At 43.0% G+C, this 67,594-nt stretch overlaps 1 protein-coding gene across 2 annotated transcripts; it reads right to left on the minus strand.

Annotated features, from left to right (window-relative positions):
- Window positions 1-1,760: 1,760 nt before the first annotated feature.
- On the minus strand, window positions 1,761-57,470 carry FN1 (fibronectin 1; the record flags this gene model as incomplete). Of its 2 annotated transcripts, XM_082483673.1 has the most annotated exons (46): window positions 1,761-2,607; window positions 3,063-3,173; window positions 3,493-3,599; window positions 4,189-4,314; window positions 5,570-5,734; window positions 7,152-7,290; window positions 7,895-8,361; window positions 9,204-9,293; window positions 9,828-10,007; window positions 10,223-10,312; window positions 10,525-10,701; window positions 10,882-10,969; window positions 12,069-12,256; window positions 14,152-14,421; window positions 16,134-16,247; window positions 17,026-17,181; window positions 17,881-18,045; window positions 18,961-19,077; window positions 19,477-19,746; window positions 20,302-20,391; window positions 21,380-21,562; window positions 22,607-22,879; window positions 25,244-25,435; window positions 26,209-26,295; window positions 26,602-26,770; window positions 27,125-27,219; window positions 28,788-29,054; window positions 32,280-32,552; window positions 33,943-34,137; window positions 34,672-34,761; window positions 34,879-35,007; window positions 36,616-36,792; window positions 36,907-37,084; window positions 38,302-38,423; window positions 40,858-41,001; window positions 42,588-42,716; window positions 44,598-44,750; window positions 45,684-45,860; window positions 47,266-47,445; window positions 47,934-48,134; window positions 49,531-49,689; window positions 52,997-53,134; window positions 53,262-53,393; window positions 55,184-55,321; window positions 56,791-56,919; window positions 57,308-57,470. In XM_082483673.1, the coding sequence occupies 46 exons, from the start codon at window positions 57,465-57,467 to the stop codon at window positions 2,533-2,535; spliced, it is 7,455 nt and encodes a 2,484-aa protein (XP_082339799.1). In that variant the 3' UTR covers window positions 1,761-2,532. The 2 variants fall into 2 exon arrangements, with proteins under 2 accessions (XP_082339799.1, XP_082339798.1); XM_082483672.1 differs by lacking the exon at window positions 22,607-22,879 and having other exon boundaries at window positions 57,308-57,467.
- Window positions 57,471-67,594: the final 10,124 nt, after the last annotated feature.

Here is a 67,594-nt window from a genome sequence, read left to right on the forward strand (position 1 = left end):
TGATTCTTTGGATCTCACAAGTTTCTACTGTCTCTGTGCTGCGCTCTGGTACTGATTTTCAAACGTAACTGAAAATAAAAGATTGAGCTGAATGACAAAATACCCAGCATTACACTAGTAAATGTTAAACAGAAATTGTCAGCAATGTAAACCCTCATGCCTTAAGGCATGGACAAATCTCTACAGAGAGCTTAGGCAAATACATTGTTTACATCATTTTGTCCTGTAATGCTGACTCCAGGGAGGGGGAGGTGTTGCACAAGTGATGTAACATTGGAGTGAGGAGATTAGATGAACTATGACTCCTGTTTAGCTGGGCAATTCCTGTGTCTGTGAAGTGAATTACTTAGTGTCAAAGTGACCAAGCAGGGATCTTTGCAATTGGTGGAAACCAATATACAACCCTCACTTGGGAAGGACAAACAAATAGAATCTAGTTTATCAGGAAAGTGTTCTTCTGTGTCTCTGTCTATGCCATTTTTAGTTCTCATGTAATTTAGACACTCGTTTGGCTCTTGAACACTGGTGGGATAGAACTGATTTCTGCTACAATCATTTTACTATTTGCAAATGTTTTGGTTGCTCTATAGATAGCAATCTGTGAAAACAACTGCCATGTGCGTTTCTCATGTCAAGGAGCCAAATTCTATTTTCATGCTATGCTTTATTCAATCCAGAGAAATCCGTTGACTTGAGTAACACAGTGCTTTTGCAGCTAAGAGAGGAATGTGGCCTGAAAAATCACAGAACCTTTCATGTTCTGTATTTGCAAGTGCTGTACAGGTTTTTGCAGCGTTGGCAGCGCAAGCTAAAGGGACTTATTGCTAACTTTGTTCATTGCAATCAAGACTGGCTTTGTTTTAAAAAAGGTTTTGAGGAGAATTTCCTTTACCTCCCTCCCCACCCCACAAGGCAGAAGCACAGTAGACTTGAACGTGGTCTTTGCCTGTTATATGCAGGCATAGACCCAGGCACTGGCTGTCTCCCTCTTTTTTGAGGCTTTCTGCAGAGGTAATGGAAGGATTTTGATGATATTGCAGCAGTGCCTGAGGGCACACTCACTAGTACCTAAACAACCTCAGTTCTGGATTTTGTTATTTGAATTTACCATGTTGCAAATGGACATAGAATAGCTGAAAGTTGAAAGAAGGGCGTGATAGCCCCTCTATAAACCCTTGAGATGGTCACAAGTGAGTTATCCTTCATTGCAGAGAGGGGTGAACTGTAGTCTGCCCCAGGGGCAAGGCACAGAGCAGGGTCTCAAAGAGCCAGCATCCATTTGGACTTGGGGGGGAGTTGCTGGGTGCAAGTACAGTTAATCTTTGAACACATCCAACTTCAAGGGTGTGGATGGCCTCACTAATTTTGGCAACTCCAACACAGAGACCATATTTGATTCTAGGTATTTAAGTGTGTCTGGCTGGATTGAGGACCATCTCTTCACCTCAGTTTATGTCCAAAGCAGGGAATATTTTCTTTTCCCTCCCCCTTTTCTCTCCTCCACCTATTCCCACAAAGCAAGCCTCTGCCTCTTGAAGCACGGCATACATACTCAGAGTGTCTCTGCGCTCTACTGGGGCAAGGGGTGCAGCTGGAAGTCTTTAATTAACAAACTGCTCTACAAATATTCTCTTGAGGTTTACTTCACGCTTCATTGAGATGTTTGTTCCATCTTGTTTCAAGGCAATGTTACTCCAGCTCAGAATAAAAATCTTCATCCTAGATTCCATGGCAGCAAAGAGAATCACTTAAACTACATGTCTGGTTTGTAAATCTTTTTATTAAAAGAGTCGTTTTTTTTTCTTTTCCACAGTAGTAAAGCTTTGGCACTTACAGTATAAAAATAATCACTGATCATAATTACACCAAATTCCTCTTTGTCAACTGCATACTAAGTGTCTTCAATACATTTTATTCCCATATAAAAACACTTGAAGGTCAGGGGAACAAAACTGATAAATAACAGTATGAGATATAAAGATACAGCTAGAAAAATACTAGGATCATTGAGAAAGAATTAGGACTGTGCATATTTTAAATATCACAGTGACTGGATTTGCTGTTCCTATCTTATTGCTGGCTGCACGCTTATGTGAAAGCAGAAGTGTTTGGTGGACTTTCCTATTGCTAAACTTCAATAATGTTGTACTTAAATGTTCTTTGCATAGCATGGGAACCTTGAATTTCTACACCCTCCCTCACCATTAATACTTTCATCCCCCACCAATTTGTGATTTAGCATTTCCCGCCTTTTTCTTTAGATTTGAAAATACTGACTGGTATTCGACAGTTTGAGCAAAAACAAGACAATCACTATCAATCATGAGAAAAGTCTGAAACACTCCAAGAGTGGCGTTTGGAGAAGCTGTGAGTTGAGCTTAAGCTGGGAAAATGGCTCCAGAGCAGAGGGCCATTCTCAAAAGATGCAGTTTTGCTAGCATCACTCCAGTTTGGATGGTAATCGTGGCTGATAGATAGGTATTTATGCTTTGGTTTGTCTGTTGCCATGGTCGCAAGAAGTCTTGCTGGATGTTACTTTCCCCGTGGATGTTGTGTGTCTGCCTGTACATCTAGGGGCATGAAACACTCAATTGGGCAGTTGACGTTCTGTCAGGAGGGAAGGAAATCAGTTAGCGCTCTGTCCTGTAAGGACGGACACTTCTGTGGTGTGGTTTGGGCTGAGAACTGTTGCCAGTCCTTGCAGCTGTTTAGCTTGCTCAGCACAAAGCACACAGCTGGTTTACAGCAGCAAGTGAAGACTAGGAAATCACTACATGCACTACCGCCTCAGCCAGAGCATGCAGGCACATCCCAGCGCTAGTAAACGAGAAGTCCCGCTGGCGTGAGTGTGGCACTGAACACTGTGTGTGGAAGTGTGAGCTCAAGCGTACATTCTGTGCTGTGCAGAGTGATGGTTTGCTGGATCAGTGGCTATCATGCATTTCTGACCAAGCAGAAAGCTACATGCTACTCTTATACCTTGTGCCCTATACAGACCCCATGTATCTCTGCCTTAGACCAGACTCAGAGTAAAGGAGAGCAAAGAAGGAAAGTGTACTCACGGTGTTTGTGGCCTGGTGGTATCTCTGTGTATACTGTCTGTAGGTATGGCCAGCAGAGCCTTCGGGGGCCACCTCCACGCTGGGTCTGCGGCAGTTGTCACAACGCCAGCCCTAAAGAAACAGAGTGCACGTGTGCCAATCAGACCACACTGATGCAGATGGCCAAGGAGCCATCAGTATTCATACATGCAGGTACAGCTCCACCAACACCAGTGAGGTTGCTCCCATTTTATATCACCCAGGCCCTAACTCCCAAGTCCCTGCAAGTACTTAAGCTCTCCTACTAATTATTTTTCTTCTTATATGGACCTGTATTTGCTAAGCCTTAGACACCATCTCAACTGAAACCCAGCAGTCTTAGGACTGCACTCCAGCACAGCCTCCTCTCTTCATTTCCCTGTGTTCAGCATGCCAAGTCCCTCCTGCTTACCTGCTGTCCTCCATAACAAGTGCAGGAGCAAATGGCTCCGAAGTATTCCTTCTGCCACTGCTCTCCGACTTGGTACATTTTCCCATCATCGTAGCACGTGGTCTCATCTGCGGAGAGACACGCAGAGCTCAGTTGCACAGCCTGTGCTTGGATTTAAACATTCTTCTGCAGCTTAGTGATCAGAACAGGAGCCTCTGGCCAGTATGCTCTCCCTGTTTGACCAGAGGCTCACTGACTGGGAGGGGGAACATCAGTCATTTTTATAGCTCTCCAGACACTTTAAACTAGAACAGGAAGGTAGTTGCCTGACAAGAGCAATGCAGTTTAATTCATAGTGTGAAGTCTAGAGGATCTTCAGGGGACAGGCCCTGCAGAAACATCCTGTGTTACTGATTAGGGTAATCTACACCACTTAGTGCTATGACGTGTCCCTCTTGTTGTGGCTCCAGTGCCAAAGGCAGACAGATGCTGAGTGTGCTGTGACCTTAGCTCACAGAAGAGGGTCGTCTTCTTTTTAAGCTTGGGAATGCGAGTTTTATGCCTTCAGCTCTGGTGAGAACAGATTCAATCTGTCACCAAACCAGACATACTGATACTCTGCCTGCCCCAATGGCAGGACCTTAATGGGAACAGCCCTGAGATGCTGAAACTTCCTGAATGGGAGCTCAATTAAATGAACATCAGAAGGAGACTTACGAGGTTCACACTTGAATTCTCCTTTTCCATTTCCAAGGCAGGTGCAGCTCATCATCTGGCCATTCTCCCCCTGCCGGTCCCACTTCTCCCCAATCTTGTAGTTTACACCATTATCGTGGCACCACTCTGTAGAAGGCAGAGGAACAAGAGAAGCAGGAGTTACCCCCACACTGCGGTGACATAGTGGGAGAATAACAGCTTGGTGTTATCTCAGGAACAAACAGAGGGGCAGGAGAAAGAATCTTTTCGGCTCATGTAAGTCCCAAGGACAAAATGGGTTCCTGCTGGAAATAGGTTCAGCTCCTGCAGCTTTTAACTGCTGAGGACTGTTACAGCTCTAAGAAATGGCTAGAGGTTCTTAGGAAAAGAGTAAGTAGGATGTGACAAAGAGTGGGGAAGGGGAGAGGAGGGTTGGCTAATAGGGGAAGAAGAGAAATGAAAGGGAATTTAATAGACATGGGGCAAGAAGGGAAAGAAAAATATTTTAAATGCTCTTTTTGGAGGAAATACCCAGTAAAACTGTATCACGAAGACTTCAAAACACAATGGGTAAGCCATGTGTATCAAAAGATGAAATATAAATATTAATCTTGTAAAAACAACCGTCTTCCCTGCAGTCACTCCTCTGAGTCTATGCAAATCACAGAAATACTCTCTTTGCTCAGCTCACTCCACAATTTAAAAGCACAATTTAAATCAGCTGGATATGTGTTGTGTTAACCCCTCAATCACAGAATTTTGTTCCATTCCCTTACATGAAGTCTGATATTCTTCCATGTACAGTCCTGCAAAGAATTAAACTTAGTGCCCTGGCAGAGGTGTTGCCTGCTTGACAGAGCTTCAAAAAGCAGCTGACAGAATTAGAAAACTGGTTCCGCAAGATGCTTTGCAAACGTTGTCTGCAATGCAAAACAGACTCCGTGCTTGCTGTAATACCCACAGAAATCCACAAAAGTTCTGTCTGGCCCGATGCAATGATGTATATAATTAGGAGATGAAAATTCAACCATAATTTAATACTCAAAGCTGTCTTCTTAAACGGCTACTCAGATACTGTCATTTAGGCATCTTGTCTATCTCTCTTTTACACCTGGCAAGGGTAGGGAAAATAAAACAAACATAACTTTGGTGAAAAAGTCATTATGTCTCAATACAATATTGATTGCTGCTGCTGCAGGTAACAGCAATACTAGATAAGCTGCACAGCTCAGAAGTAACCAAAGTTTTCCATCACTTCTCATGATGCAAAACACTGATTTGGTTTAAAAACTTAAGAGCTTGCATTCATTTGCATCATGTTTGGACCAGGTTGGTTCTGTCAAACATGCTATTAGTGCTCAGGGAGTTTAGAGACAGTGATGGTCAAAAGCAAGCTACTCACTAGAAGAATCGCATCTGAAATGACCACTGCCAAAGCCTAAACACTGGCACCAAAGTTTAAAGCCAGTTTCAGATAACCGCTCCCATTCCTCGCCAATGGAATAGAAGGAGCCAGTGTAAGTATCAAAGCAGGTATCGTCAGTTGGCTGGTTTAGTCCTTCAGACACTGGAACGAAAAAAAAAAAGAAACAGGCATCACACACAGCAATAGGAATTACTGAAAGACAGAATGATTTTCCCTGAATACGTGTTTTTTTTTCTTCTTACAATATCCTGGCAGTAATGGAGCTACCCCATGGGTGTATACTTGATGGTTCTGTCAGCAGTCCAGACTCCCTGTGATTTATTTTCCATTTGCATGTGTCAGAGCAGTTGAATGATAAAAAAACCTGACACGAAGGCTATTTTCATTTTGACTTGCGAAGTTTCAAGCGAGTGCGAGTTTTTGCATTTGCTGCTAGAGCGCAACAACCTGACTGAGCCTGTTTTTAAGGGAAACGTGCTGTGCAGTGCTGGGGAACAGCAGGAGGTTGGTAGCTGCATGTGCACATTTTTGGGGCACTTCAGACTCCAGCTCATGGCAGTGGGCTGGAAGGAGACCAGACATTATAGCCATGCTGTTGTATATAGATTTCCACCTTAGATGTGTGCCTTGATTGAAGAGTGGATGTTTCACAGCTACCAGTTCAGTGTGTGATGATCAGGGTCAAGAGTTAATGCCCTCTGTTCAGTCTGTGACAGACATAGGGCAATTGGGGTGCTGGAAGGGGAGAAACAGCCTTATTTTCCCAGGGAGGTGGGGGCAGTAAGGGCCTGCACAGAGACCCCTACTGGATGGACAACATAAATCCTTAACTCTATTTCCTCTTCTCCCATCCTGCCCTCTTCTTCTTTTTGGCCTCAAAATACACACAGGAAGAGATGGAGGGAGAGAAAGAGAGTTGTTGACCAGGCCCCTGTACCGGTAAAAGCAAAGCCCAGGTCCCACAGGCTGTGTGTGAGCTCTGGGCTTTCCAGCTGTGGCAAGTTTTGTCTCTGACCACAACTAGTTGTGGTTAGTCACATGACTTCTAAGAGTTGCCTGTTTGTGCTTAATCAGCATCTCAGCAGGCAGCCTGCCCTGCTGCGGGACCTTCAGAATGGTGTGGTGGTGCTACTGGAAGCCAACACAGAAGCGGTGGCAAATGACTGATGGAGCAGTTAAGCTGGCCACTGGCTCCTTCCCGTAAGCATGATGCATTATTGTGGCAGCAGATCTTCACTGCTGGGCAGGAATCTGCAACACCAGCATGGCTGGTGGCTTCCTTTGGGAGCAGTAAATACCAGACCACTTGGTTTCTCTCAGGCACTGACCCTACAGGAGTCTATGGAGCCTCAAAGCACATTCTTCATGAACAGACAACAGATCAGAACAGCTCTAGTGACACCATCAGTGTGGCAGTTACCAAGATCAGTGGACTTCACACATCATTTGTCCTTTCTGAACTATTCTCAAGCCTAGGCACCAGGTAGGTTGTTTTGACTTAGGAAAACAAAGCAGGGAGAGCAAAGGTTCACCCAGACTCCTTAAAGCTTTTACTTACCAGTATTGCCAACTGTGACCACCTCCTCCAGCACCTTTTGTCTCCGGTGATCTTTCAGGGCTTCCACTATGATGTTGTAGGTGGCCCCTCTTGTAAGACCAGTGAGTGTAGCACTGGAAGAAGTGCCAGGAACCCTGAACTGCAACAAGAGGCAATGCCAAGTCACCAGAAAGGGAAGAGTGATTACTCCTTAAGTGCCACCTTACTCATAGGAAAGACAGGGTGTTTAGGTTGACTTCTATGCTCTATACCATGATAGAGCCAGCCCGTTCCCTTTAGATATTCTGAGAACTTCAAACAATACCACATTAAACTTGACTACTCTGGACTATGGTCCATGAGGGTTCATGAGGTTCAATATGTTATTACCACCATTTCAGGGAAAAAGAAACCAAGGGACACAAAGGAGAAGGGCTAAGGGAGTCTTTGGCTTGAAGAAGCAGCACCTGTTTTTCAAACTCCCAGTCATCTTCCCAACTTCTCTGGTGAAATGTTGACACTTACAGCATTTCAAGGGCTTTATGTTTTAGTAGTTTTATCCTGTAGCCTTCTCCATGAAGGAGAGGAGGGAGATATTTATCCTGCTCTACACTACATGTTAAAAAGACTCTTTAAGCTAACTCTGACTGCCCCCCTTAGCCTCCATGAGATGGGACTGGACGCGGCAAAGGTACTGGACTCCTAAGAGACATCTGCTGCCACAGATGAGGCTAACTGCTCCTGTGCTAAGACAGTTCGGTTACCTGCAGAGTATCTTCATCCTGGCTGACTGGCTGACATGAGATGATGTACTCAGAGCTTTCCAGCAATGGCCTCCAAGAGATGGTCGTCTGAGAAAGGGCTTCTTGACCTGTGGTGTCGTTGCGCCTGGGCCCACGGGAGTGAGGGTATGAAGGTTCGACTATGATAGGCACTTGGTACCCAGGGATTTCAATAGCTTCATCTACATTTGGTGGTTGCCGTCTTGACCCCGGCCTAAGGGGAGTTGCTGTAGTGGGTACAGGCCGTCTGTAGCCATGCTCCTCAAAGACAACTTGTTGCCCCTGGTGTCCTATTGTCTGCGGGTGCCCAGAGGTGCCTGGAAGTTGGATACCGTTTCCATTGTCATACCTATTGTTTGTGAGGTAAGGGGTCCCCTCGTCAATGGAAGGTACGTCGAGAATGTCAGGTTGGTTGGGGTGCGGTCTGGTAATCAACGTGGGAAGCTCATCTAGCCAAAGAAAGGTTAGAAGCCATAAAGCAAAGCGCAGCAAATTAACAACGTTAAATTAAACAGCTAGAGTGGATCTGTATACCACTCCAAGCATCAAAGGTTAGCAATCATCCTAAGATGCAACATACTTTTTATGACCTCATTGTGATTGTGAAGGTATTTTCTATCTATCTATCTATATATTTATATACAATATAAATATATGCATATATCTTTCATACAGAGGCATAAGAAGTGTGTTGGTATGAAATTTTCATACAGCTGAGCAATAGGTTTGAACTCTGCAACCCAAAGAAGCCACCACTACTCAAATTGAGAAGAAGTGATTACAAGACATATTCACAGGTTATCAGTTTAAGAAAAATCACTGGTGTGCAGTAAGAAACTAGCTCCTTGGTCACATTCGGATATACAGCTGGTATTTTGCTTGCTACAGGTATCTCAAATCTTACACTGGCGGGTGTAAATAAAGAGAAATGTAATGGGCAACAAATTAATGGATTTTGCCTTTGATGTCATCATGTGCTATACAGAAATGTGTTAACCCCAATTTAATTATCAATTAGGTACCCAGACAAGAATCAAGCACCAAGCATGTTATTCTGTTCTTAGTGTCCAAACGCAGCTAAATGTGATCCGTGTAACTTCATAATCTTACCTCCTGCATCCTAGAAAGGAAAACTTCCTTACAAAGCCTATTTGCCTCATAAAAAAGGTGTGGCTGAATGGTGTGAACAGGGTATTTTAAATAACATTATTATTTCAGTCCTGAGATTGTGTTCCCTAAGTGGAAGACATCATCTCCTGTTGGCACACAACAATCCAGAGCTTTGTTTTACCTGTCCTTTTTCTGCCAACCAGCGGTTCACTCTTTTGATTGTTCTTCACAGCAATGATGTAGATGATGTATTCAGTTCCTGGTTCCAAACCTAGGGAGGAAAGAAGAACACAAAACAATCTTAAGTTTAAGAGTTGCATTTCTTTTATGATTTTGTGTAGGATCTAAGGCAGAATGAGAGGTGGGTATGGCTATAGTAGGAGTATGTGCATTTTGGATCTGAGGTTTTCAGGACAGTACAAAGAGTCTAGCCTCCTGCTCCTCAGAGCAAGTTTGAAATCTGACCATGTAAGCTGGGCTCATGGACACTGCAGACACAAAACATAATGAGTCTTTAGAATCTGTGACTGATGGGGTGCCAGAGTCACAGGCTTTTTTCCTTAAATGAATGATAGTTGTAGTGGCAGTGGAAACAAACATCTGTGGATTGTTCAGATCTGATGGTTGATCAGAAAAGTGTATTGTGTTTGTAAGACAGGTGTGTTTATAAAAACGCTGTCTGTCATTAGAAACCAAACTTTGTCTTAGCTGACCTTCAACACACTTTATAATTAGGCCTTCCCCCTCTCTCTTCAAATTTAAGTGTTTCAGGTAAAGAGCCCCCAAACAAAACAGAGACAGGTACCAGTAATAGTAGCCTCGGTGGTGCCAGGCCGAGGGCGAGGCAGAACTTCCCTGGCTGGTGAGCCAGGTTTCTCGTATCTGATGATGTAGCCTGTGATCTTGGCTCGTGGAGGCTGCCAGGTAGCCAGGAGGGAGTTGCTTGTGGTTGTAAGGAAGCGCAGGTTAGAAGGAGCATCAATAGCTAGGTGAAAACAAAAGGAAACAAGTCAAATGCAGTAAAGGCAACCATATTCTTCACCTGAACTGCAGCTTCTGATGCCCTTCTCAAACTCAGGAGTAAAACCTGGTGCTGTAAGTCACAGTAAATATTATACGTGATCAGATAAAGACAAGATCTGCCTGACCATATGTGATTACTATGTGTTAGCATGAACAGAAAAGTCAGATGATCATTACCAGTGGAGGCATCAATCACTACTGGGGAGCTGCGTGCATTCTCATTCAGAGTGTAAAGGTAGATTTTGTAGTCGTTGCCAGGTTGCAAGCCTAAAAAGAAGTTGAAATATAAACATTAGCTAATCTGAGGAAGCCATCTAAAAAAGACATCAGAATGTATTTCAACAGCTTCTTCTTGGAGATTTGTCTTTATGATTCAGATATTATTTCTCATCAAGAAAAATCAACTACTAAACAAGAATCCAGTGTACGTTCTGATATGACCCTGGAAATTCCTGCACCTACAGAAGCCTCTCACTTACCAGTGATAGTGTAAGTCCTAACATCGGGGCTGATGGTCCTTTGAATGGGGTTCTGTCCACTTGCTGGGACAGCATCAACTTGAAAGCCAGTGATGGTCTCAGTCTTGGTTCTCCAGGTAATGGTGATGGTTGTCTCAGTAGCATCTGTCACACGAGCCCTGCGAGGGGGACTAACATCTGCACCAGAAGGAAAAGATCTCCTGTCAGTACTGTGGGAATTCTGAATCTTACCGGCTAAGTGCTTGTAAGGCCTTTGCTGGAGCTTTGTGTAGAGCCCTACTTTTGACACAGAGCAAGATCTCAGCCTCTGCACCCAGCACAGTAGTAACTGGCCATTTGTGGAGGATCACTGCTTACTTTCAAGAGTGGTGACCACCCCCTGGGCTGGTCGGCTGGTCAGAGAGTCCTTCAGGGCATACACACTCACTTCATACTTGGTTGCTACCTAGAATGGACAAAGTTAAAACATGTTATGAGAAGGACAAGGCACAGTGGGAAATACTTCTGCCCTCATTCAGTGTTTGGTGGAACCACATTTCTTGGTCACCAGTTACTGAAGCATGAAACCTCAAAATAACTCAAATCAGTGAAGTATTGACGGGATAATTTTAGTTATTTCCAGCTGCAATAAAAGAGTAGACATGGACACTGATAAACAGTCCTGTTGATAATACTAATAGTGCATATGTGCACACCCAGGAGCAGAGGAAATCCTGGAAGAAGCTTATTTGTCATCCCTCATTTTGGAATCTGTGCTTCAAAGCAGATTCTTCAGAAAAAACCTAATTTATATCCTGTTTTTCCTGGGGTTAATGGATGCCATTTGCTATGACAAGGTGCTCTTGCTGTGAAGAAAAGAGAATGGTGGAAGTTACAGCATGGTCTTTCGTCCTTGACTGCATCAGATCAGGAGTCCACTTAGATTAGAATGTTTTTTAAGGCTTATTTTTGAAAATGATTCATAAAATTCCTTAAAAACAGATAAGTAGCTTTTTAAGATAGCAGGAACCATAAAAGCCATGATTTTCAGCCTTTTCCAGTTCAGGAACTCCTGAAATGTTTCCAGTGGAGAAGATGCTATATAGCAAATTTAAGCCTGCTCACAAAAGACTTGCATTTTTTACTTTTTGCAGATGTCAAAAATAGGCAATAGACTGCCAGAGCTCCCATATCACAGCTTGAAAACCTCTGCATTAAGTCACTTTACCTGACCTCTTTTGTGAAAGATGAGTAAAAGCCTTTTACTGGGTTACTGTTGATTGCGAACCTGATAATTTGCATTTCATTAAGGCATCCAAAATCTCTGTGCTAAATGAGGAACGGGGAAGAACGCAGATTCAGCAGGCCAATTCCTTGCCTTTTGAAAACTATGGTAAATGAGTAGCTACAGCTGATGACTAGTCAGTCAAACAGAGTCAGAGGCTTAGGAGCTGTAGTGATCTACTCCAGCTGAGATTCCTGACCCAGGAATTTGAAATTGCTTCAAGTTCTCCTGACATCTCCTTCCCACAACGCAATCTGTATTACACAAAGAACAGAGTTACCATTAATCCAGAGACGACAGCAGATGTACTGTCCGGAGAAAGGTTGATTTCTTTCATAGGACCAGTCTTTTCTTTGGGGTTTACTCTGACTCTGTAGCCAGTGAGGCGAACGTTCGGTGCATTCCAGTTGACGGTAAGACTGGTGGGAGTTACCTGAGTAAACTTAAGGTTTGTTGGAGGTGGAATTGCTGCAAAAATCCAGATTGGCATATGGTTAGTTTAAAGACGACAGTCTTGGATAAAACAATATTCTCTCCTGAACATGAGACAGGCTTAGGCCTGAAATACATGGGCAGGAAAGAGGTGTGCCTTCTGCAAACACAGGCATAAAGCACTGTGGAAGGGGACAAGGTATTCACAAGAAGATTCTCAAATCTACAGTAACTCTTCTCAGCAGAAATAAGGAGATCTCGATGCTTCAGCCCTGCAGTTAGGTGAGTAATGACACTTGCTGTGATATAAGGTGGAGGTTTTGGGAAGTGTTTAAATCTGTAGTAGACCAGTCTGTTTTAATTCTTTTGCTTGTCTCTGCTTTTCATCACACAGCTAATAGTTAAGTCCTGCTTCACTTGCCTATCTCTGTTCATTTCTAAAATACGATGGATGATTTACAAAAGTAAGTAGGAAGCAGGCTCAGGAATTGCAAAGAGGATATAAAAGTACTGCAAATGCAGAGGGAAGCATTTTACAGCCACTTACACAAGTGTAAATTACTACACAGAGAGCAAGGCAATGGAAAAGCAGAGCTGTGGTGGCCATAAGGCTCATCACGCAAGAGTCTTTTCAGGAGCTAACACACCTGATACCTTTAAAAAACAAATGTTTCCATAAAGAAGGAGCATCCATTGAAACATTTTCTTGCCTTACTGTTGGTAATCCTTGGGCTGTAAACAGGGGAAAAATATACCTTACCATAGTGCCCGCTATTAGCATGTCACTGTGAAGTTTTCTAATTTTATAGAGTGGAAATACAAGATAATTCTCCCTCGTTGCTTTGCTTGGAGTTCAATCTAAAGCCCTTGAGAGCCAATGTAAAGTCTTGAATGATTTCAAATGTGTTTTTTAACAGCCAACAAAGGGTTAACCCACAGCGAGCAGGTTTAAAAAAATTACTATATTTGCATTTCTGGCAGGTAGTCAGCCAGCTATTTCAATCACTACAGCACTTTGCTTCAGTTTAGTATAGCAACCTGTACACTAGGAACCACTGTCTTCATTACACCCCTGGAATTACAGTGCCAGCTTTTCATCCACAATTGAATGGGAGGCCTTTATTACAGAGGTGCTACCTTTGTAATAAAGACATGTCTGGTAACGCTGGAAGCTTTGCAATGGATTCCATATTGCTGGAAGTAATTTTATCTCAAGCAATTTGCTTCCTTTTCCTTTTTCACAAAGGAATTTTAAATGTACTCTACATGGAGTTGGATCAGACTGGCACATAAGGGTCTCTCCTGAATGGAGCATGTCCTTTTCTTGTGGAGGTGATGTGAGCACAGGGTGTGGGCATGCACATGGGCTGTAGTCCTTAGGGCAGTGCCAGTGAAGGATCTAGAGGCTTTGTGAGACCTGAGGGTTAAGCAATCTCCTAGCCCTTCGTGCTGATCTTTTGCTCCATCTAACAGCGAAGACGCTGGGGGATGAAAGCTACCCTAGTCTCTCTGTTGTTGGTAACTGCTTTGGCTTGCAGGTGCCCCATATCCTAAAGACAAGACAGGAGCGTTGTGAGAGGATGATTCACCATGAATTAGGCTCCATGACTAAGGACCGGACATTACTAATCCACTTGAAGACTGAGAGGTGGCTAAAACGTAACATCCCTCCTTCCTCTAGAATCTGCTCCTTCCACCCTGCTGATCTTTCCTCCATTCCCTGCCTTCCCTAATGTATATGTAGGCTGACTCCACTGGCAGCCAGCTCTCCAGCACCAACTAAGCCATCTCTCAAGAGCAATCGCATCCCCTTGGCTGCCCCTGGGCCTTCCCCGGCACAAAGCACCAGTTGCGCATGGAAGCACACTTTACCCAACAGGGCAGAAGCCACTGCTGCCATGGCCTGCTGGGTGGTGTAGTTAAAGGTGTACCTGTGGACTGGGTCCCAGTGAGGGGCAGGCTCTCCATGTCATCGTATATGGCAACGATATTGATAGTGTACTCAGAACCTGGCCTGAGGCCATGCAGCTCAGCAGTGTCTTCTTCGCCACCTGGGGCCGGCAATAGCTCATGGATTCCATCCTCAGGGCTTGAGTAGGTCACCCTGTACCTGGTGACTTGCCCCTGCGGGCTTTCCCAAGCAATTTTGATGGAATCAACATCCACCTCAGTGAATGTTAGTCCTTTAGGGCGATCAATGTCTGTTAGGCAAATTAACGGTAAGAGGTTATGTGATAAAAAGCAGGTTGTGGGTGAGGAAAATAAAAAGCATTTCTATTACATGCAAAGCAGTTTTCAGTTTTGCACGGGAGAGGGGGTACTTGATTCTCCTCTGCTGCACCTTGCACACATGCTTACACACGTGCAGAGTAAGGCTGAGAGTTTGCAGGTGCCAGACAGCAGGAAGGCAATCCTGGCCTTGTTGAAACCAAAAGGACTTACAATACTACCTTCAAAGCAGCCAGGACACCAATCCTTACCTGTATTTGAGTCCCCTTGGCACTGAAACCCGTTTTACACAACTCTAGCAGCATTAAGCTACCTTAAAGTGGTCAAGAGAAAAAAAAAAATTAACGGGAATTTTAAGGCCCGTTTCTACCATCAGAGCCAGTAACTGGTTCCTAGTGCTAAAGGCAGCCAGACAACCCACCTGACTCGGTAAGTTTAGATTCATGCTGCATTTGCTTTTCTCTACTGTAAGCTGCTCTGCAAAGTTCCAGTCCAAGGAGAATCAGTCCCGTTATTTTCTTTCATAAATTAATATCCAATTAACACACACTTATCAAAAAAGCAAATTACTCAGTATATTATATTTTTAAATCAATTAGAAACAACTTTTCAGCTTTGTATTGAGTGCACAGGGAACGACCACAGGTGCAACTGGGCAACATGCACAATTCCTAATTAGACCAATTCATTGGATTTTCCTAGCAAGGAGAGAGCTCAGTGCTAGACAGCAAGGTAAGCGAGCCTTGCTGCACAGAAGTCTAGTGTGGCTACCACAGAGCTATACCCATTTGTTACACAAAATGGGAGGATCTGGCATATAATTTTTATATTGGATCCAAATTATGCTTTTCTATAAAATTTCAACTTTTTATTTGCCATGTTATATTAATCCTGAATTTTGTACGTTTTCTAGTTGGCAAAGGTGATTTTTGTCCAGGAATTTTTTGGTTTGAAATTGATGTGGACTCTTTTCCTATCTCTGCAAAGTTTCACAGAAGCTCCTGTTTTCTTTAGGACAATTCTGCAAGTATCTGGGGCTGAGCTGTGCTTTTGAATACAAGCCTGAGCAAGGGAATAATATGCATGCAAATCCCTACCCCAGACGTGTCCCTTAAAAAGTCACTTTACATCAGAGATAGCCCTCTGAGTTACATGTTACCCCTTGCCTCCTCTTTGTGTCCAGAGCAGTACTGCTGTTTTGTACAGGTAGATATCCCAATTTGAAGACTGAGCTGTCCTTTCTTTTGCAGTGGCTCATCTTAAGTTCTTGATAACTCAAGTGGTTTCCTTCACTCCCTTGCACAGGGCAAGCGCTCCCAAGCCAAATCCGATCCCTTAACAGTAATCACCTTTGCCACCTAGATCTTTGCATGTTTTTTTCCCTGATTGGCTGAAGGCAAAAAAAAAACCAAAAAGATTTTGTGGCTTTAGTGAAAGAAAATCAGAAGCACAGCATTTTGATGGGGTGGGGAATTGCATTTTGCCAGCGTTTGAGGGACAGGGATTGCATTTTTGCCAGCATCTTTATGTTAGGTGCATGGTACTTATCACAGGGTAGACCACCTTGCATTTTCCTGGAGACTAGGCACCTGCCACTTGCTTTCACTGAGGATGCGATACTGCATGGTAGATTCAGACATCAATAGAAAACATTTGTTTTGTTACTGTGAAGTGAAATACGTACTGGTGACAGCTGTCTCAACCAAGGGAAGGCTCTCTCCATTCTGATTCTGAGCGTAGACACTGACCATATACTCAACTGTGGGCTGCAGACCTTCAATAGTGACTTGCGTTTGATCTGGCAGGAAAGAACAACATTAGTCCATCTGCAGCTGCACAAAGCTGCAGAGCATTGGCCTCTAAGCAGCCATGAACGAGGGACCTGTATTAGCCATATGTCATTAAAATAAGATAGGATTGACACATCAGGTTTACCTTTTGCTTGCACTATGTGTCTCTGGTAGTGCAGCACAAGGCATCTGCTATTTATACCTGCTCAAAGGCCCCACAGCTAAAAGGGCAGGTTAGCAAGGTAGAAAAAATAAAGCAAGAGCAGACGAGCTTTCACCATTTTCTGGAATGGGATTGACCATTAACCCAACTGCATCACAAGCACCCCTGACTCCTAATCTCTGCAGATTCCACAAAACCCACTGTGTTCCCGAAAGCCGACTTGGCAGACTCTGTGGTAACAAGGTCAAGCCTGTAGCATATGTGACTGAGTGCATGCTATGACCAAGGGTCACATTATGTGACCTTCAGAAGGATTTCAGAGGAAGTTTTGCTGGATGCTAGAAAACGCAATGGCATTTCTTTGAAATTCAGGTGCCTTTCAGAGACACTGAGGTTGCCAAGAACAAACCTTTGCAGCACAGTGGTGTCAAAGAAACATGAAGCTTTCAGGGCAAAAGTTTGCCCTAGCTTCTCCTGGATGAGATGTAACTGGTCAGCAGGATGGCAAAAAAAGGTACAAGCAGGAGAAAGATCAGCTTTGAGCACATGCCTGATAGTGTTGATTCTAGTGGTCATGTCTTGCATTCTTTACAGATCTGGTGAAGGGTATCACATTCTCTTACCTGCAGGGACATTTTTAGTTTTCGTAGGCCCATGTCCTTTCTTGGGGACAGCTGTCACTCGATACCCTGTGACTGGGGACGTTGAAGGGAGCCATCTGATGCTGATACTATTGTCCTGGACATCGGTAACTTGCATCTGGGATGGTGTGTCTATTTCTGGCCAACAAGAACAGGTTTTTCTGAGTATGTTGCTACAGGAAACCCCTCCTCCACTGTTACCTCCTAGCTGAATTTTATTCTGCTCTTCCTTTTCCAGGCTGTGCTTCTTATAACCGAAAACACATGTTGCTATTTATTTGTCCCTCATGCTAACCCAGAGTAAAAAAGCCTTTACCACAATATGTGGGTGACTGACCTCATATCAACGTTAGTTGAGGATTTTTGTTGTTTCAAAGGCTAGTAAATGCCTTTATCTGCAGCTACAGTAGGATAAGTTATATCCAGATCAGCAGTGAGACAATAGTCCTGGAGTTAGAAAATCAGGTCTCATCAGGATTAGATAACATGACAGTGCACCAGAAGCGCCAGAGTTAAGCCAACAGTGACCCCATGATATGAGAGTCCAACAACATTTCCACTCTGCAATAAGCAGTCAAATATTGCTTGTGTCCCCAACTGCACTCCACAGGGTCTCCCTCCTCCAAAAGTCTGAGTCCACGATCCCCTTCTTTGTCATGTCATTATCATGCTGAGCCACCATGATATGCAGGTCCACTGAAAGTGACAGGCTTACAATATAGCCCATGACTTCTAAAAGAAACCAGGGATCAGTGATAAAAATTTATGGGGATAAGACAACACAAAGCTGTAGGGGGTTTTTGTATGTTTCTTTTTTTTTGTTCATACAAATCTCACCTGTTTTGTAGGTCACAGTGACTGGCTTGCTACTGGCAGGGCTGTCTCCACGGCCAGTTACAGCATACACAGTGATGGTATAGTCTACTCCGGGTTTGAGACCAGTGATGGTAGCAGTGGACATGGTGCCAGGCACTGTAAACTCCTGCACAGGGCTGCTTCCACCTAAGGAAGGTGGAGTGGAAAAAGAAATGTAATGGATCTCTAAATGATACATTTTAAATCATCACAAAAAACAGAACAATCCTAAATGCATCAAGAGGGGGCCTACAGGAGAGCTGGGGAAGGACTTTTTACTAGGGCATGTAGTGATGGGATGAGGGGTAATGGTTTTATACAGAAAGAGGGTAGATTTAGATCAGATATTAGGAAGAAATTTTTCACTATGAGGGTGGTGAGGCACTGGAACAGGTTTCGCAGAGAAATTGTGGATGCCCCATCCCTGGAGGTGTTTAAGGCCAGGCTGGATGGGGCTTTGAGCAATCTGGTCTAGTGGGAGGTGTCCCTGCCTATGGCAGGGGGGTTGGAACCAAATGATCTTCAAGGTTCCTTCCAACCCAAACCATTCTATGATTCTTTGAAGAAGCTCAAATGGGTGATTGGGACTTTTTACAAGGGCATGTAGTGATAGGATGAGGGGGAATGGCTTCAAACTGGAAGAAGGTAGATTTATATTAGGTATTAGGAAGAAATTTTTCACGTTGAGGCCCTTTCAACCTAAACCATTCTATGATTCCATGATTCTATAAGTTGAAGAGAGGACCCTGTTGATTTTAGTGGATCTCGGGTCAAAGTCTTTTTCAGATCAACCCAAGAAATACAATGAAAAATGTACACAGAACCACATCTAAAATGACTGGAGTGCTCCATATAAGTTCCTTTGTTTTGGCAGACAAAAAACTATTTGCTGTCCTTTTAAAAAAAAGGCACCTGTATTTGATACTCTAAATATGCTGCAAGAATCTCAGAGATACAAGAGTTTGCTGCAGTCAAACTAGCCTTTGCTATTTTCTGTGGCTTTCTAACAGCCTCAGAAATAGAGCTTCTGGTCTGTGACTAGCCATAGCAGCTTGCTCTCACCTGTTTCACCATAAGTGATCCGGTAGTATCTGACTGTCACTGCAGGAGCATCCCAGGAAATCACAAGGCTGGTTGGGCTGGTGGGGGTGACTTCCAAGTCCCTTGGAACATCAGACACTAAAAAAACAGAGAATGTAGAGGGAGTTTAAGCACAGTTAATGTACATCAGCTACATATTCCACCTCTCATATCATGCTCCTCTGCTACTTATCTGCCTTAGTTCTAGCCCAGTGCACACACCTCTACAAGTGATGTATCTGGTTAAAAACCATCAGGCATTGGACTAGATGAAATGAAAAAAATTATTCTGGCCCCAGAGACATCTGACTTGATCTGAAAGTAGCATGAGTCCTCCCACCTTTTCTAAATCAGGCCCTACCTGAGTATCACAGACCCTTTCTTCACGAGCAGTTTCACCAACTGGCAGGGGATATCTAGTTTAACAAGCACCTACTTTGCTAGAGGACACCCAAAATCATCAAGGTAACTTTTAGCCAGCCTTCTCTCAAGGCTTACCTGTTGTTTGTTGGCCAACCAAGGGCACGCTCTCCTCCCTGCCATTGATGGCGATGATGCTGACCACGTACTCAGTCCCTGGAAGCAGGTTAGTAAGGGTGATGGAGTTCCGTGAGGGGGGCACACGGTCCTCCTTGGGCCTGCCAGCACCATGCTCTGGGTGATGTCGGATTTTGTAGCCTGTAATGGTGGCACGAGGAGCAATCCAGTGGACGGTGAAAGAGTTAGCGGTTATATCCGAGAAGTCAAGGCCAGTGGGGGAATCAAGACCTGGGTATTTCAAAGAGACGAGAGACTGAGCTCAACTGAACTGCTAGTCCTATTCCATTAAGCTCAGTACCATGACACTGCCAGGTCCTAAGCCAATGCTATTCAGCCACAGAAATAAACACTTATGTGTTCCGGATAAAAGCGAGATAAACAAGCACTGGAACACAACTGCAGGAAGAGAGTGTATGGCACACACAGACAACACAGCATAAAACAACACATGTGACCAGCAAACATTACACAGTTACAAAAGAAGACAGACTCAGTGATAGATATGATAGGCTCTGCCTAGGCTAGTTCTCAGGCAGACACTGTTGGTACATTCACACCTGGGGTCTACAATGCTCTACTTAAAACCAATGGAAGTTCTGACTCTCAGACATAATGAGATGTGAGATTTCCTAGTCTCTCCCAAGACGCGCATCTGCATTACTCTTTCATACCTAGCTGTTGCCCCATCGATGAGGTGACAATACGCAAGAAAGAACAAAGTCCCATTAATGAATTCTTAATGGATGGCATTAATCACATATGTCTCAGCCTGCATCTAAGTACCTGTTTTCTGGATCCCAGACAAAGGTGCACTCTCATGTTGCTCAGAAACACTGTAGACTCTCACCAGATACTCAGTACCAGGGAGCAGATCTGTGGAGTTTAAGTACAGGAATTTAGACGTATTTCTTTACTAATACTAGAAGTCAGTCAACATACACAATTTTAACTGTGTTTACCCTCAAGGGACATAATCAGGTTTTGCTTGATGGAAGATCTGAGCCTCCAGGACATTGAAAAATTTCAATCAGTTCTTTTTGTGACATTATGGTTGCTTGCAATCTTTTAGCCTGAAGGAGCATGGCATCCTGTATCATTGATTCATTAGTTTGTGGAGATTGGCTAGAAGCAATTAGTTGTCTCCAAGGTCCCTTCTAGTTATCTAGTAGTTTAGTCATGCACCAGGCCAAAGCTTTAGCTGATATAAACTGGAATAGGGCCAAGGATTTCCAACACAGCTATTCTAACTCAGATTAGCTCCAGATCTGGTCTCTTATTCTGAAAGAGGGTATTGTCTCTCACTCAACCAACCTAATTCTAGGATGGAGAAAAAAAACTTCAAATATAACACAGCTTTTACACCAGCAAAAATTCAGGTCAGCTTTTTGAAAATGCCTATGTTTTGTTGCCGTGTCCTGTAAGAATCCAAACAGTATTTATTTTCTGGTCCCGAGCATACAAAGCCAAAGGAGCAATGACCTTTTCCACATTCTGATCCTTTGCCTGAACCTCTGCACTGCAAGTGCTTGACATTTTTGGCAAACCAGCTGAGTAATATGTATTTACTCTTAATACCTAACCAAGATGTAAATCAATGCAATTGCTCCATAGTCTGATTCATCACTGTCCTTGGACTGATGGGAAAAACTTTCCTGTGGTTTGGCTTTAACTTGGGTAAAGCAAGTAACCAAACCCCATTCAGTGTGAGTTTGTATAAGGCTACTTTGACATCAGCTTAGATCAGCTGAGAATTTGGCTGTAAGTTACACTTACACTAAGCAATTTTGCTTTTGCCTCACGTTATGTCATATATCTAAGGGGCCTCTTATATTTGTTTGACTTATGTAAGTAACCCACTTACTTGTTAAGATCACCATGTTGTCTGAGGGTGAAATTGTCAGCTCTGCAACATCTTCCTCCTTCTTCACAGGTGAGTAGCGCACCAAGAAACTGCTCAGCACAATGGAAGTTGGTGCGGTCCAAGTCACTCTCATAGTATCAGGTCCCACATTAGTGAAGCGGAGATCAGTGGGAGGGGGTACAGCTACATAGCAAAGAACAAATATATATAGTTCTCTGATTCATAAAAGCTGATCAAGAGGTATGTTCAGGGAATCATCAGAGAAAGTATCATCTCATGCATAACAGACTACTATGTCAGACCCATGCAAACAGACTTCTAAACTACATTCAGTTCTACTACAGTTAAGAGAAAAATATGCCTGTAACTACTGTCAGGCTCCTTTAACCTCTTGGCAATTCCTGATACTTTAAATATACCCTGTGGGGCTAATTTGAAAACAAGGTAGCAAGTTTCAGTAACGTGCTTCTTGCAGCTGGATTTCGTATTACAGATGCAGAGCCAAGAGAGGTTTAAAATTGCCATACAGCAGCTTACAGATGGAAGAGTAATCTCATCTATAATTCATACATGCACACACAGGAGAGGAGAGGGTATATCACTAATTTCCTATGACTCTACTTCTAATTGTTTTGAAGGATTCACAGCCTCAGGATTTTCAAACACAATAGGATTTCATGCAAGAACCAGTTTACAGCTCGCCTTCTGCTCATGCACTATAGAGACCCTTGACAGTGCGGCATGGCTGTCAGTGGCATGTACTCAGGAAGTGGTGTTTCATCCGCACCCTTTGGGGCATTGTGGAAAGAGCAGGGCCGCCAATGAAACAGACTGCTGGAAGCTCAAATAGTTATCAAGCCTGGAGGATGTCTGCTGAACTGCCCCGCCCTTTGGCATTTTGGGGAACCACAGTTTAAGTCTGGTGAATATACAGCTCATGTTTCAGGCTCTTGATTCCAGCTGGAGCCCAGAAATCTGAATAGCAGAAGGCGAATGAGCCTGGCAAGTCTGCAGCCATACACAGTATTAAAATGCCTCAAATTAGAAAACTAAGCAGCACATATCCATCCCCACTGGCCGTTTAGAAAAAGGAGCGAGTTGGGTCTGTCTGGCTTCCCCCCAGTAAGCGGCTCGATTTCTCTTTGGACAAAGCCCCATCATCCTGACAGCCAGTGACAGCATGAAACACCATCCATGTCACATAACACAGAAGTTTTCAAAATTCACCCGTTTGCTGTGTCAGAGTGGTAGGGGCGCTCTCTCCACCATTAATGAGTGTGATTACACTGATGTCGTAATCAATGCCCGGCTCCAAGCCTGTGACTGTGTAGTATCCTACTGAGGAGTCCACAAAATCTTCAAAAATAGGGACACTTTCTCCTGCCGCAACTACTGTGATGCGGTAACCAATAATGGTGGAGGCATTTAACGGGGTCCACCTCAGGCCGATGCTTGAGTCAGTTATGTCAACAAAGCTTAGGTCAGTGAGTTGGGGCACCTCTAACGAGTTAAAGAGCAAATGGGAAAGGCAAAGACATACAGAGGCAAAAGAAAGACAAGGGAGAAAAAAAGCAGTGTTCATCACTATTAACATTGACAGAACTTTAGAAGCAATTGCGGTGATATGCAGAATTTCTCTTGGGGTTTGGGAGAAAAGGAGGGGTTTTGGTGGTTTGTTTTTCGGCTTTTTTTGTTGTTTGTTTGTTTTTTTCTTTTTATATTGTACACTTCAATGCAGTCTCCAGCTGCTTTCCTGGGTAGACAGAAGCAGAAACCTCAGCCCCCTGAGAAAACACACTTCCACTTTAGACATACAATTTTCAAAAAGACCTACAAGAGGTCTTGCAACAAATTTACTTTGAGCAATGACAAGCCATAAAGACCCATCATTTTCTGATAAAAATAGAAACAAAAAAACGCATATCTGATTTTTTTTTTTTAGGTAGAAAACGCGATCGAAGTCTATTAATGTATAAATAAAACAACCCCTGAAATAATAGTTGATTGGCCCTCTAGAATTTTTGTCTTGTTCAAATGGTAAGTCTAACTTTTATCATTGAGATCACCAAACCAACTGGGATCATCATCAACTCCTTTGAAGGGGCTACATTGACCTACACCCTTCAGCTGGTGAGCACCATCACAAAGCTTCAGGGTGGATCACCAACAATCCAAACTATTTACACTGGACTTAGAAAAAAGGTCTCAAATCCCTGTAATGGCTTGAGGATCTGGCCCAGGATTCCTCAAGTTCTACTTACCACTAACTGCTGCAATATATGTGCTAAAAACAGATGATACAGAACAATAAGCAATAAAACACTTTCTTGGAAAGATGGCAACAGGTTAAAAATTACCTTTAGATGATAAGAATTCTGTAAGAGTGACAATGTCCCCATATTCAGAGGTTATGCCCAGCACATTATGTGGCTAAAAGGCTGACTTGATTTGTCGGCTAAATTGTTCAAAATCTCAGAACTGAGCAACTGAATAAGGCTCCTCTTTAATTACCTTTTACATGTTGCCTAAGTTTCTGCATGGCAAAGAAGCACAGCTGTGACTGTTCTCCCTATCAATATCATTCCTATTAGCAAAGCAGTTCTTTTCCTTTGTGTTAGGACCAACAGAATTGGGCAGGGGGTGGGGAACATTAGATGCATCTTCAATCGACAATGGCGAAACCCTCAGCTGCTCAAGTCAATAGATTGGTTTTGATTTAAGCCACAAGATTTGGCTGTGTAACTTTAGCAGGGTGATCCTGAAATCAGTGGGAGCTAATGGATGCTCTTCCTCACTCAGGATCAGACACCAGCAGGTGAGTAAAAGATGCAGGACTCTAGCCATTCTGTTGGATTACAAATTAGCTGGAAAAGGAATTACGGGACAGCAATATTGCAAAAGACTGCCTTTAGTAATCATGGTTATGTTCTACTTGAATGTCTTTCTAGGAAAAGACTTATTTTACAGAACGGATGCAAAAAATTGCCATCTTTCTGTAAAATCATTGTTTATCCACATGGACTGCATGTACCATATCACCTTTAAAGAGTGCTAAAAGCCAGAGACGTACATTCTTAGCTTTCCCCCACCAGAAGATGGTAAAGGGCTAAAGCTATTACTGCTTTAATTATGCAGTATCACGGTATTAGTTCACCCCCAGGGAGCATACAGCACTTCAGTGAAGCATGGACATTCTAAAGCAGTGTTATAAGAGCAAGCAAACACAGTAGCTGGCATCATTTCAGGGCTGAGCAGAAACAAAAACAAACAAACAAAGCCCTGACAAAGGAAAATGAAATGAAGCCATTTGTGGAGATGCATTTTAGTTTTGTTACTGTGGCTACAAAGGTAGCTTCTGCAGTCATCGCAGCATGTAATGTGCGGTGGCACACACCACTTTGTGTCGCAGAAGCGCTACAGTGATGGACCTTTCAATCTTGGCTTTCTTCTCCATTGTGCTGAAGTGATCTTCTGCCACTATTGCTGCCAAAATTTCTCCTGTGCTCGCTTCCCACTCATACCTCTCTTCACCTACTTCCTATTCCCACCAGCTGTGCTCCAGATGCTGGGGCACTGCAAGGCCAAGTTAATTCTCTGCTGCTCTCCAGCTCAGTGTACTGATAAAACAGATCCATCCCTTTACCACCACCCTGTTGACACACAATGTAGGCTGCTCGTGCAGAGAAGTACACAGGTATAAAAACTGCTCTGTCACATGCTGGCACATAGCTATTCTGCTTCTTGAGACTAAATACAAAGTCTAAGCCCTCTGCCATCAGACTAATAGGCATTTTGCAACATAGAGCTCTTGGGCTCAGCAACTTTACCCTGAGCAGCTAAAATTGCTACTCATCCTTTCATTACCTTGTGTGATGGTTTCAGAGATGGGGATACTCTCCTGGTCGTCCTTGACTGAGTAAACACTGACGTTGTACTCCACACCAGGGCTTAGGTTTTCAAAGGTGCAGGTGGTCTGATCTGCACCTACTACTTCCTCCAAGGTAGAGCCCTGCTGGCCACTGGTAGGAGCAGTGGTCACTCGGTATCCACTGATGCCTGAAATACAGATATACCACTATGCAGTAATCTCATGCTGTATATATTTACATCAGGTCTCAATATAAATAATCAAAGCAAACACATTACATTTTACATGTGATTTTGCCACCCTGACCCCAGCAGGCAAGAAGCTGCTTTGTCAAGCAACCCAAAACAAGCTTCCCAGGAGGTAACCATGCCACTTGCATGGCATAATTTCAGTTCCCTTTAAGACCTTACCAAATTGAAAAGTGTCATGACATGTTGAGAAAAGATACATCTACTGAGTGATAGTGGGGTTTTCAAAAGCTTTCAATCCTTGTTTTAAGGAAGTTAGTTGTACAGCTCCCATCAGCTATTGTGGGAGAAGAGTTCATCTTGAACACTTTCAGAAATCCCACGCTTATACTTAATAACATGAACTAATTCTTCACTGCCAGAAATCTTTTTGGTCCATTTTGCTTTCCTTCTCTTGGGCTTTTTTTAAACCACTGGGGATATTTGAAGAAATCCTTCAAATCCCCAAACCAGCCAAAATATTTAAAAACACATTCATACTCCAAAACAGCATTTTACATGGAATGTAAATCATGAAGAGTGCTATGGCTACCTATACTTAACTGCAAATTGTATCATTGAATATATCTAGAAATATGTACATTTTTCCTTAAATTACTCAACAGCAAGCTTCCCATCAAAGTCTCCTTAATCAACCACAGCGCACCACAGGACAAATGTTAACATTCTGGTACAACACGACATTCAAGCATAGTGTGAGTTCACGTAGTTACCTGGAGTTGTGCTTCTATCCCAAGAGACTATGAGGATCCCAGTATCAGGATTGGGCTCCAGGCGCAGGTTGGTTGGTGGAGACAATGCTGCAAGCATTCAGACAAATGAGTCATTTACAGCACTGAGAATCATGCTAGGTCCTTCAGCATTCCTCATCCCCAGATTATAACCTTACCCTTCAGAATTAGCTAAAAAATAGTTCTCCTGAAATTGTTGCCCTGCGTTACATGAGCTAGTGCTACTGTCGCCTATGCATCAAAAAGAAAAACACCTTCCAGACCACGACAGGAGAAAGAGACTAGAACTGACTCCCAGACGACAGCCATTCATCTGGAGAGCACAGGGAAGCAAGTGGAAGAAGGAATAATTGTGGAAAAGCAAATGTGTCATACGTGTAGTCACTCTCCTGATGATCGGAGTCTCTCTCTCCTGGCCGTCCATCAGGACTGTGAGGCTGTAGGTGTACTCCACTCCAGGGGTCAGGCCAGATATCACAATGCTGCCAGAATCAGAGATGACCTCCCGTGGAGCCTCTCCACCTTGGCTTGGGCGCACACCCAGCTGCAAAGAAGCAGCAAAGTTTGCTTTTCAGTCTCAAACACTCTTATCCCAGCTAACAGCATCCTGACTAATCATCCAACATGAGTATCACAGGCCCTTATGCTGAAATCCAACTATTAATCCTGTAACTTGTGTTTTAGATGTCTCACTGATGAACTTGACCTGAAACTTAGAGGACACGCTTGCACTGACCTCTGTAACTCAGACCTGTTCCTTTGGAAGCAGCATGTCTTTTGCACCTCTTTCCTTTATGCTACTATCTTCACTGCAGTCCACAGTAAACAGCTTTAATCTGTCCTCCCTATCACAATGAAGCAAGTGGAGAAAGAAACATGGGACTTCAGTTTCTCCTACCTTGAAACCAATCCTTGGTGCAGGTGTCCAGGTGATGACAATAGAAGTCTCAGTCACTTCTGTGTTAAAAGGAGGAACAGAGCCAACAGGCTGATCTGTGAAGTGAAGTGACAAAGTTGAAGTCTAGCTTCCATGATGGCACCATATGGTTAGAAAACCTGACCTACAGCAGTCCAAATAGCAAGAGGTATGTAAGCAGTGCTGAACTATATTACTTCTGAAAATTCAGTGATCTGGGAGGGATCTGACAGATTACTTCCATCTAGCGCTGGGCTTGATAGACACAGTATGCAAGTGGTCTAATCATAGCCAGTGTTTTTGTTGTTCCTGAGGAAAACGAAAATATTGAAGTGGGCCTTGTAAGTCCTCCATGTATCCAACCCCAAGAATTTGGGGAATATTGTTTTTGGCATGATATCTAAAGTGTTCCTCAAAAACCAGCTTTGTTTTCTTCACGCACCATATGCCATTCAATCAGCAGAACACTACACCCTTGTCTGTCATCCAGCTGTCCCAGCTATGACCATCTCATCCCCCACCAACATCTTCAACTCTTTTGAAGTCAGTAGAGTGAAAGGGAGCTCAAAGTCAATCTGAGGAATCTGTGGTCTCACTGATATCTATCAGGAGCATCACACAGAAGCCAAAGCCTTTGTGTACCCCAAAATCAGTCTAAATAACTCCACTGAGTTTAATCTGAATTGACCTTGTTATTAATGAAGAGAGTTGGTTTATTAATCTATAGTCTTAAACTGGATTGGTCTCATTCAGATAAGCCAGCATTTGAAGTCAATATTCATCTAAGATATCCAATCATATCCTAATTGAGAAATATTTAGAGATAAAGCATCTGTCAGCAAAAAGCGCCTTGCCGATGTCAACAATGTTACTCTGATTAAAAGTCTGAACCCTTATTTTAATTTCACATTGTCCTAAAAGAAACCACATACTCTTTTGAAAAGAGGATGTGGTTCTGGGCTTGGATGGCTTTGAATTTTGTTAGCTTATATGACTACTTCATCATTATTTAAACAGTGAATATATTCATTCTTTCTAGAAGTATGTGTGGGTTCTTACAGAACTCCCTTTCCTCCCCAAATTTGCTTAATATTTCTTCCAAGCCAGCAACACAAGTACTGATGACTGAAATTAAAAAAAAAAAAAAGAAGGCTAGAATGCAATGTTTGTGTCAGTTTCTGTAACTGCAGTTGAGCTGCCTTAGATGGTATGGTTGGGCTTGAGAAATGACTGCATTCAGCTTTATACAAATTACAGACTAATCATTCATTGCCAATTGTAAGAGCTGTTTGCTTTCCTTGATTTGTCATGCCAAAACCAAACAACTGGAAATATAAAGTAAAATTAAACTTACTTTTCATTCAGTTAAACAAAAAATGAAGTAACAGTAGTAAGTTTTCCCTTTTGTTTTTAATCACCAAAAAGCTGAAATACATTTTACTAAAAGCTTTTTGATGCAAATAACTCTCTTTTTCCTGCCAAACAGTTCAGAAAGAAGAAAAAGGGATATTTCCCAAGCAGTTCTCCTGGAATGCTACTTCAAAAGGCTGCTTCTGTAAACCAATTCACAATAGCCACTTTCAGCACAAGTTTTGAGGAAAGGCCAGGGCATCAGGGAAGAGGAATATGTGCCTATTGTACTTACAAGTTGTGAAGACTCCAGTCTCTCTGGCGCTTTGCAAGTCATCTTTAACTGCCACAAGGTACACAGTGTACTCAGTGCCAGACTGCAAGTTCCTGAGAAGGTACTTCGTGGCAGAAGGTCCCACATTGTAGGTCCTTGGTTGACCTCCTCTTGTGGGACCTGCAGTCAGCCGGTATCCTGTGATTACAGCACGGGGTCGTGTCCACAAGACCAAGACTGAATGCTCCGTGGTATTGAGAAATCTCAGGTTGGTGGGGGCATCGAGCTCTGGGGAAAAAAAAAATAAAAAAATTCCAGCTAAACCTCTGCTTCACCCCTACTTCCAAAGCACGCCCATTACCATTGTACACCAGTGTTTTTTGCATGATGTTGTTGAGCCTGTATTTCTCACTTAAGGCACAAGTACAACAGTAGGGAAGAGAGAAGGTGGGGACCATGCGACAGCTGGAATTAGAAATCAAATAACTATATCTGTGCCTCAGTGCCATCCAGTAATACGCTGGACCAGGCAGACCTGCACGTTCTGGGCTGCGCTATTTTGGGTTGCTGCCATACCTGACCATCCCATGGGAAGGTCAGGCTAACGGCTGAGGCAAGACAGATGAATCTGACTGCACTCAGGAATTTCAATAGTTTCTCATGAATGCTAAGCATTTTTTAAAAATCAGCTCAGTTTAGACTTGTCAGCATAAGCACGGAAACCTAACTTTAGGCCTTTTTCATTAAAAAGATTTATTCTTTTAAATCTTTGCCCAGTCCTACTCCTTGCGCTCTCAAAATCCCTTCCCAAAACAAAACACCCCCACTTTGTAATTTTCATGTAAAAATAAGTAAGAGTCTGCGACTTTCTGCAGAAAACCAGTTCCTAGATCTACTTAAAAATAATCACACCATGGAACTGACTATACAACAATTCTAAGCATGCTCATCTCTCCCATGGGACTCATGCAACAGCTCTTATAAGGCCTCCTCCCCTTTTTATCACTGCCCCTGGGAAGCTGCTAAAACTGATAACCCTAAAAACTACATAAACAAGAGGCTGAAGCAACACAGCTTCTTCAGAACTACACTGGAGCCCAGTGAATGGCGGAGACCTATGGCTGAGACAAGATGAGACTCAGAGGGGGAAAGACACTCGAGCAATTTTCCCCCACAGCAGGCAGGGCAGCACTGGCTGCAGCGAAGGCTTTATAGTGTCTATATGGTAAGTTGCATCTCCTTTTCTACATCCCAATCATATGTTGAAATGAAGAGCAGTGAGGAGAGGTTCCATCAACGGTCTTTTTTGATGGCAAATGCTTTTTTCTCCCCCTGAGTAAATAACATTTTTGTGATAAAAATTAATCACTTTCCCAATGATTCGGCAGGAAGCAGTTTTTGTCCTTTTTGTTTCCTCCCCAGTTGCTTTCTCCCTTTTTGAGGGGGGAGGGAAAAGAAAGTGAGGACTTCCTTCTTCCACCACTCACAAAGATGGGGAAGATAGTTCTAGAAGACAAAGAACGAGTGTGACCCTCCTTACGCCCATCTCCAACCCTCGGGCTTTATCTCTTCTTGGTACTTAGATCTGTGCTAAGTCTCATCTGACAAGGATAGTATCTTCCTTCAATTTGTAGCCTACAGTCAGTTCCTTTCTGCAAAATTTAATTTGCCAGCTCTATTAGGCTTTTATCACTTCCTCTCCCCATACTAAAGGAAAAAGGGGAAGATTAAAAAGCCACACACACACTCAGAGTTTATTTGTAGACTGCTTTTTAACGGAAGGCCAAAAAGAGAATCACATTTACACCGTGGGAAGAGACTTTTGCTGCAGGGTTTTCCTTGGGAACTCTGAATGATTTCTGTTTCCCAGGACTTTCGATTACAGGATGCAATTTATATGAATACTTTCTGAAATGTGGTTTAGGCAAAGCAGTTAAGCGGATGATCATAGCCTATGGAAAATTATTCCAAACATTTGTAACTAGCCCTGTGCTGTCTGAATCAAATGTCTATGCTCCGATGTACACCTTTGGTGTGGACTTCCAGAGGGCTCTACACCTAGCCAAGGCTCCTGAAAACAACCACAAAAACTTACAGATCTAAGTGGGAACTGAGCTCTTCTTGTTCTAAATGCTTCCAAAAGAGTTCAGGCTCCTAAGTCATATCCTTGCCTTTAAAAACCTCACTTGAAAGAGGAGAGAGGGTGTTCACACCATCTATGTTACACTCAAATCAGATAACTCATGTCACAGGACAAACATAAGGATCCTATTCTCCCCACATAGTCAAGGGAGATGGTAAGAGGCAGAGACGCTATTCGTGGCTGTTAACTTTATGGATGTAAGCAAATAGTATTTCTCAAACAGCATGGCTATATTTACAGATTATCCAATTTCCTTTCCTTCCCTCTCATCTTTATAGAAGTTGGGCTGGATTCTCAAAAGTTGCTCTTATTTACTGAAAAGTATCAGAACAGCAGCAGCTGCGCATAGCTGAATTTGGGTCCTTTGAATAATGTGACCCAGTCAAAGAACACAACAAACACTGAATCACCCTTCTATTGCCCAATAAGCAGGATCTGTTCAAATGAACTGCATCCCAGGTTCTGTCTGATCTGCTTCTCTCAGATCAAAAATGGAGACAAACACTCAAACTCATGTTAAACTCCTCCTCTTCCATCTGAAAGCCTACAGCTTGCCCAGCCACTGCTCCTCTCTTCTCTGCACTTCTGCAAAGTAAAAAGCAATGCCTGACAGACTGCGTACTTTGCTTGTCCTTTTGTCTCATACTGGTGGCGTGTTGCACTGCCACTAGCTCATTAGCAATCAGGCTCTGAGAGATCCTGCACAACCCTTCCTGAAAAATATATGCTCCCTGTGGCTTTTGTCAACAGTCCATTGATGTCACTGCAAACCAGTTTCCCAGGTTTCACTGAGATGACAATGAAATTTCTGTGGTGGTGAGACAGCCTTTGGAAAGCCAGGCCTGACCCGGCAAAGCTGAAATGCAGTCCTTTTAATGACAAGGCCTGTCCTTACATGTGCATGCAGAACTCCCACTGCTTACAGTGGAGCCAAGTATGTATGTAGCTGTCAGAAAGGAGATAGGGATTTTCAGAGCAATCTCAGCAAGGATCCTAAGTCATGCTGAAATCTGCCCTAAGGTATCCTCAAAGGAAAAAAAAATAAAAAAATCACAGGCTGTGATCTATGCTGTAAAAAACTGCAGGGCCCATCAATTCTCAGTCAGTAATAAAAAAGTTGAATTCCAGCCATACGAAATTGTTTTAAAGTGCCATGAGAGTTAAACTCCCATTGGAAAGCCCTGGAGGAGGATAAATCTGCTGAAGAGATCATTGTTTGAGTGAATGAATTCCCAGCCCTGTCATCCTAGTTATGGGATACCTCCTGGGCTATAACTGTTGCACTTTAAGTGCTCTGTTTATATTTCTCTAAGCGACAGAGAAATATGCACTTCAAAAGGTTGAAAAAAGCATGAAGGAAAGACACCTACTGGTGGTTTGCTCTCCAGTCAAAGGTTTGCTCTCCCTGCCGTGGCTCACGGCAAAGATCTTAAAGAGATAGGTTGTTCCTGGGAGCAGGTCAACAACTTCAGCAAAAGAGCTCCTGGTGACAGGCAGCCTCTGGCCATGTTGGCCAGGGCGATTGACAGGGATCACTTCCACTCGATAGCCAGACACTTGGCTCTGTGGTGGGGTCCACATGATGGTGATCTTGATATCAGAAACCTCCACAAACTGTAGATCTCTGGGTGAAGGTACTTCATCTGAAAGCAGAGTGACAGAACGGTGTTAGAGGGAGTCCTTAGCAATCAGGAGAAGCTACAGGTTTACATGGAAGAAAAAACTTAATTTTGATTGAACAGTGGATAGCCCAAGAATATTTACAAAATTAAAAATGTTGTGGTAACCTTACCTTGTACACACACTCCCAGACCATATTCAAGCAGACTACAATTCAAAATGTAACTACATCGTTTTAAGTATTTTATATCTACAGTCATAGAACATATCTTGCTTGCACAGAAAGAGAACTGAAAGATCAGATGTAATATGCTACAGAACTTCAAGCATATGCAGAACCAAAAGCTTGGATGGGAAAAAAAGTACTCCATGCACTGAAAACAAGAACCCCCTTTTAAAATTAAAAGAGAGGGTTTCCAAAACCCATGGCATGTTCTGAACATCTATAATTAACTGAAAATCCATCTTTTATAATTAAAAAAGTACAGGGGCTGACCTGGCCTTATTGTAGTCAAAGACAAAATTCAATTCCCTCTGTGTTGATCCACAGTACTGCACCCTTGAATTCCTACATTCAAATTAAGTTTCTTTGGATTAGGACGGACACTGCCCTAAGGTTAACCAACGCACATTTTTAGAAGACACAGATGCCAAACCATAAAATCATTGAGCTGAGTTCTTTCCTGGTAAATTCCCATTTGTAAACACATGCTTGCAACTTACAGGACCATCAAATTCCGCTCTTACCACATCAGATCCCAATTCCTTCACTATCCTTTCTTTGGGTTTGGCTATTCACCCCAATTGGATACTTAAAGAACCCTGGAACTAGCACTTTTTTAAACTGTGGGTGCATCAAGTTTAGATCACATGGCGTTATTTTGGAATATCAGTCAATGCTGAGCAATCTCCCATCCCCACCAACTGCAATGGAAAATAATGGTTAGGACTGGAAAGGAGAGGGAAAAGTCAGGTGAATGATTTGGATTTGTGTTGTGGTGTCCAAGTAAATAACCTTACACATCTGCAGGCCAAGTACTGAGACAAAATGATTTACCAGGCTGTTAAGATCTCTTAGCAGAATCCCCTTAAGACAACTTAGGAATGTTTGATCTCTCTTTCCATAAACACAATACAAGACCAACTGTTTCACCTGCCTGCAGTATGATCCATAGGAAGTACAATGCTACTAATGCAGAGTGGTGGCTTGACTGTCTCAGTTCATAAGTGAATATGACTTTACTATAGAACTTCGATACCAGTGACATTTACAATTAAAAATACAACGATGACAAAAAGCAGAATTGAATCCATTTAAGAATTCATTTAGCTAGAGCAACGTAAGCCTGTATTGTCCCTTAGCTCTATGTACTAACAGAAAACTCAGTGACTGATACCAGAACATGCCATTACCTGTGCGTGGGACACCTGTGGTTTCCTGTTGGATGAAGATAGGAGTACTCTCCTGATTTTCTTCCACTGCATAGATGCTGATGTTGTACTGAACACCTGGCATCAAGTCACTGAGTGTTACAGAGGTTGCAGTGTCAGGCAGGTTGAGCTCTGTGCTGCTGCCTTCTACAGAGGGTGTGTAGATAATTCTGTAGCCTAAAGCAAGAGAGAGAGAGAGTCATTAGCCATAATCAGTAAGCCAGCACAAGGAATGACAGAAATGAGAACTAAACTGATCTCCCCATTGAGGTTTCATAAAAATAGTCCTGAACTTCAGTGGGACCTGTGGCTTGCCTGTGTTCACATCCCATCTACAGATCGCACACTCATAATGCCTTACAAAGCATAATCTGAGCTGGATTAGAATATTTCTGAGTTTTGACACATGGATTTAGGGACTACACAGTTCTCATGTTTGTTATGGGATGATCTGGATGACAGATACAAAGAGAAGGTCACAGGTCTTGTTTTTATTTAACACAAATCCAGAAGGAATTGTTTTGCATCCAGCCTCCTGAATTGCTTGGTTCAGACAGTGAAACCAAGCAAACGCTAAACTGCCCATGTGCTTTCCAGCTGGTCTCTCAGACTGGTCAGAATTATGCACTAGCCCTCTGTCCCAGAGTTTTTTTACCTATATTTCAGATTCTACCAATAGTGCAAAAAGAGGTGCACTCCAATTAGACAAACCTGTGATTGGAGCCTGCGGTCTGCTCCAGCTAATGACAATGGATGTGTCATCTACACTTTCCACGGTGTGATCAGGTGGTGCATCAGGAGCTGTTTAAGGGAATAAACAGAGGAAGACATCAAGTGTGAGGATAAAAAGCAATAAAAATTTATGGAGAAGACAATAAAAACAGCTTTCAAAGTGCAGCAACACCCACCCACACATACCTGTGGTCTGTGAAGTAGACAGGATCAGATTCTGCTCTCCTTCCTCAGAGATCTGATAGACATTAACAATATACTTGCGACCAGGAAGCAAGTCAGGGATGTTGACAGAAGTGGCTGTGCTTGGAAGATCTAAGGGAGGCAGGAAAGAAAAAATTGCCTTAGCAATTCTACCATCTTGCTTTCTCTCCAAATGAAATAATTGAGACCTCTCTTCTAATCTGGGCTGAACCACAGTCTTCCTGCAACAAAACAGCAGTCATTCTGCGCTGTGTCTTTAGTCCATATAGAGTTGGGACAGGTCTCCACACTCAGCAAGCAAACAACAGCTAAACAGCAAGGCTTGATGCCCTTGATATGGCAGGGCAACTTGAGCAGCAGCTCCCTGCACACTGTTGCCATTTAGCCATCTCAGCTGAGTACTCGTTTTATACTCTGTTGTATTTTCAATACAGAAATATATGGAAAAATTTTCACATTAATAGGTTATGTGGAAAGACTGACTCATGAGTGGATAAGAACGACATTATGAAGGCTGATGAACGTCTCTCCCCCCTCCCTTCCCCCAGATGTCCACCTACATGCCAGATGTAGGAAATTCCCCATGAAGCAGCTCCTTACTGGCCAGACCGAAGCCAAGCATCTTAAGGGAAACTGGGAATTGCATTTCAATTTGCCTGTAAACCTCTGTCTGTAGACAAATGAGCTCAGGAGCTGCTTCACAACACAGCTCAGCTGTCTGGGCAGCCAGTGTGCAGACAAGAAAGGTGGTGATAGTGCTGGCAGTCCCAGTGTAAGCCACTTCTGCCCATGAGTCCAAGCCTGCAACTTCAGGAGAGCAACAGTCCAGGGAGAATTAATAGGACAGGGTATTACTGTTCTTTTTCTTGTGTTGTTCTTCTGTTTCACTCATGTCCTAACATTATAACCTCAAATCCTTGTGAGATATCGCTATTACCATTTTTAAAACAGAAAGTTAGGAAAAGAAGTTAAGATAAAATTATGTGTGGTGACACAGGCTCTACCGCAGATTTTGGAAAAGTGGATTCCTAGGTCTGAGTCCAGTGCCTTTGACCGGCTTCCTGGCTTAGCTAAGTTGACACATTATCAAAGATGAGTAAGATCCGATCCAAACAAAACAACTGACAGAGCAGACTAGAACAGACATCCATGAGATGACAAGTAGCCAAGAAAGGGCATTTGGGAAAGATTTCTCTCTGTCCATTCTGATGGAGGGAAAAGGCATAGCAAAGGAAATTAGCCAGGAGGCAGGTTTGAAAAATAGATTTGGGTCTCTTCTCATCTGCACTGCTGCTCACTTCAAGATACTGTAGAAGCTAGTAAATTTATATAATTTCAAAAGGAAAAAAAGAATGGACAAATTTATAGAGCTGAAAAGAATAAATAAGTCTACCTGCAGTTGTTACAAATCCACCACTCCTGGCTCTGGGTGTTTTCCTCTGCAGGATCCTGGGACAGTATTCTGAGGGGGTATTACTATATACCTGCCTTGTTCTCACACTCTTCCTTGGACATGAACTTACGGCCATTGATGGAGAAAGGACAATGAACTAAGTGATCTTTTAATCTGAGCTCATCCTGTCATTCTCATATCTTAATTGAATTATACTGAAAGACAGAGATCTCCTCACTATTTACACGAGCTATACTGATTGTCACAGAAAACAGCAATGTACTGCTAGCAATGCTGTGGTCTAGTAGACTTAAATATTGTCTCACCAAGATACTGTGGCTCATCGCCCTCCTCGCTCAGCTCATACTCAACACGGAATCCAGAAACTGTGTCAGAAGCAGAAACCCAGGAGACAACAAAGCTGTTGGCTGTGATCTCAGTGACTGACTCTGAAGTAGCAACCATGGGAGGAAGAAGAGTTGTCTCTCCTGAAACAGTGTTGCCTACATGAGAGAAGAGAGGTTTAATTACACATCGCTACTTTTGCATTAACTGGAATGCACAAGACAAAGGTGAAGGAGACTAAGTTTCTTTGGATGCCCTGCTGTTCAACTTACTTGTCACTGCTGTGGTGCTGGTTGTGGTAAAATCAAAGCGGGTGACTTCTTTGTGGCCATACCGCTGAACGCTGATGAGCTGTCCTTCATATATCACACCAGGCTTCAGGCCTGAGATGGTGTAGGAGTTCTGGTAGCCAGGGATGGTGGCTTCCTTCCACTGCCTTCCAGAGTTTTTCTACAAGAACAAGGACACTCAAACAGTGAGAGACTCCCTAGTGTGCAAAGAGAGGTATCTAGTGACCTAACCTGCTACATGGTTACCAAGCACTGTGATATTCAAACATAGGTGTGACTTGAATGACTAGTGCACAGAGTCAAGTCAAAGGAGATGAGAAAGGGATGCCAGGAAGCAGGACTAATTACATGGTGGGTGATTAAGTTTTACTGGGATTAATTGAAAAAAAATTAGCTTTGAACTTTTTGCTTGAAAAGGAGCATTATTTGTAATATATACACTAAACTCATTCCTTTATAAATAATGCATTAACACATGAAGGAATGGCTGGAAAATGCATATTTGAAGCTGTTCACAGTAACACTGTAAGCCATCATCTGAAAACAATATACAGAAAAGTGCTTCCCTTCTACCCTGCATTTGAACTCTATGGGAAGCTCTAAAATAATGCTCCATCCTCTGAGGTTTGTACTCCAGTGCTTTAAAGTCCACTTCACTCAGGCCTTGATCCAAGATACACTGAAGTTGGTAAAAAGACTTGAGTGCCTTTAATGGCTTTGGATCAGGGCCTTTATTGTTCTTTTAATAACAGGCAGCATCGAGGTAATAATGTTCTTAATCATTAAGCAGTCTTTTGTGAAGCTGTACTCAGGGGAACTGTAACACAACTCATCTACGTTGGTTAAAACGAATCATTCCTCAAATATGAAGGAGCCAACAAGAAGCAGTGGTTAACCAGCTTTGGTTTAGACTTTACAGAAGATGAGAGATGACTGTTTATTTAATCCTATGCTAGTTATTTATATCTTCACATCCTACTCATTTTCACCTCCTTATTAATAGGATACAATCTATCCCAGTTGTCTCTGGATATGCACATGGTACTAAAACAATGTTTCTTAGGATGAGGAAGCTTCCGCAAGGATTTACATTACTTAAAGTGAAGAAGGATATAAACTTGTCTGTTTGCTGTGCTAGTGCTTTGGTTAATAAGATACTTCATGAACACAGTGACCAGTAAAGTTTGGGCAGGAAAACGTCAAGTGTTTACACAGTACTGGTTGTCTTTGATCCTCAGAGTAACTGTTGACCTCAAGAGGACAAGGACACTGAATTATCAATTAAAGCTTGCTCAAATTGTGTCAGCCACTTGTTTCAGACACAGAAAAAGCCAAATAATGTATTTTTGATGAATGAATGATGAATGTGACGCTCACCGGTCTCCAGCGCAAAATATACTTGGTGATGTGAGATCGTTCAGGAGCATTCCACTGGATGGGGTGGGAATTTGGCTGATTTGTACTCTCTGTGATGATGACCTGAACAGGCCCGGTTGACCCTGAAAAAAAAAAGAATTGCCACTTTTCACATAGTGGGGATAGTTTTCTTCTGCCTTTGTTGTGGAGTCATCAAAAAGCAAGAAAGCTGTGTGGCTCAAATACTATTTCTATACATATGAAATAACTCATATCATCTTTCTATCTGTAATGCTTCATTGCTCCCTAGAAAACTGAGGAATTAGAATATATTCTTGGGGGGAGTTAATATGTGCTGTTTGGGTTAATTTCCTGTGAGTTATCAATGAAATAGAAAACCAGACCGGTCTAGTATAGAAAAAGTCTGGACAATATAACTTTGCTTTGCAAAGAGAGGGAGATTCTCAGCAACAAACTGCTTTCATCAATTAATATCTTCTGCATGGGAGCAAGGCAACAGATTAGAAATATCTGCCCAATACAGATCTGATCTTGTTGCACGGTGAGGGCAAATTCCTGATCTGACACTGAATACACCCTGCAGAGAGACACAAATGTTTTACTATTTTACTAAATTTCTTCATCAGATTATTAGAAACACTGAATTTTCATGACTGTGTGGAGCACCTCACAGGCAGTCAAGCATGTCTTCCTCACACAAACCACACCAGATGGGCTGGTGAAACTCTTGAGACAAATCAGGCCCATAAACTCATGAAAATACAACTTCAGCAGTGCTCTAATACTTAAGACTACCAATCGCATTTAGCTAGACCAGGCTTAGGCATATTTTCTCCACAAAGCCCTCTAATAGAGAAGGGAAGGTTTTATGATCCCATGGTTCTCCTTTCAGTCCCTCCCAGCCCTGCTGGGGAGGTTTCACTGAACACCCAGCAGCACTGTACTCATGTTAGTTCTCATAAAATCCCAGCAAAGAGCAGCCTGGAATCTGCAGGAAAGTGTCTTGGTTTAGCCACTAAATACCTTCACCCTCCCTCCATTCCCAACATTTCTAATTATAATTTATTTGGACAACTGCGCAATATATATACCTGCTCCATATTTAATGGGACTTCCAGGCAAACAAACCTGTGCCCACAGGCAGAAAATTTCAAAGCTCACCGAAGCCCAAACCTACATTCAGAAACATCAGATTTGGTTTATTTACACATTTTCAGTCACTCTTGTGTCTAAAGAAGCCCAAAGCCCTGGTCTCCAGTCTGGAGGCACACATATTTCGCATAGCTCAGGGAGATGTTTGTTTAAGCAGTCTGACAGGAGTCAATGAAGCTCAGCAAGCCTCAGTAAAAAACTCAGGAGGAAAAAAAGTCCAGAGGCGGCCTGCTTCCTATTCTTGCCCTCCTTAGTTCGCTGCCCCAAAGAAAGGTAGTCCCTAGTTCTGTCTGCCAAGTGTCTCTGGCTTCTGTCTTCCCTTATCTCTGGCTCAGTAGCTGTATGGCCATGGATAAAAATGCATTCAGATCATTGACAACACTGCTGGGTACAGATCAGGTTTAACAGGGTGCTGTCACAGAAACCTTCTATACCATGTGCATGAAGCAAGTCACAGAGAAGAGGTACTTGCTTTATTTATGTGAAGCATTTAGTTGCGTTGGACTTCAAAGGGGCTAGTCCCCTTCTACAGCAGGGTCACCTATTTTAAAACCCTCTTTCTGAATGAGCCTCACATTCCCTTTCTTACCTTACAGGGCACTTAGGGGAAAAATATATTGCAGCTACTAAGCATACAGATGCTTCTTAACCTATCTTAAAATAAAAACAGAGAATCAACTCAACATCGAAGCTGCTACGTCCAATCTTTACACAGTTCCTCCACATTTATGCACAGAGATGGGTTGGGGAACCAATGACTTGAGCATAGTCTTCTCCTCCCAACAGGGAAGCTACAATACAGCCTTAATATTTCATCTTATTCAGATTAAGACAGTAGTAGTTGCAACTTTACACAGCAAAGTAGAGTTGTTCCCCTTATCACGTTCTGTTCAGGGAACTGAAGTAGAATGAGCCAACAAACAGGCATTGCCTGTCACTATAAAGATTTCCTGGAACTGACTGAGCAAAGCGAAGTTCAAATATTTAATTTCTTCAGGGCAGTGATCAGGAAAAATGCTTCATTCTGCTGTGGATTTTACTTCTGTAGTGAATAGAAAAGGAAAGACTACACATATAAGAGTTTTAAGCAATAGAAACTGAAGGTTGCAGGTGTGATATAACTAAATACCAAGAGGCAATGTAAACCCAAGTTGTATGAACTGAGAGTAATTCCCTAAACTAACCCTGGCCTCAGGAACAGCTGTTAACAGCCTGGCCCCCTCTTTATAATCACGGCACCTGTTTGCATCTGCCAAGAGTAGGAGAGGAGGGTGAGAAATGGGTCTGTTTAAAAAGGAAACCAAAAGGAATAACGTACAGAAATCTGAACAGGTGAGGGGTGGAAAGATTGCTTTCCTCATGTGTCACTCAGCAGAACAGTTAGTTATCTGTTGTGCTTCTTACCAGGATAGGTCTGCAGAGGCTGGCAATGCCATTCTCCAATACCACGACCATAGCAATAGCACTGGTATCTGACACCATGGACATACTTCTCCCATGAATCTCCAATTTGGTAAAAGGTACGGGTTTCTGAATCCTGGCACTGATCTAAAGGCAAAAAGAGACAGTTAACCACTGCACGTTACTGAAACCATAGTGAAAAATCTATGCCGAACACAGAAGAATAAGTCACAAGATACTTTTACATAAAGAAACGTAACACCAATGTTTATTTGTAAATATAGTTTCATAAAGAGAAAGTGGCAACAGAAATTGAATCTCAAATCACAATTCTTGATATATCCCTGCATGTGTTAAGTTAGATACTAGGGAGCTAATTCAGCTGTGATGTATTTTTTAAGATACTGTTCAGTATAGGCTATCCACCTGGCAAGCTTCCCACTGAAGTTAACGGGGTGTTCCTTCAAGAAAGGATTTATTTTGAACTATCTATTGTGGAGCCTAATTCTGCTCCAGTCCACTAAGTTCATCTCTCATCCAAAGTTAAACCATGCTGCTCTCAAGGAAATCAATGGCAAAATTCCTACTGGCTTCAGCAGAATTCAGTTATACTTTATAAGTCCAAAGTGACCCATTAATTTTCAGCAGAGTCTTTCCAGATTTATCTTTGGTATAAACCAAAGGAGGACAGACCAAATCCTGAAATCAGCTTAGCTAGTGTAAATACAACACAGTACCTATGCCTGTGTTTTTGTCTCAATGGAAATTTTCAGTGAGAACTAGCATTACACTTGCTTGGATAAACAGGAGCCTTCTTTAGAGAGAGCCAAAATTAAACCGATTGCACTTTTACAGATAGCTGAAATCATTCCCCCTCCCCTTCTTTCATAGTAGTAATTTTCAGGAGCTTTACAATCCAAGTTCCTCCAGTAAACCTGTACAGATATTACTGTAAATAAGGCAGAACTTAACCACGAGTACTTTCTAATAGATTTTCTTGGCGATAGTTCGAAGTTCTCTTGGATTTAGTAATTGCAAGCCAAACAGCCAGGTCTTATCTTCCAGTCAAGGTTCACTAGGGAAGCAGGGGGAGGCAGAAGAGATGAAAACTCATTCCTGCAGAGAACCATGATGGTTTTAGCTAACCTCTGGAGTGCTATTAACACACGTTCTCATCCTGAGCTTTCTCTCTTTGCCAGAGCAAAGGGCAGCCAAAAAAATCTACTTAGTGTGAGGCAAGTTAATATACCCTGGTGCTCCTTTCTCAGTTCAATAGGAGACCTAAAGATTTTAGGATAGAGAAAGGAAAGCAAACTGATCCTACCATCAGTACCTACGTGCATATTATCAGTATTCAGTTTAATAGCCCTGCCTGCTAGGCTGGCATCTAGGTACCAGAATTCAGCCAAATCACCCCAGCCTAGGGGTAATATGCCCTGTTACCACAACCTGTTACATTTTAAGAGGTATGTTGCCACAATCTATTATTACTGAATCATTATGAACTTCTGTGGCATGTCTGATAACTGAAGCTTATCTCCTTAAAACTAGGAATCCCCTTTCACTTACCCTCCAGCAAACCCAGTGTTACTTCTACTTTTGCAGTTGTGCAATTCCAGTGACAAAGCGGGCACAGACTGGGTCCAAATTCACACACCAGTTTCACCATACCATAACCAGTTCCTACACAGCCACAGTCTGTGTTTAGCAAGCAAGAACAGCTGGTGACTTACCAACAGGATCACATTTCCATCTCCCCCGGCCCTGGCCAAAGCATGTGCAGTTCAGCATGTGCCCCTCATCGTGACGCTTGTGGAAGGTCTGGTTCACATCATAGGTGATACCGTCCACAATGCACTGGTCTGTGTGAGAAAGAGCAGAGACACTTTTGTCAGCAATAGCTCTAAGTGTTAGGACAAAATCCTTCTGCCTGGCACATTGCTCCCTCCTCTTGATCAGCTTATAGAGGCTGACCATGACAAGCTCCATTCATACAAAAGGGAGCCCTCTTGATATCTGTGATCATCACAGCTTAGTGCGGCATGCATACCACTGCCCCCATTTATCAGCAGTGTGTAAATAAGCACGTTTGCAGAAAAAAGGTCTGTAGAATGCAGTCTGAATTACTGTGCATTACTCAAACTACAGAACTGCCTGGCTCTTCCTTGTGAAGTATTCCACATGTGAAAGAAAATCTAAAATAGCACGCTAACTCTCTCACTACCTCCTCTTAGGAAAATCTAGACTAGAATACCGCAGTGAGTACTGTCCAAAATCATTAGAACTACAGAAGGAGAAAAGGGCTAATCCAAATTCATAAAGATATCATGAAGTGGTACAAACATCCTCATGATGTTATTCCACTGCGTCTCTCTGCTACACTTTGTAGTAATCTGAAGACAGGATTATTACACACCTATTACACATCTGAGATGCTACTGGTACCTACTAATCTACTATTCCCTCAAAACACAGTAACCAGATCCCATGCGTAAGTACAATGATATCAGTCTATTAGGTTCAATGGCAATGTGTCAATCTGTGATCTACCCCAGAATTCCTAATGCCAGTCTAATCACAGCAAGGAGCAGAAACACAAAACAAACAAGAAAGCCACCCCAGAAGCATGTTGTTTTGTTCACTGGGACCCAAGAGACCCAAGTTCAGTTCCGGAGTCAATCACAGACCATCTGTCCTTGGGGAAGTGACTCAATCCCAGGCCTTCATTTCCCATCATACTTTCCCACACCACAGGCATGGCGTCAGGCAGTGCTCAGACCCTCCTATAGGCACTAAGGACCTTCCTCTGGCTGCTATGTTTAAACAGCTCTACTTGGATAACCTTTGCCTTCTGAAAAACCAAAGTATCTCTAACCCCCCATCAAGAAAGACCACTTTAGCTCCAGAATAAAACTGCAGAGAACTAGCTGTGTACATGGAAAAAGGAGTTTCACAGACCAGAACTTTTAGCAGTGCACTTCTCACTGTTCTGAAGTAAATGCATTAAAAAAAAAACCCTCCCAAAGCCCTTGAGTGAGCCTTTCCCTATAAATTATGTCCCATTTCACCACTGGTGTTAAGAGTCCTTTCTTGGCTGCTTGACAGCAACCCCCCTGCCTTTTCCAGACATGAAGCCAATGCTGTGAGCTAGCTGTAGAATGATCAAATGTCTGTGCTTTAAAGTCGTCTTTTTTTGGTATTGCTTAAGCACTTCCCCACTTGGACCACTCACATAAATAAGTAAATAAATAAGAGTAATCTCAGTGCTGTCCTGCCAACTTTTCATATAGATTAGCCAGCAAAGGGCAAATCCAGCACAGAGGAATTGAAAGTTTCACTGCAGGACAATAAAACAAGGCTGCTCTGCATTAAAACTTCAGACCAGTCTGGAGTTTTGTCTGTTGTTGAGCGGGGAAGGTGCTTCTGCTGAGCTCACTGTAGAGTCACAGTGGACTAATCCTAAACATAGACAAAAGGAGGTAGGGATACCTCCTGATTAAGCTCATCAAATTTTGCCCCTGCTTGCTAGCCTGCAAAGGCTGAAATAGTACTTTTCCAGCATGTAAACAACACAGGAACTTCACATAGTCCCTCTGATTCCCTTTCTACTCCAAAGTAAAGGTTGATAATACACAGTTCTTGAGCCTGGGCTCAAACTCACAATGATGGAAAAGAAAACCAATTTCTTCCACCCCCCCCAAACAATTAGACTAAAGTGGTAACATCAACATGAAAATCAGTACCTCTGAGCTGGGAATATGCAATGCAAGTCCATTCTCCACGGCCATTTCCTACACAAGTACATCTCATCATGTGGCCCATGTCATGTTGTTTATCCCACTGGTCCCCAACACGATACATGACACCATCGTTGGTTGTGCAGATTTCTTCATGGGCTGGTTGAAAAGAAAGCAAGAAGATATTTTATGTGGCTAGAATTAACAAGATCTTAAGGGCTTAGAGCATTTGCAATGCCCCTTCATACTGTGTAGTGCCTTCTGAATCTGCAGCTTTAGGCACCCACTCAATTTCGAAAAGCATTTTTGCTGGGTGATGACATTCTCTAAGCGTAGATCCCTTGTAGGAGTTCATTCATTTTCATTTTCATTTGAAAGCTACTAGAAATAGCTTCTGTACAACATCCAATGGGTGCTGCGTGAAAGAGTCAGTTCTGGTTACATACATGCCTTTATATGAACAAAGCCATTTGAAGATCTGCATGTTGCACAAGCTGTTTAAGGACTCAAGATGCTGCATTGCCATTAGTTACAAAAGGCCTTTCATTTAAGAATTGGTAGTCACATTCCTTCCCACATGTCCCATCCTGACATCATGGAGATGCCCATGGGTTGTAGGAATGGATTACAATATTGATTTTGACATTACTACCATTTCCAGGGTAACACACTGATATTCTATATACAGACTTATTCCTAACCACAGATCGGGCAAGGGGAAGTGGTGACCCACGAGGGAGAAACTTTGGCAGATGCAAGATAAAAACCTCACTTGCTATAAAGCGCTACAGTCCAATCCTCTCTAATGGATCTACACAGTTTGCACCAGGTGAGAAGCGTGCCTACCATTAGTTTGTCACAAAGGAGTAATGAAAATTGCCTTCTCCTGGCAATGCTCAAGTCTCTGCTAGAGGAGATCAGTGAGGAAAAAAGGACAAAACAAAACTTCAGAAATGCCTTAAAGGGTTTTGGGCTGGGATGCAGCTCACTGGAAGTCATCAATAACTGACTAATGGCAGACAGCTCTTTACTTTCCAGGTCAAAGAACTACTTATAGGTATTCCGTAACCCCTTTATGGTTCTCAGCCTTACCAGCCATAGGACAGAAACCAAATTTCTGGTCAGCGTCATAGTTCTCAGTGGTTCCACACCACTTCATGTTGTCTCTCCGTCCCTCAGAAGTACAGTCAGTGTAGTTGCGGTTGTTATACAGGAAGGGGAAATGGCACAGAGCACCATTGGAATTGCCACCACGTGTCTGGACCAAAACTGTACAAAAATGAAAAAACAGATGCAAATGAAGCCTGCACTCTCCCTCAGCATGCATGGAAGAGCTTGAAAAACAAACCACTAGGACTATTTTTTCCCACGTGTATCCCTTATATTATCCACAGGCCCCTTTTCTTGGCTTTAATTAATTCAGATCTGGAAACATAAGCCTTGCACAAGGTCAATTCAGTTCAAACACTGCTTTGGAAGGAGTTCCAGAGCCAGCCATGGGAATTCCTGGGTAATAGGGAAAACCAAAGCTTACTGTGTTTGGGAAGTGCCTTTGCAGACCCTTTGTGCCAAATCAAATAAACCCACACTTCTCAGCACACCTGTATTATCTCACTGAGGCTATTACCCAATTGTGCCCTTCGGCTTAAAGTAAAACTTTAGTCCACAGGAAAGGGTTATGATTCAGTTATGTACGAAAGAACAAGTCAAAACCTCCCTGCAGGTTGGAAGCTTCATGTTTTGCAAGCAGCAGTGGAAAGAGGGCTGTAATCTACTTGAACTACTCACCTCTTGAACAACTCTGCTTTACAAATAACAGAGAACACAGAGGGATTTGTTGAGGTTTTATATCACAAGAAGCCTCACTAAAACAAGAATGTGTGTGGACAGGGACAGTGGGTTTTTTTGGTTTTGGTTGTTTGGATTTTTTGCCAAAAAAAGAATGAATACTGTATGCACTGCAGAGAAAATCAGAAAAAAAAAACTGAAGTAGAACAGAGTGAAAAAAAAAAATTTAGTAAGAAGTATTTTCACGTAGGAATGTGAAAAACTCTCTCCAAGTTCAGACCCCAGAGAAGCTTCCTGGATGCTGTTCCATGGACGTCTGATGAGCTTTCCAGGAAATGCAACCACACAGGTAGATTTGTGCTGTGAAGAGAATGCTGACCATCCACAGACAAGATGGAATGCTGCCACATTAGTCATGCACCAGCTCTTGATCAGTGATCACAAACCACATTAAGATTACTGCTATATATGGCCACATGGCTACATAGTCAGGACGGAGGACTGCACAAACTGTACTCCACGGATATCCTCCTCTTTGCAGCCTAATATGGGCATTGCTCTAGCAATTCAGCCATGCAAAGGCAAAATCTAAGCACCCTTTGGGCCAAAGCTCTACCCTGCCGTGGTACTCCTGTTCAAAGGTCAGCTCACAGGAGAGAGAACGGGACTCAAAGGCAACACCTGTATCACCCTCCAAAGATGCCAAGATCACAGCCGTTCCCTGAGTCCAGGCAGCCCTCCACTCACAGGACTGTCTTGGTGGTGAGGCATGCCTAGAGTTCCAGACTACCGGAGTTGTTCAGGCAGCCTGTCCCTATGTTCTCTGCTCCTTCCTCCACCTGTGCATGAGCGTCGTGTGCATGTGAAGATCCTGAGAAGAACTTACCGTTCTGCTCAGTACAGAAGGAGTATCTCCTGTCCTGCTCAAAGTTGGAAGTGGTGCTGCACCAGAGGTGCCCATCTGTGCGGCCTTCAGTGGTGCAGGAATAGAAAGTCCTCCCATCATAGGTGAAAGGCAGAACACAAGCTTCTCCATCAGAATTGCCACCATATGTTTGGGTCACAGCTTTAAAACAAACAAATCACAGCATTAAACTCTGGCTTAAAGCAATCCCCAAATCTTAGGGCTCTAAAACAGCAATAGAGCCTCTGGGCCAAGTCACTGGCTAATGTGAACCCACACTGACTGCCATGGACTTGGGCCAATACACACCAACAGACAACTTAGCCCCACAGCTGTGTCATTCTTTTACATTCTTTTCCAAACATATATTATTGCAGCTTGGTTTGAATAAAGTTATTAATGCTGCTCCCCAAGGGCTCTGTTTTCCCTCAGCAGGTTATATATAACTCACTGGGAAACGTTCCTGCCCTACAGAACCAGGCTTCAAATAACCAAAACAACTATTTCTTCACCCCTTGCACCTTTCTCCAATACGTTGTCTTCAGAAGACATTTCTGATACACACACAAAGGATTCTACTTTGAAATTAAACCACAAGGCAGTCCCAAAGATCTCACTGGACTGAACAGGCACCGAACACAAACTCATACCTATTTCCTGGCAGCTGACTCCATTGCCCAGGCAGGTACAAAGCATTTGCTGGCTGCCCTGTGTCTTGAGCCACTGCATACCCACAGAGTACACCACTCCGTTATCAGTAATGCACTGGCCATACGGCTGAGGCTGAGGCTGTTGAGGCTGGGGCTGGTACAATGCAGTCTGCACATTTGTGAAGCTAGGAGAGCCAGATCCTGCAGCAGAACATGGGAGAGAAGTGAGATGTTACATGCAAAGCTAAAGAAGAGAATGCTTCAATTAAATGCTGAGATAATAAAACCTTAGGCACCCCATCAGATCGAAGGCACAAATCTTCCCTAGGCATATTTTAATTATTCCACTTAGCAAACTTTAAAATTAAAAGAACAACTCCCAGTTCAGCTAACGATAGCCTCTGGTTTCTACCACTGTAGAGTGGCTTCAGAAAAGATTAAGAGCATCAACTGCTTTTCACAGGAATTGTTTAAAAAATTTTTCTTTTTGAAAAATTTTTTTTTGTTGAAGAAAATCTAGAATAGAAAACATCAGTGACAACAATAAAAAACTACTGAGGAATTAGGGAGATAAGGCAAAAAGGATTCATTTTGAATTTTTCATTGAAAAGGAAAAGTAAAACACAAATGAATTCATTTACCCTAGAATTTTTAAACTTTGAATCAAAGGGTTTGGTTCATTATCATTTGGAATGATACTGAAAGACAAAGAGGCTCATTGTGTACATTGTGGAAATTTTTGCTAATAATTCCCACAAGAATCTCCACAAATTCAGTTCTGCTGAAATAGTGGAAATATTAATGGAGAAAAAAAAAAAGTAACCCTTGAAGCTTTGTGCATTTTGAAGTTTAGACCTTCTGAGAGTTTGAAGTTAACTTGGTGGTTAAAAGTCATTCACCAAGAAAAATTTAGCATAGATACTGCAGGAAAACAGAGGAGTTTTACATCGCATTTACCAGAAGGAAACCTAGATCCTTGAAATGGCAAAAAAAAATTTAGAAGCTGAAGACTTTAACAAACCTTGGGCAAAAAAAATGTATGCTACCTATAAACTAGGTAATGTTTCATACCAAAATTACTATCTGATGTGCATGTATTAAATTGCATTGTATACCCTCCTTGAAATTTCTGGTTTTTGAAGCTCAACCATTAGTAGGTGTATTTATCTTGTCAAAGAAACCAGATGGTCTCAGTGGAGTTTAAATTAAGGACATTTCAACAAAGTTACCCTGAGGCAAATACATAAAGTTCAAACACTAACTTGAAGTGCCATGCTTCCAAGACAAAGCTAGTAGATAGTTCCTGTGGATACACAGCTCTAGATGTGATTTACTGCACTGTAATTGTGCAGGCAATCACGTCTGTATGTGCAAGCCTCATTTCTGCACCGAAACAAGTTATAAATTAATCTTATCTTGAAATGCACAAACAAGGAGCATCTCCTGGACTCTGAGCCTCTTTGTTGACAATCCTTCCCTGCCAAGACTCCTAGATGCTTAAATCAGGATGGCATAATTCAGCACTAAGTCCTAACGACTCAGAATGTGCCATTGCTTGTCCCTTCCCCTACCTGACACGCTATGATGGCCCACTTACCTGTGCTAGTCGTATGCAGGGATGTGTGTCTTTCACATTTCCATTCACCTCTGCCGTTACCGGTACAGATGCACTGAAGCAAGTTTCCACGGTTATCCTTCTTGCTCCACGTGTCTCCAATTCTGTAGGAAGTCTTGGTGTCATGGTCATTGCACCTATCTGTGTAAGGAACAAGACTGTTAGCTATTTCTGCATTGGATGGCTTCACCATGCAATTTATAGTATTGAACCACCAACCCTATCAAACAAACTGATAGCTTAAAGCCTTTATTGAGAGCCCACCTAATTTTTATGCAGCCCACTATTACAAGTCCTATATGCACTAAAGCCTGTGTTAAACTGCATAGGCTAAGAGCATCTGAAAATCCTGATGCTTTATTCTAAGGGAAAATTCCCATTTCTTTCCAGAACTGTGATTTCCCTTTGTAGCCTTTGTCAAAACTAGCATCATAACATTCCCACTGTGAACATGGTAAGCTATATTCAAAATCAATGTGAAAAAACACATTCTGGATTGAAAACATTCCTGCTAGTTATTTTTAAAGCTGTTTTAAGACCATTCTGTCTAGCATACACCTTTAACGCTTAAACTTGTTTTAATGTTTTTTTTTGGTTTTTTTTTTTTTGTTTTTTTAAAGCAGAAGTCTTTGTAGCTGGGTCATTTCATACTATAAATAGGGCACAGTTCAAGTTTGAGGCTCTACTTCAGCTGGGAGAAACTGAAACCTGTTTGAGGGTAATACGTTAAATTCTATTTCTTCCAAGAGAAGTGTGCACGAAGATACAGTGAAATTAATATAAGCTGCTCATGTCATACCAGGAATATTAGACTTTCTAAATCTCCCTGTTGTCTTTAATAACCCACAGCCCCTGATGAACTGAGTAAATGGGTTCAAAGGACAGCATAACAAACTACTTTTGTCTGGATGCCAGATCCACATGGATTAACTAGTTTTTCTTCCATTACAACATTTTACCTTCTCATTGAAGGGCAACTTTAGGGCTCAAATATAATCATGGATCAGTGAACATGGATTTATGAAGAACTGTGCAAGGACATATGCATCATGCCACTGAAAGAGCACATGGGATAGAATATGAATGTGGAAACCACATTACTAATTCACAGTAGTTAAAGTGACCAAAAACTGAGTATTTGCCAGAAAAGTGGTAAATTGGTGAAGTGTTCATAATGTAATTCGGCAAATGTGAAAAAAAAAAAAAACCCTCTTATGGACACTCACATTCTCAAGTTAGACAATGAAAAGCTGAAATGTCCCCCATGAAATCAGCTGTGATACTGAAAAATGTTGGCCATAAATGATATAAAACAGCAGCACGTACTGAAGCATAATACTACTTTGTGGGCTACAGCTATCATTTTACATACATAAATTTGAATTTCTCTATTTGATTACATGTGAAAAACAAAATGAAAAATGAACAGGTCATTTTATTGCAATTTCCCCTACGATACAACAACGCAGACCTGAGTTATGGGAGAAAAGATCCTGCCAAATTATTTTTATTAGTAATAACTCCTCCAAAATTCATAAACACCACTTTCTGGTTTATTCATTCCTATTTGATGGTTATTGATTTTTCCCCATGTGTTTTTAACAGACGTAATATTGTGAAGGCCGGTTTGATTTTTACAGCTTATTTCTTGACTAAGTCTCTCCAGATCTTCAGTTTTAATCTCAACCCTCCTTAGTGTTTTAGTTCTTTACAGGTCTGCTGTTTATATCAGCAGAAATCCATTATCTGTGCACCCCGAGGCAACTGAATATGAGGCAATTTAAAGGCTAAAGAAGAGTTTCTCAAACCTTGCATAACAAACATGTAAAGTACAAAGTTAAATTTTCTTGAGGCAATCTGTGTAAACCATGGTAGCTCCACAACAGAGTTTACTCCTAACAAAACCGGAACAGAAGGTAGACAGACAAGCAAGATTTTTGATTTTTAAAAGCCCTGTTTGCTTTGCAAATACAAATAAAATGGGATATTTACGGTAACATCCTTCAATGATGTAAAAGCTAAAAAAGTCACCTGTGCTGGTGAAGCATGTTTGCAGTGAAGACAACATGGTGGGAAAAACTAACAACCAAGATGGAAGAGCAGACAAAACAAACCCTGTTTTAGCTAACATATATACTAAACAGTAATAAATAAGAAATAATAATAAAAAATAAAAAAAATAAGAAGACATTTTAATCTGGCAGATCCCGCTGCTGGAGCAGGTAACTATTTCTCTTTAAATGCACCTAATTCTCCCTCAGGGGGCTACTTAAAATAAAACAGGAATGGAGATACTATCATAGAATCATTATGGCTGGAAAAGACCTTTAAGATCATCAAGTCCAACCATTTTATAACTCTACCAGGCCCACTCCTAAACCATGTCCCTGAGCACAATACCTAGCCAGCTTTTAAACACATCCAAGGATAGCAGTTTAACCACTTCCCTGGGCAGCCTGTTTTAGTCTTTTATAGCCCTTTCAGTGTAGAAGTTTTTCCTAATATCTAACCCAAACCTCCCCTGGTGCAACTTGACACCATTTCCTCCTGTCCTATTGGTTGTAACGTGTGAGAAGAGACCAACACCCACCACCTTACAACCTCCTTTCAGGTAGTTGTAGAGAGCAATAAGGTCTCCCCTCAGCCTCTTTTTCTTCAGGGTAAACAACCCCAGTTCCCTCAGCTGCTCCTCATAAGACTTATTCTCAGGACCCTTCACCAGCTTCATTGCCCTTCTCTGGACCCTCTCTAGCACTGCAATATCATTCTTATACTGCGGCACCCAAAACTGAACACAGTACTAAAGGTGCGGCCCCACCAGTGCCAAGTACAGTGGGTCAATCACTTCTCTAGCCCTGCTGGCCACACTACTCCTGATGCAGGCCAGGATGCCATTGGCCTTCTTGGCCACCTGGGCACACTGCTGGCTCATGTTCAGCCGGGTGTCAACCAACACCCCCGGGTCCTTTTCTTCTGGGCAGGCAGCTTTCCGGCCACTTTTCCCCAAGCCGGTAGCGCTGCATGGGGTTGTAGTGGCCCAAGTGCAGGAAACATCGATTAGGCCAAACTGATATTTTGCAGACCAAGTAACTCCCCCGACTTCCTGGGAGATACACGACTGACTCAGCTGGCCTGCAGATTTCTTAAACCTTTCTCTCTACATCAGGTTAAAACCCCACACAATCCAGCTACTCTGTCACGAGCATTGACCACCAACTCTCCTGTGTGTCCCCAGATTGCAAATGGCAACCAGGACATGCAAACGCTCCCCTCTCACCTCAGAGGTGTCTGTGTCTCACTCCTCAGAAGATGGCCACCCCTCTCAAACTATTGTCACTTGCAACAGGGCAGAAAAAGGAATACCTTTTCTTTTTGATGCAGGAGAGATTTGAAAAATAAATAAGATAAATAAAACAGAGCAGCCGGCAGGTGCCAGGCCAGCACTTACTTCTGGAGGTGCAGGTGATGCGGCCGCTGCCCTCCCCCAGGCAGGTGCAGTCCACCATCATCCAGCCCTGGTAGGGCTTCTCCCACGTCTCGCCGACCACATAGGATGTCCCAGCTGTGTTGTCGTAGCATCGCTCAGCTGTGAGAGGGAAGGGGATAAGAGTCCATCCAGCGCTATCACACACGGGGACGCCTCAGGGAAGACAAAGAGAAAGAGGCCATACACCCCGAGCAAGCTGGGGGAGAAGAAGGGAGCTGCTACCTACCCACGGGCTTGCAGGTCCACTCGCCCTTCCCATTGCCCAGGCACACACACTCCAGCATGTAGCCACCAGTCTCGTGGGGCCGGCGCCAAGTATCACCAATCTTGTAGGACTGGCCACCCTCATGGCAGCGATCTGCAGTGGGAGAGAGGGGAGCTGAGGTGAGGAACCGCACCGAGGACAGCATCATGGGGACAAGGTAAGGGTCACACAGCCAGGGGCAAAGAGGGTCAGGTGGGGGACAGGGAGGATGAGTGGGGCAGGCTATGGCCGCCACCTCCTCCTCCAGCCTGCAAAACAGCACCCACCATTTTCTGAGACTCCAAGGCCCTGTCCTCTTTCCTCAGCTGACCTCCTCCAGGTTTCTAACCACAGCTGAGACCCAGCTGGTGAAAGAGGAACATCAGGATCTGAGGAGGTGCTGCTCACAACCTGATGGCTGGTGAGGGAGTGTTTGTCTCCATCTTGTTCTGAGGTGGTACAACTTGGGCCTCTCTGTGGCTGTCCCTATACAGTGTGAGGGACATGGTGGCCAGGCCAGCATATAGAGAATAAGGAGGTGCTTGGTGTGACACCCTGGTGGGACATTGGTCCTCTTGGGTTTGGAAACCTGACCCTGGAAAGGCAGATTCCCAGCCCACCAACACCCCACAGCCCTGAGGCACTCTGCACCCACCACTTGGCCTGGGATCAGGGAAGGAAACATGGTAAAGGGCAGTTTGCAACCCCAGGGTCTTCTTCCAAGAAGGAAAGGAGAAACACACACCCAGTCATTTATTAGGAGCCACTAAAATGTTTTGTTGGCTCATTTATGAAAGCAGGGAATCTAAGAGTTATGAAGATTGATTCAAAGCCAGTTACAGTCAGTGAGACTCTCCCTTGAGCTCTAAACCAGGCTGATGATGAGGAAATGAGGCTGCTCTTGTGTTTGCAATTTCCTTACTGACTCTTTCTTTTCTTAAGCACTCATCATCCCTGCCCAATAAAATGCCATTAAATTCAGAAGGGCTTCAGGTCTACTTGTTAGATTCAATACTTTTTTTGTCCCCATGCTCTAATGATAGCTGGCTTCCGAGTCCTTTGTGGCAATGCTACTAGCATCAGCATGTGTGTCTTAAACAAGAAACTGGATACTTTTAAGAACATGACTTTTCTCAAAAGGTGCCTCAGGAACTTTGAAATCTCAGTCTAAAAGTCCTGACACAGTGATCTTCATCTGTGCTCGCAGAAAGTCCAATTATGAACTGAAGGGAAATTGTGAACAATTCAGTGACTCAATAAGGAAAGGATTTCCAGACAGAGAGAGAGATGAAAGAGAAGGCTGGGGAGAAAGGACAAAGGGAAGAGAGGGAGGAACAGAGGAAAGTATGGGTCAGACTGGTGCAAAAGGAGTTGCAGGAGCACATTTAGATCGTGTCTGGATACAAAATCCCAGCTCCCTCAGGGACAAGTGTTGGCATGACATTTTTGGAGGACAGGGGGACTGGCTCTCAGGTGGTATTTATTTATTATTTGTTTAGAGTAGTCCTATTAATGATGGTGTTCTTCTGACTCGCCAGTTGCAGAGTAGACCCTCAACTCTTTTTTCCAATCAGAAGAACTACTTCCATAAGTGTGCCTGTGAAGATGTAACACACTCTTGTATATAGTAAATGTACTAACCAGTATGGCTGGACACTAACAGTAATTTTTGGCCTATGATTTTACACATAGCACTTTACCTCTTAAATAAGAGAGGAATTTGGTTGTGCAAATGTATGTACATGGGGCAAGGACTTTCAATTCCAAGATTTTAACAGGCTTTGGATTAACCCCCCGCCCCCCCCCAACTCTAGCTAATGGGCATTGGAAATATTGTGTAAATTGCTCTGGAAAATATGACACTAAGGAACAATAGCTGTAGCAAGAGGCTCTTGGTTACATACTGGCAATGGTACAGCTGATTCTCCCACGTCCAGCTCCAATGCAAGTACAGTCCCAGATCATAGAGTCCTTGGGGCGCTCGTATGTCTCCCCTACTCGGTAAGTGGATCCAGTGTATTTGTCAAAGCAAGTCTCTTCAGCTATAAAGGGAGAAAAATCAGATTCATGTAACCTTGGCAGTAACATGTACAGTCAACAGAAACACACATTCCTCGCATCCTCACACAGATGCTCTTTTTCTGGGGAAAAGTGCTATCAGTCTCCTCTTCCTTCCTGGGATGGAAGAGGAGAGAGGAAGTTGGGTGAAATTCGCCCCCCTCAAGGTCCCCACGATGTTGAATAACCTCAGCTTCCCTCCCCCGATAAACCAGAAGCTGAGCATGGCACATGGACATCCATTCCCTGGAAGGATCAATCCCAGCTGTTTGAAGTGCAACAGTAAAGAAGACAGGAGGGAGCAAACATCCCCTAGAAGCTGTGTGCTTTGTCATGCTAATCCTCCTCGTTCTGACCTGACAAAAAAATGAGTATATTAATCCCAAATTCTACAGCATTCCCATTGAAGTCAACAGCCCTACTCGTGAATTGTTCACACTAGTGCGTAAGTAAATGATTACAGAATGGTTATGTCAGTGCTGCCACCAGACTTGAGATCTGCAACAGGACAACCTCCTTCACTACAGGACAAAGTTAACTGTGCCATACAGGAAACTTGCTATTGGACTTTGAAACCGTAAAACTTGGGAAACCCTGCAGGGGAAGGAAAACTAGATTAAACCCCCTTTTATGGGGGAGTAAGGGGACTGAGTACTCAGGGGACTTAAAATACTCTAGCTTCAAGGCAGGCAGCACACAAGCCTTGCAAAACAGATTACTGGAACGCTCCCATCTGTCTTACATGAACACTGTCAGCCAGGAACCAGTTTTTCTCTCTTATATCTCCAGAGCAACATAAAGGAGTTATGGCAAACCAGTGGCTTCAGACCAATAGATACAGAAAGATCGCATCTGATTATCTAAACTGCACTGTATCCCAGAAAGAGGCATCTTCCAGCAGACATTGCTTTTAAAGTTCTTTCTGTTACCTAAACTTTTTCTGCAGAAGACTAAACAATCTCATTTTACACTCAATTATAGAAAGCTCACAGCAGGGCTTGGGGGGCTGTGGAAAGTTGTAAGTTGAAATATTTTTAAACAAGCTGACGACACCACACAGCTATGAAGAGTTGGGGTGAAGCAATCAAACAGCACAGAGCCAGCGCTGCAAAGTGACTCCAGATTTGAACTTCCCCATGCAAGTCCAGGAGTCAGATCAGTTCATTACAAAGGAGAGGCTGGCTCCAAAATTAATGTTTAAATCCAATCCTCCAGAGATGAGTGATATTTGGCTCAGGGTTCTGGTGGCAGGCCCATCGCTAATGAAAAGCATTTCTTAAAATCCCAAGCCAGATCTTCTATGTAATTGAGTGTAGATCCGTTACTGACCCTAAGTACCAAACTTCAGCTGAAAACCCGGTCAGGCAGTTATAACTCAGTACAAGGCTTAGCTTACTCGGCATCAAAAGCTGTTCTGGGGTCTTGATGTAGAGAAAAGAGACCACCAACTTACGTTCAGGCTTGCTTTCACAGTTAAACCCTCTGCTTCCACCATAGCAGGTACAGACCAGCGTGTTTCCCAGGTAAATGCGCTCCCACTGCTGGTTTATCTGATAGTATCTTCCATTGTCAAAACAGGTCTCTGGGAGGAGAGAGGAGAAGGAGGAGGGAGGAAGCAGAGGGGGAAGAGAAAGAAAAGTTTGGAGTTACGGAGGGCAGAGGCAATGATGGAAGGGGCACGGCACAGGCACACGGCGCCTGCAGCGGGCACCAGCTGCTCTGCCCCGGCTTCGCACGTTTGCGGGTGCCGCCGAGCCCGAGGGGCGGCAAAGGGCCGAGCTGCGTGGCCCGAGGGACAGCAAAAGCCACCCGGGGGTCACCCAGCGGGGCGGGGGCTGCGGCTCCCGCCGCGCTCCGAGGGATCGGGGCAACGCTCACGTCCCGTCGGCGCTGCGGAGGGGCCGGCCCAGCCCCCCCGCCATGCCCTGCCCTGCCCGTCCCGCAGGACCCCATCCCGGCGCGGTACTCACGCTTGCCCTGCGCGGGGGTGCCCTGAGGTACCGAAGTGGTCTGCGCCTGCCGCCGGCTCTTGCCGCCGCCTCCGCGGCGCTGCCCGCCGCCACCCCCCGCCGCTGCAGCCCCCAGGCAAAGGGCGAGCAGCGCCAGCCGCCACACGGTGCGGCCCGGCATAACGGCACGGCACGGCACGGCACGGCACGGCACGGCACGGCACGGCACGGCACGGCACGGCACGGCACGGCACGGCACGGCACGGCACGGCACGGCACGAACAGCGGCGCCGCTCGCAGGCAGCCCGACAGACGGAACAGCGGCGCCGCCCGGGCGCTATATAGGGCGGGCGGCGCTGGGAGGGGGAGGCCGGCGCCGCCCCGGCGCCCATTGGCCTCGGTGCCGCCGGGGGCCGGGCGGGGGCCGCCACCGCCCCGCCGAAAGGAGCCGGCCCGACCCGGCAGCCACAAAGGGCCGGGCCGGGGGCTGCGAGCGGTGGGCAGCGAGGGGAGTCCGGCCGGGGTGAGAGGCCCGTCCCCGCACGGAGAGCGGGCTGCAAGGCGGCCGTGCCATTTTGTGGAACATTTGGTTTAACAAAATGGCTTTTTTGAGAGAGAGAAACTTTTCGTTTTCCTTTGAGCAACGCTGCCTGTAAGCTGATACCGCTCCATTCAGGAGAAATAATGTTCTGCACAGGGGAGAAGGTGAGGTGTAACATATGTGTACAGGTTGGAAACAGGAAACCTTAAGTGATGTTTTATCTACTGCTGTCGACTCAAGGTTAAAGTCTTTCACACCACATTTGGGGAAAAACGATGTGGTTACGTTCTGTTCAAAATAAATTTAATAGCCTCTTTCTCTGACTTTATTTCTTGCTGTCCAAAACCAATTCTGAGAACAAAAGAAAAGTGAAAAAGGAAACGCTAGGCTTTCAACCCCTTTTAAGCATATGGGATCTTCAGTGTGATGATCTAATGTAACCTTGCTGTATACAAGTTTTGTCATCCTCTTTCCCCTGTCTTCCTATAGCCATCTCTGCTGGTTTGGGAGCGTCTCTTTTCCCCAGTTTGAAGGCACACTGCAAAGCAGAGAGCATGCACTATAATTGTGGCTCTCAAGCAGGAAGCTGCTAGTGAGCAAAGAACAGTGTGCCCCATTCCAGTAGAGCTCCTGGACCAGCGCTCAAGTTCAGATTGTACAGGAAGGTTGTGTCGCTAACTGTTTTTGTGCCTCTCGAGCATACTCTGTCTTGGCAAAGAGATTATTAATATAAAAGTCTGCTGTGGTTCCTGATCTATTAAAGCAACTATTCAGACAAGCGTGAGTGTGAAGTAGTCTACAGTGTTTCTAGACAACTTAAGCTGAATGTCCATGGGTCTCCATAAGAGTTCTTCAGCAAGTTAGGCACCAAGCTCTTGTTTCACTTACCGCAAACCAATTGTATTACCTTTACTGAAATGCAAGCAGTAATATCTCACTTGGGATGAAGACCCTTTCAGTAGGCAGTGTAGAGATCCACCACATGCTTTGTTGCAGGAAAGCATGTAGTTGTGATGTCAGGTATCTGTTTTCAAAGAAATTTCTATTCCTCTGGATGAGGAATGCCCACAGATACATTAACACAAGCTACCCTGCTGAAAACTTACTGGAAATTGAAACCTGACCTGGCAATTGAGGTGACCTGTGCTGAGCTAATTCCCATCTTTCCTAATTTTTATTTTTAGATCTACTGAGCTGCATTTTTTTTGTTTTGAGTTACCGGACACACATTATCCCTCAAAATAATCTCAGAACTAAGGTGGCCATAGTGAGGGAGAGCATTGGTTTTGGAAGGGGGACACATCATCATAAACTAGCAAATATCCTGTTTCTTAAAATGACAGACTGCTTTCAGAAAGCGTTCCTGCTTTTCTAAGACTTAAGATACAAATTGTCATCCTCAAAATCCAGCTTATGACATATCTGGAATTCTCTGATAAAAGCAAGGTGAAAAGCACATTGTCAGAAAATGATGCTGTATGACTGTTTATAACTGGGATGTAGTTTACCAAGGCTGCTCCAAAGGAAGCGTTACTGAGTGGAAATCAGTGGAAAAGAAGGGTTTCCCTTCTAGGAAACATGTTATGTGCAATGATGAGGCAATTGTATGTTATTTTTCCTGTTACTGTGTGTAGGTCTTGGTCAAATTTTCAGTGTAGCACAGTGCTTGTTTCTTCATACCCTTCCAGTGAATGTGTGAACAGGTCCTGCTGCTGCTGTGAGCTGCTAACTAAGCTCAATTGACATGGAAAAGGAAAGGGTAATGAGGAATCTTCAAGTACAGGAGGATTATGATAAATAAAAGTTACTAGGGGAAACCTACTTAAAATGTAAGAGGTAATGGTACAGGTAATCCATAATGAACAGGCTATGGTGGAATAAGCAAACATGAGGAAGCGACCAAGCGACCTTGCACTGTGGAGCAAGAGCCCGTAGGTGCTTGGTGCTGTGCAAACATAGCCCAAGAGTGCTCCAGGGAGTTTATAACTTCTGTAGGTCTAGGTACATAGTACCTATCAGCGCTCTGCAACCATTAGAGGAGGAGAGTTCTGCTCCTAAGAAATAAGACTTTTAGATGCATTTCCAGGATGCTGCATTTAGTGACCCCCATTTCCAGCATGCTGCTTTTAGCAACTATTTTAAAATGGCATTTAAAAGGTTCATATATGGGATATACTTCCATGGAGGCTAAATGATTGACATGGACCTCATTTATGTCTGCTCTAAGTCCAGTTCATGTAATTTTGCATTGCACTTAGGTGGTTCAAGGAGAGTATAAGTATTTACACAGAACTGAAAATGGAATTCAGTCTGAAACTTGAACGAGTAATACAGTGTTAGCAAGTGTGTGACTGTGTCTAATGCTTTCCACGGCATTAGTTACACAAATACAGGGACAAATGTAAGATTCTTGTTTAAGAAAGCATTACTGGAAGCACACAAAACAAAATCATAATTTTCAACGATGCTCAAATTAGTTTCTTGCATAGCCATCATTTATTAGCAGCCAGAACTAATCTTATGAGTTGTATTTCAACACAATTTGGAACAGGCTGGTTTCACTTCTAAAGGAATCTCTGACAGTAATTATGACACAAACATGTAGTAATTATTATATTGCATGCTGTTAGACTTTCTGAGATGTCTCTTACTTATTTTGGGAAATGGATGCAACTCCTTTGTCTGTCCTGCTGTCAGTTCATCCCTGAAGCTAACAGGAAATGAAAGGAAGATTCACCTGAAGTCTCTCTTAGGATTAGATCAGTTTGATTTTATAACCACCCTTCTGTGGTTTTTGCATCCGAATAACAATTAAGAATGTCCTAAACCTTTGCTTTGGCCATGGGTATTCTGATTCATGTTCTTGTTTTTTTCAGATTTTTTTTTCTACTGAAATCCTAACTTTTCAACTCTAAGTTAGAAAAGGCATGTGCCCTTATAAGGTTCTCCTGACTTTTGTTGCTCTGTTGTATTGCTTTGCAGATAAACTTCTCTGCTGGGTCGACTTGATTTCCTTTACTGCACAGGCTTGTGGGGGGCTACACATATGACTGGGAGCACAGTCTGTCCCTGTAACCATTCTGCAAATTCCAATAGCAAAGAGGGAAGATGAATCAGTACAGAAAGGACCAAGACAGGTCACTTGTTATTCTTTTAGCAACCTTAGAAGAAAGGCCACACAGGCTGAATCATCTCATTCTAAAATTATCATTCATAGGAAAAAGAACCATAAAGAGAAGAGGTCAGGATTCCTCTCCTTGACATAGGGAGACCGTTAAACTCTTCCTGCAGTTCCCAAGTATTTTGCAAGAACTCCTGTTGCGAGCTGAAAATTTCTGAATCATCACAATTTCAAGTCTGTGGTTTTTGTTAGGTCACAGCAAAATTCATTTCAAGGCTGCTGAGACTCTACTGCACAGTGCTTCATTCACTCCTAGGAGTCTCATCCAGGAATCTGGAACATCGCTCTTTAAATGAAATTCATTCCTTCTTCTGGTTAACTGCAACTTCAGTGGTACATAACTTTATGCTGGCTCTCAGTGTAGGAATGAATTTCATCATGTATAAATGGTCCATAACAGGGCATTAATTAGATCTTTGGCACTCTCAATGGAAATTCCCTTCTCTTCTCCCTCCTCCCCAGCCTTTCCTAATGAAATGTTCAGTGTCATCAATGCAGAAAAACACATTTCCTTTCTCTAGCTGTCTGTGGATTATGTTATTGGATTTGGTCTACCCAAACTGTTGTAGTTTGCCAGTGATGAGAAGCTCATAGCCACAGCTTTTGTTTTGCAGTTGGGTCTGCAGTATGGTCAGCCCCAAGTGTCTAACACCCATGAGTCACACCCTGCAAAATCAGGGGAACAGATTTGGGGAGGTGGGGGAGGGGGGGAGAATTTCATTCTTTTCAAGGTAGATGAGTTCTTTGGTGGGTTTCAGGCTGTTTGTTTGTTTTTCTGATTCTTTAAGGAGGTGTTTACATCACATACAAAGTGATTTAGGATTGCAAACTGAGATAATGACATGCTTCCTGATACCAGAACTTCAAGAAAAATGGGAACTCTCATGAGACCCATGACAATCCTGTTCATGTTGCCCTAAATCCTTTGGAAATCCCAGCCTGATGCCCTAGTGGGAAAGTTCTGCAGCACTTCTGGGAGTTTGTCAGGGCAGCTCTGGAAGTCTGAATCAGTGTTTCAGGATGTATCATAAGGACTGTTGAACGGGGCTGTGCAACCTGGCTTGGGACACCAAGCATGGTGTTACCACCTCTTGAAAGATGTTATTTTAGTTGCAGTTGGAACTCTTTGTGTTAATGAGGGATGTTGCATCTCCCCAGTTGATGTCTGCCCTGCCCAAAGGCAATCTCCCTCTAACTGGCTGCTTGTGCCAGTTACTTTCCTCCTTTCAGAGGTTAAGCAGCCTCCAAGGGCCACTGCAGGGAAAAGGCAAGCCTTCACTTCTTTCAGCTCGTGGCCCAGTACTCCTTGTATGGAAGGAGATGAGATCCTACAGCTTCTCCCCAAAGCAAGAGCTCAAAAAGGCCCTGAAATGGGGCTCCTGGAACAAAATGTGACAGAGGGGATTGCTATAAGGAGCCTGGGCAGCATGGGTGTTCACAGTGCTGAGCATGGCAGGGACAGAAACCCCCTCCACAATTAACAGGGGAGAATTAGCAATGCCTACCAATCGCATGCAAACCTGTACACATTAAGCACGGACAAAGGAAGGAAAAAAGTTATGACAGCTGGAAAAGCGCAGTTTCTTATTTTCTTTTTAATTCTTGCATTTTGGCCAAAATCCCACCCAGTGGTGGTGATGGGGGAAGGCTCCTAATTCTAGCGGCTGTTTTTATTTAGTCATTACGAGTTTCTAACAATAATTTGACTTTTGAGTAATATAGGGGTTTTCTTTTAATGGAAGGACAACAGTTAGTTATGTCCATGTTGTTAGCATAACTTGTGCCTCCCTCAAAGCTCAGAAACAGAATTGAAACCCTGCCTTTTTCCACAGCAGTCTTAGAAGTACTAAAGCAAAGTTAAATAACGGTGATATCACCACCAGCAGCATGAGGTGAACTTGGCCACAAACCCTGGTGTTTGAGCGCAATTGCTTTTATTCTCTCCCAGTGAATATGGCAAATAACACCAAGTCTTGGTGGTTTTAGGCAGGCTTGGTCAAAATCCAGAAATAAATGCTAGTGCTGGGTTGAGCTTGGCTTGCTGCAAGGAAGTTGAATATACTGAGCAAGCAAACAGCTATTTATTATGATGATTATGGGGGAGTGCGTAACGGGTTGAAATTGAGAGTCACAAAGGGCTGAACGGAGCCAGGAGCATCCAGAAGGAAAATATTTTGGCTCCAAGCTGCAGTTTGTCCCCTGTTTCCTTCTTACCCCTTCCATCCAGCCTTACATGGAGCCAAGGAGTGTGGATAGTTCTTTGCTGCCAATTTTTAAGGGTTTGCTTTATTTTTTTTTTCCTTCTCTTACTGTTGGTAACCTGATTTTTTGGCTGCACTCTCAGAGATGAGAGAAGCTCTCACTTTCACTTGCTTTTCAGCCCTGCCCAGAAGTTCTCGTTGGCCACCTTTTATACTTTCCAGCTTCTGGGGAAGAACTTGGGTCTTCTCCCTGTCTTCATTCTCACTTCCTTTTCCCTACTCTTCCACCCTCTCCCTTCTGGTAGTCCAGGTCTCCTGGCCAGCAAGATGTTCCTTGGTTTCTGATGAATTTATTTTAACTTGGTTGTTTCTGTGGCCCAGCAATAGTGTCACTTCTCCTGTGTGGGTGGAAATTCACCCCCCACTCCTATGGGTGGGAATTCAGCCCAGAGAGAGGCCCAGAATAAGGCGTAAGGGCTGTTTCTGACTTATTCAAACCCTTTGTGGGAGATGAGCTTCTAGCAAGAAATTTTAGTAAAGCAGAATGGAGTTTCATTCTGTGTCAATCAGTCAACTCACAATTAGTCTGAAGCCAGGCCCTCTTACAGGTATGCTTGTTACCTAGGGAGCTTTGCTAATGGGGAGTTTTGGTCCTATATAAGCATAGGTATGGGTAAGATTTTTTTCCTCCCAACTCACTTCCATTGGAAACCTCTAACTTTAGAGTCAGGTTGAGAAATGGAGCTACCTCAGTCCTACATCTCATTGCTTAACTGTTTCTATTGTGGCTTTATGTTAAAATTGAGATGTGCTTTGATCAATTTTTGGTTGAAAGCTGGACCTCATGGCAAAGGACTTTCTACACTGACTCAGAAAAATTTTGCTCTGTCATTACTCCTTTGAATTAATTCCTTACTTTCAAATGTTGATTATAGTGGGCTAGACTTTTTTTTTTTTTCCTGGCACTCAAAACTGATAATAGTCTGCATATGTTTTTTGATTATAGTCCTTCTTCTGGTTTTGGGGTTGCTTTGCAGCTTGGACTGGCTTGGAGTTTATATTTTCAGTCTGTACGGAACTACCTATCCATGAAATCATACAGCTCTGGAGCTGATACTTTCCAACAGTGATCACTTACTTCTGTTACCTTTCTGACAGTATTTATGGAGTTTGCAGTGTTCCTCATTCTTGATAAGATGAATTATTGTGGTAACAATAAATATACACTGTTTTCACTAGCCATTTTACACAATATTTTCTGCCATCCATGTTGATACAGTCACGCCAAAGGTATTTCTACGTGCAAACAAAAGTTTTATCAGTGGTAGTATTTAGCCGTTGACATATGTATGATACACTGCAAGAGGTTTTCCTCTGGGACATCACAAATGAAAACAAGTCAGTTTGCCCAGAACAAGGAGCTGTGCTCATGTTCCAGGAATCCATTTCACTACCTCCAAGCACTTACACACCAATTTAAAGCTTCAAAGTGTTTTACAGGAAAGTTGGTATTCACATCTCTTCTCTTGCAGAATTTTTTCAAGACCAGCAAGCACCTTTGACTGGTGTGTGCAGAAGGAATGGTGTCGTAATTTAACCTACACTTTCTTGTCTACACCTCTCCTGAAAAGGCATAAGAGCAGTCACCAGGCAGGCACTTAGGCATGTAATGGATGGAAAACTAAATCCCTACCTGATTACAATACAGTGATTGCAGTCCAGGCTGTTGAACTGAGCAATAAAATTCATTTTTTTCTTAAAAGGGGCAGGATTTGGGCCTGTTAGCAGGTTGATCTAGGGACTTTCCAAACTGAGTACCTGTTAGCATTTCCCTCTCATCGATATGGCAACAGAGGAAAGAAAAGGGGGTTTTCAAAGGAAAGAAAAGCCTAAATAGTTTGACACAGTCTGGATAGGAACGCTTCTCATTATGTTGTTCAGGATGGCTTCTGGCAACACCAAAAAAACTGAGCATAATTCTTAAGTGAAATAGGAAGTTTTGCAGAGATGCATCATATCTTGTGGTCATATGCTAAAAACAAATATACCAAAGCTCTTGATGATGCATCTGGTGTTTGTAGTCATTGAATATGTCTCAAGCCAGCCATATTTATTGGAGGCACATTTTTGCTTAGCTGGGTCATACAGAAATTAAAGCAAACATTACCTAAATCCATATAATCAAATCGGGGTATTAATCTGGCTAGATTAGTATAAACCCACTTGCTGTCCATTCCATAGCTGAAATATTTATAGGGGCAGATAGAAGCTTCAGAGTCTGGATATATACATTGCTTCTGCATATGATTATACTCTCCAGATTTATACACAATATGGAAAGAGGTCATAGCTAACTTTCCAGGAACAGCATTCATATTTTCCATGAAGTGCTTTAGTATAAAATACAGATTACATGCACACTAAATGAAGGGAAAGTTTTTGACAGTATGTATCTTCAATTAATTTATAATAAGAAATGTCATGTGTAGTATTGAAAACAAGTGCTACACATGGCTTTTATCTCCTGACTGACACTTCCTTCTCACTGTTTTCAGGTTCCGTTTCACTGGTGTGTAGGGACATGGAAATGGGAGGCTGTAAAGGACCTGTGTAAGTCTCCTGTCTTTAGAGAATATTTTGCTGAAACATAACTTCTAAAAATTACTCTTTTTTCCTCTGACAAATAAAACAGCCTGAGACATTTCTTTTATGGCCTTGAAGGAGGAAAACAAAAAGGGGAGAAGAGGAATTTTTTATGGAAAATGGAGTATCTTTGTATGGGAAAGAAATATTTAAGAGAACAAAATTTTAAGGAGCACAGAAAAATCAGTAGTATTTTACCAGTGTTGTTGTAAGATAACTTTATGGTAGGGCTTTGGGCTCTGGAGCACTGGTGTTTAAGTACCTCTGAAATGCCTTGGGCTCAGGTCGACATACGGACATCTACCTCCCACATGCTTGAGACTCAAGATTGTTTGACAGGCTAGGTCCAAGAGGCTTGTGCGCCTAAGTCTCATTGAAAGTACAATTTAGGTTTCTCAGTACCTAAGTCTATATAGATGTGTCGTTTAGGCCCCTGGCTCCTGTAGGCACATAGTGTCTGGTAGAAGCATTGCCAAGGGGAAGGTAGGTCAGGTTGGGGAAGCAGTGTTAGGCTAGAAGCAATCCAGCACACTGAATTTGTTGCTCTTGCTGGATCACAGCTTAGAGATCTGTGAGGGACTTTTTGTAGCTGAAAGGCTCAGATCCTGACCCTGCAAAGATTAATTAAAGTGTCTAGCTTTACCTGTTGCAGTAATTCCACTATTTGATTTACCTCGGCTGTCACTTGAATAAAGCTAGGTATGTGCTTTGTCTCTCTGGAGCCCACTCCTTGCACCTCTGTGAGCAGCATTTAAATACATCGGTGTCCTCAGCCTTGCCACTGGGAAAGTGTGTATGAAAAAGCTATATGACAGGGTCATAAATTACATCGAGAGTAGAACAAATCTTGGCAGCAGATCATAGCTGCTGGAGAGATGAGAGCTATGGCAGACACATGAGGAGAAAAGGAAAGGAAGACTAATATTTAAGAGGAAGGCAGAAATTTTACTATTAGACTCTGTTCCATTGAAATGAGACCATTTCTGACCTTGGTTTCTTTGAGAGCAGGCTTGGTCTCCTAATTTCTGTTTAATGTTTTTCTTCTTGTCTAACCTCTCAGGGAAGGATTTATGCTTTAAGACCATTAGAAATACTGCCTTCTTTATAGAAAAGCCAAAATCAAAACCATAAAGTGCAACTGGTTTTTAAGCAGGCCGGAGCAATCCCACAAAAGCATATATACTGTGCGTGCCTATCTCTAAATCCATGGACTGCAGCTATATCCTTAAATTTGTGTGTCAGCGTTCATGGGATATAGGCCTAAATATTCTTTCCACGTCTAGTGTTCATCACAAAGTGTAAACACCATTGCTGTGTAAAATTCATTTTTTTCTTTTAAGTTTCATATCCTTATAACTTTCTTATAAATGTGTTTGAAAACTGTAGTGTGACTTTAAGACATGCTTGGAAAACCTTCAAACAATTACAAATATGCACACAAAGAAATCTGTGCTTAGATGAGGTAATCCACAAGAGGTTTTTCGGTTGGCCTTTTGAAAACCAACTATTTTATATATAAATGTTAACATTAATTAAAAATCAACACAAAACAGGAAGTAAAAAACCATATTGCTGTATTGCTTATGATCTGAATATACTGACTAATTCCTACCCCATTACTAAAAGTTTTTTTCCATTCTTGGAGGCAGTCAAATTTTTTAAAAAGAAACAGATACGCACCCACTGGAGGATGTAGCCCATCAGATGATTTCATATTGAAACAAACACGTGGAGAGCAATTT

This window comes from Vanellus vanellus (assembly GCF_965231255.1).
Source record: "Vanellus vanellus genome assembly, chromosome: 5".
NCBI lineage: Eukaryota > Metazoa > Chordata > Aves > Charadriiformes > Charadriidae > Vanellus > Vanellus vanellus.